Source organism: Elephantulus edwardii, unplaced genomic scaffold (assembly GCF_000299155.1).
Source record: "Elephantulus edwardii isolate Elephantulus edwardi_28Jun2011 unplaced genomic scaffold, EleEdw1.0 scaffold00118, whole genome shotgun sequence".
NCBI classification, from domain to species: Eukaryota; Metazoa; Chordata; class Mammalia; order Macroscelidea; family Macroscelididae; genus Elephantulus; species Elephantulus edwardii.
The window spans coordinates 3,627,517-3,690,689 of NW_006399868.1; the positions used below are offsets into that span (position 1 = coordinate 3,627,517).

General features: G+C 46.9%; 2 protein-coding genes across 2 annotated transcripts in view; both read right to left on the minus strand.

The window, feature by feature from the left end:
• Positions 1-14,062: 14,062 nt before the first annotated feature.
• KDSR (3-ketodihydrosphingosine reductase) lies at positions 14,063-42,502 on the minus strand. The gene is made up of 10 exons (XM_006892730.1): positions 42,395-42,502; positions 35,013-35,102; positions 32,213-32,269; positions 28,455-28,520; positions 28,181-28,276; positions 25,425-25,616; positions 22,245-22,328; positions 20,091-20,174; positions 15,631-15,732; positions 14,063-14,182 (listed from the first exon to the last, which is right to left on the minus strand). Exons 1-10 carry the CDS (start codon positions 42,500-42,502, stop codon positions 14,063-14,065), a joined length of 999 nt encoding a protein of 332 aa, XP_006892792.1.
• Positions 42,503-47,122: 4,620 nt separating this feature from the next.
• VPS4B (vacuolar protein sorting 4 homolog B (S. cerevisiae)) overlaps positions 47,123-63,173 on the minus strand; it is a 23,285-nt gene continuing 7,234 nt past the window's right edge. The window contains exons 3-11 of the mRNA XM_006892731.1: positions 61,644-61,800; positions 58,752-58,819; positions 54,793-54,912; positions 53,192-53,348; positions 52,609-52,757; positions 52,054-52,135; positions 50,879-51,098; positions 49,184-49,324; positions 47,123-47,240 (exon numbers count right to left, since the gene is read on the minus strand). Coding sequence (XP_006892793.1) covers positions 47,139-47,240; positions 49,184-49,324; positions 50,879-51,098; positions 52,054-52,135; positions 52,609-52,757; positions 53,192-53,348; positions 54,793-54,912; positions 58,752-58,819; positions 61,644-61,800 — 1,196 coding nt within the window. The 3' untranslated portion in view covers positions 47,123-47,138. The remainder of the gene's footprint in view (positions 47,241-49,183; positions 49,325-50,878; positions 51,099-52,053; positions 52,136-52,608; positions 52,758-53,191; positions 53,349-54,792; positions 54,913-58,751; positions 58,820-61,643; positions 61,801-63,173) is intronic.

Consider the following 63,173-nt stretch of genomic DNA (forward strand, 5'->3'; position numbering starts at 1 on the left):
GGCCTCGGCGGCGGCGCTCGCGTCCGCGGGCGGAGCTCCGGCCGGGATCGCTCGCTCGCGGCCCGGCCGGCGGCTGAGCTCGAGAGGCGCCCGTGCTGCGCCATGAAAACGAGCCTGGAGAGGCGTGGGGACTCGCTCCCGCCCCGGCGCCGCGAGTGTGTCTGTGCGCGCGCTCGGCGCGGTGAGCCAGGCCGGGCTGACCCAACGGACGCCTCGCGCTGCCCGCCGCTCAGCCGACCGCGCGCGTTAGGCATCTATTTTTAGCAAAGGAACCCAGAGCGGCCCGTTTACTTTCAAGTTGCCTCCTCAGTGTCCTTACCACAAACACGTGCGCGTGCACACACACATACATACATGTAATACATATGCTTGCGATCCATTACATGCAATACTTTATACACACGCACACATGTCCACATACATACGCACAACACACACACACGCACATACACACAACACTGCCCCGTTCAACCTGAAGCAACACACACACACACACACACACACACAAGACACACACACCGGAAGCACCACCTATGCCCAAAGCTCAACCTAAAGCTCAAAGAGCCAGCAAAGGCAGAGTGAAGGCTCTCAAGTCTCGCCAGTGCCATTTCTCTGTCCTATGCAGTCTGGGCGCGGGGTGAAGGCTTGATGCTGTGGACAGTCACGTGGCAATTTCAGACCCACGATGTGGACCTGAGACCCCTGAGTTTGGAGACGTCTCCACCTCTGTCAGGCAGTCAGTGGGCCGAGTCGTGTTCTCAAATGATGTAGCTGTATGTCAGCGCAAACACCTGCTCTTCTAAAGGTTGTCAGTTTGAGTGCACCCTGGGGCACCTCTGAAGAAAGACTTGGCATCTACTTCTGAACGACCACAGCCTTGAAATCCCTGCAGACCACAGTGGGCTCTGACATGGGGGCGCCATGAGTGCGTACTGTATGGGCGTCCAAAACCCAACCCAGGAGTTGTGCTGCCAACCCAAAGACAGGTGGTTCGAATCCCCCAGCTGCCCTTGGAGGGGAGAGATAGCCAAATACACCCTAAAGTTGCAAGACTATAATCTTCATGGAGGTAGACTGCCACATCTTTCTTCATTTGTGGGTTCAAGCTCTTGACTTAGCAGCCGATTAACAACTGTGCCATCATGGCTCCCTTGCTCTCTTTCTCCCCCTTTCTGTATGTTGTCATTATCGGGTCCCATTCAGTGCATTCCAGCACAGTCCCAGCTCACAGAGGCCCTAAATGACAGAGTAGCATTGCCTCGCAGGCTTGCCTAAGCAACCTTCTTTACTGGAGGGAGCCCTGGTGGCACTCTTAACTAACCAGAAGTTCACTGGTTCAAAACCACTCCTTCAGAAAGCTGTGGGAGTGAGCTTCCGTAAAGATTTGCCTCCATGGAACCTAAAGGGGCACCTTTGCTCTGTCGAAATGAACTTCACAGCAACAGGTTTTAATTCTTGTTACAGGAGCAGGTGAGCAAGGTTTGTTCTCCCAGGAGAAAAGCCACAGGGAGCTTTGACCACCATTGGCAGCTGAGCGCTTACCCACTGTGCCACCAGCACACACACACACCAGTTCTGAGTTCTCCAGCATGAATAGCCCCTGGGCAAAACAAGGAGAGAACAAACAAGTTGCACATGTTTAACTATTTTTATCTCTGACAGTCTGACAAATAAAGCAACAAGGAAAAAAAAACTCTGTTTACCAGCTTACTTAATAGGGTTCAAACACAAATATATAGGGACGGGACTGGTCACAGAAACATGACAAATGTTTCTATTTGTGCACCGGACAAGTATACAGGTATGTCCGGAATCCATCTTGGATAGCATGTCTCGGTCCTCATGCAACAACAAAAGTGTGTTCCTCTGCAAAACAAGGAAGCCCAATTCTCTGGTCACTTCTTTGTTCATCATCCCCAGTTCACCAACGCATGTCACAAATATGTCACATATAGCAATGGGAGCCTTTATCAACTACTTACCAAGGTAAGGGGGAACTAAAGCTGCTTCTCCTTTCTGATTGTTGTTGTTAGGTGCTGTTGAGTCAAGTATGACCCAGAGCGACCCTATCAACAACAGATCTGAACCCTGTCCTATCCTGTGCCATCCTCACACTTCCTGACACACAAGAGCCCTTTGCGGCAGTCACCGTACTAATCCACCTGGTTGAGGGTCTTCCTCTCCTTTGCTGTCCCTTCACCTTTCTTAGCATCATTTCCCTCTCCAAGGAACAGCCCTCTTCCTAGCAACATGCTGGAAGTATATGAGGCAAAACCTCATCATTTTTGCCTCCAAAGAGCAATCTGGCTGAACCTTCTCCAAGACATACTTGTTTATTCTTTTGGCTGTCTATGGGATGTTTGGTGCTCTTCTCCAACTCAACAGGTCAATCTGGGAGTTCTCCTCAGCTGTATCCACTGTAGGTAACCCTTGTGGCATTTGACACACCAGTGGAATAGCTTTCAGTATCACAGCAACCCACAATCTCAGTACAGCAGACTGACAAGGCTTCTCCTTTCTGAAAGCTGTGACAATGTCCTCTTTGTCCTGGTCTGAAATGGACATTGGGCAATTGACCTTGACTGTAAGTTCTCATAGAAATAAATGAATAGATATGTGTTGGAGGGAGTACAGCCAGGGTGCATCTTGGATGCAACGATTACAAAATTTTGTTTCACTTACTTTGAGCATGTTGCTTGGAAAAGGAAGAACATTGTGCTGGGAAAGATAGGTCAGTAAAGGAAAGGAAGATCCTCAACCAGATGGATTGACACAGACTGCAGCGATGGGCTCAGGATGTCAGAGACGATGAGGATGGTGCAGGATTCAATCTGTTGTTGATAGAGTCGCTGTGAATCGTACTCAACTGGATAGCGCCTAACAACAACAACATGCTCATTCCACAGCATTAAGGTTTAAAAGGAGGTGGTGGTAACTCCCTGGTAGACCTCTTACGTGGGGCTGTGCATTGCTACGATGCTGAGCGGGTCTCTGTAGCACTTCCAAACCAACAAGAAAGCCTGACGATGGGCCAGTGAGAGAAAATCCTATAGACCACAAGTGCATGGCCACCAGCTCTCAAGGAAATGGTGCAGGACCAGGTGGGGTGTCCTTCCACATGTCCGAGTGCATCATCAGTCGGATCTGAGCTGAAGACAGCTGGCTGCAAAAACAACGGTTTAAACAAGCCCATGTGGAATTTTCAGAACCTCTTATTAACCTCAGAAAAGGAGTCAAAAGATTCAATCCTGAGACCCAGGTTCTGGGACAGGAAAGAAGAGAAGCTAGGAAAGGGAGTGGACGCTGTGAGGGGCAGGTAAGGAGCCCCTCTCCTCAGGGGAAGAGACGCTTCCTTGTTCTCACGGTTCATGGAGTAACTTCCCAAGTGGCCACCTGGCTCTTATCAAACATCCCTCCAGGCAGGTCTGCCTTTAACTCACCTCATTGCTGATCCTTCCTCGGGTTTCCTGAGGCTGTAAACCACACGTGAGGAGATTGCCCATCTTTCTTCTGGGGAGTAACTGGTGGATTTGAAGCGGCAAAGACACAGCTTTAAGGTTAGCAGAGCAATTCCCTATAGACTGAGACACAGGGCTCACTACCTTTACCTGCGGGCAATCTGTTTGCCCGTTCCATCTGAAGACGAAAACCATTCTTCCTTTCAGATTCTCTGCTTATTGGAACCTGTTTAAAAGAGTGGAGAGGATTCCGGGAAAACGCTGTGAAACGATTGCGTATCTTTGGGTAATAGTGAGGTAGTGTCCTGGACTGGACTTCCAGATCCTGAGACCACTGGGAATCTCCCAAATGGATGCCCTCCCCCAGACCGCCTTGGCTGCCGAGAGCCAACGGCCAGCCCTTTGTCTAGCTTTGCCTGTCTGGGCTCCAAGTGAAAGGTATCCCAGGAAGAGAATAAAGCAGGATGCCCAGGGAGGGGAGAGATCAGAAGAGGGGTCTGAAGGCTGGTGTTTTCCTTTTTTTAACGTCCCACCTGCCAAATGAGAAGGTTTCTATTGCCATTTTTCGCCACCTACTGGCTGATGTTTAATGCGACAGCTGAGAAAGTTCTTTTCATTCTCCCCAGCACACATGCACCCTAAGACTATTAAATTCAAGCAGCGTATTAATCTAACTAGGACAAGCTAATATTTAATCTAGGTGTGTAGGAGGTCTCCTCACACATGCAGTCTTTTTCTTTTAAATGAAGACCGACCAGGATTGAAAGTGAAAAGCTAACCAACAGATCAGATTCAAAAAGTTAAAAATTTAATGTGTCACCCAAACAGTGATTTTGTCAAATGGAAAAAGCAAGCTACCAAGAGAGCATAAAACCAAACTGTTAATACAATGTCTATAAATGAAAAGTTAACTACTGGGGGGTGCGGGGTGGGAGGTAGGAATGACGTCACAGGCGTAAAGAAGCCCTGAAAAGACAGCCAATTTTAAGTGTCTTGTGTTCTGTACACCTTCTAGGTAACATGAATGTTTGTGCTGGATACAAGCCTAAAGCTGAAGGTTCTAGCTCACACAACAGCATTGAGGAATAAAGGCCTGGGATTGGCTTCCATAGTGATTGTAGCCAAGAAAACACCACACAGGGGCTCTATAATACTTGCCTCGAGTCCACTCAGAAGCAGTGGCTTCTGGTTTGGTTTATACATGATAATCTCTTATGGGAACAGCGTCATACTGTTCACCAGAGAGCTCTGGTGGTCTAGTCCATAGGGACTAACCCAAAGGCCAAACCTCACTGGTAGATAGTTCAAATCCACCAGCAGCTCCAAGAGAGAAAGATGGACAATATCCTCCCAACCCTGCAATTAACATGGAAACCCGGCGGGGGAGGGAGGTGTCAGCTATCAGTTGGTTTCAACTTAATGGGAATGAGTGAGTTTTAACCACCAGACAAAAGATTTCAGTACATTATAGGTGAACGTGTTATGTTGTTGCTGTTGTTGTGAGGTCCTTTGAGTTGTCCCCTAGCCCACGGTGACTCCATACAACAAAATTAAACTCTCCCCAGTCCTACGCCAGCCTCGTGGACATGGCTGTGTTGAGTTCATTGTTCTGACTGCTGTGTCAATTCACCTGAAAGTGCTTTCTCTCTTTCACACACCTTCCAATTTCCAAGTGGTGTGTCTTTCCTAGGAACGAGTCCCTCCTGATGACTTGTCCAAAGTAGGTAAAATGAACTCTTATTATTGTCACTTGTAAGGAACATTTTGACTGAACTCTTCCAAAACATATTTACTCATTCTTCTGGTAGTTTTTGGAACAGTTAAAATTCTTTGCCAAAACTGTAATTCAAAAGGCATCAGTTTTTCTCCTGTCTTCCTTATTCATTGTCCGACTTTCACAGGCATATGAAACATTTCACAAAATCTCATAGCTTGGGGAAGATGCACTTAAACCTCAAGGTGCTGTCTTTGCTTTTCAACACTTCAAAGAAACCTTTTCAGCAAGATTTGCCAATGCAAGAAATTATTAACTTTCTTAACTGCTGCTTCCATGAGTGTTGACCGTGGATTCAAGTAAAAAGGAAATCTTTGACAACTTCAACCTTTTCTCCGTTTATCGAGATGATGCTTCTTGGCCCAGTTGTGAGGACTTGTTTTCTGTATGTTGTAGTGTAATCCTTCATCTTTAAGTACGTCAAGTCCTCTTCACCTTCAGCCAGCAAGACTGTGCCATTGGCATATGGCAGGTTGTTAATGAGCCTCCCTCCAATCTTAATGCTGGGCTTTATTTCATATTTTTTTTTTTGGCTTCCCCAATTATTTGCGCAGCATACAGATGAACAGGTACAGGGAGAGGACGGCACACCTCTCCTCGTTTTACACCAGACTGTGTACTTTGTCCAGTCTGACCAATTATACCTTGGTGTCTATACGGGTTCCATGCGAGCACAGTTGCTCTGGAATTCCCACTCTTTGCCATGTTATCCGTAAGTTACTATGATCCACAGAGTTGAATGCCTTTGGACAGTCAATAAAAAACGCCAGTGTGTCAGTGTGCTGGCTTCCATGCTGCTGTGATGCAGAGAGCTTGGCCATTGTTATTTTAAACACCAGCAAGGTCCCCCAAGGTGAATGGGTCTCAGTAGAGCTTCCAAGCTAAGACTAGGTAGAAGAACATGCCAAGCTACTACTGGGGGCAGGGGGAGAGTTGAAACACTCTCTAAGACCTAAGAACACTATCTTCAACTCTTCTATGTCCTCGAGATTGTCCCCTGCTATAAACGTGACCTCAAGCCATTCTTGTCACAATCAGGGGACATTTTTACCAAATCTAAACCAATAATAAACTTTGGTTAAACTTAGAAACCCACCTGACCAATTTATGGTGGGTCATAAACCTCAGAAAATGTGGAGAATGACTTCACAGCAAATATTTAAACTCAACAACAAACTACAGGCAAGTCATTCTGTGGGACCCGTTTAATAGTGAGCGGGAATGTTGACATTGGCCTTATAAAGGAAGACGAAGGCAAGTCACCTGTGGCAAATTTCCCTCCCAAATAAATGACTTAATGTTTAAAGTGGCGGGGGGTGGGGGAAGCAAAACAAAACTAAGGATAGGAACTTACGTATAGTTCTTAATAGTTTTCAAACACTTTACTTTGGGGGGCTGCTAATGAAAGGTCAGCAGTTCAAATCTGCCAGGCACTCCTTGAGAGGAAGAAGCGGTGATCCGCCTGTTAACGTGGACAGCCATGGAAACTGAGGGGAAGGACCCCACAAGCCACGGTGGACTTGAGGGTGAGGGCTTAGATTTGGGAATCCTCTTTGCACTGAAACTCCAGGCACAGAAGCAGGCAACAGATTGTTTTGTGTTGATCTGAACCCCCAGCACCTAGGTCAATACCAGACTCAGCTTCAGGGCCTTGGTGGCATTGTGGTTAAGCATTTAAAATTCTAACTGAAAGGCCAGCTGTGAACCCACCAGCCGCTCAGAGGAAGAAGGATGGTGCCAGTCTATCTCCTTAAGGATGACCATCTTGGGACTCCCACAGGAGGACTGATGTGCTCTGTCTTGCCATGTCACTATGAATCCTAATTGACTATGTGGCAATGGGCAATGTCTTACTCTGTACAGAAGCAGACAGCCACATCTTTCTTCTATGCCGTAATTAGCTAGCGGATTCAAACCACCAGTATTTTGGTTAGGAGAGAAATGTTTAAACACTGTGTCACCAGGTCTCCTCAAACTCACACTTGCAGCTCAAAAAAAATGTTCATTGAATGAAGGGTAGTGGTGGGTATAGAGTGCAGGGGCACTAAGCCACTGTTTTTTCCTTCTTGAACATCTGAGAAAAAATATCACAGAAGCTGCACTGCAATCCCAGAGGTACACAGTTCAAATCCACCAGATGCTTGCTACAGAAGGAGGGGCAATCTCTTCCTGTACCAGTCAGATCTGATTTGATGGTACACACATAAAAAATAATAAAATTTAAAAAATATCACAGAAGCACTGATGTTGTCAAGCGCTGTTGAGTGAAGTGTGACTCCTACCACAGAGTCTGGACAACAACAGAGCTGAGACTTGGCCTCTCCTGTGCCATCGTTATGACCGCTGCCACTTGTGCTTGTCGTTAGATGCGTGTCAGCCTGGCTCCTGAAGGTCTCCTTTTCCTCTGACCTTCACCTTTCCCAGCATCATGCCTTCTTTTCCCACTAAGTTGGGTGGAGGGAAAAAGTGGATCATCAGACACAGTGGATACTGCAATTAATAGTATAAAACAAAACATGGATATGCGATTGATTAAAAAAATAAATATGCTTTGTAAGCTTTCATGTACCATGGACTGCCAGGAAAACAAACAGATTCATCTTGGAGAGGATTAAACCAAGCTACTCCTTGGAGGCAAGGATTCTGGGGCTTCGTCTGACATACTTTGGACATGTTGCCAGGAGGGACGGGTCCTTGGAGAGGGACATCATGCTTGGGAGGGTGGAAAGACAGCGCAGGAGGGGAAGACCCTCTATGAGATGGATTGATTCGGTGACTGGGGTAATCGGGATGGGTGTGTCAGAGGCAGTGCGGTTGGCGCAGGATAGAGCAGGGTTTAGGGCTGTTGTGCACAGGGTCGCTATGAGTCACAAACAACTCGACAGTACATAACAACAACAACAACAACAACAACAATAATAATAATAATATTAGGAAAAATAAAGTAGCCACCAGCTTAACCACAGGTGAAGTGGAAACAGCAGGTACCTGTTGTGGCTGTGGACCATCGAGTGGGAACTGATGCAGAGCTGACCTTCTGTGGGTTTTCAGAGGCAGTTAATCTCATGGGAGGAGACTGCCCATCCTTCTCCCATGGGGCAGCTGGTGGACACGAACCTCGTGCCTTCAGGATTGCAGCACATATTTTACTTGTGTAAGAAAACAAACCAAAAAACCCCCATTACTCAATGTGACCCTGATTTTTCTACTTTAAGAGATCTCGAGAGCTCTTCCACTGCAATCTCTGTAGCTGCTCCTGCACGCGACAGACTTGGCTGCCTGAACATCGAGGGGGCTGTACTGGATCGATTTATTTCTGTAGAAAGTGACTGCATTGTTGTTAGGTGCCTTTGATTCAACTACAAGTCATGGTTACTCTGTGAACAACAGGTCTGAACCTTGCCCTCTTCCGCGTCGTTCTCACTGCCTCTAATATGATCGAGCCCGCTGTTACAGTCCCTATATTAATCCATCGTGCTAAGGAGCTCTGTCTCTCTCTGATCCTCCACCTCTCCAACCATGATGCCCTTTTCCAAGGACTGACCTCCTGACAACATGTCCGAAGGAGAGGAGATGAAGTTTCTCCCTCCTTGACTCTCAGGAACACCCTGGTTGCATTTCTTCCAAGACAGACGTGGGGGGTACATAAGAAGTTCCACTAAATCCATTTCGTTCTCCTTCTACAAATGTCATACATGTCAGAGTGGCAGAAACAAGACATTGGAAACAAGAGCTCTGAACATCGAATATTGACCCTGAAGACATTATTTCCTAATGAAACCATAAAAGTCAGGTTTTATCAACTGTTTGCAATGCAAATTCAGGATTTCATCACAGAAGGTTTGTGCTTTGCTTACATGTTTTTAAAAGAACACACAATCCCAATAAAGACGTTTGTAAATCCATAAAGCTCTTCCCCTGTTTATTTTCTACTGTGATATGAAACATGAAACCAGATATGAAAATTCCTTTCCAAAGTAGCAAATACAAATTCTAACAGGTATCCAGAGTCAAGTGAACATGAATCAATTCAAAAGTATCCTTAGAAATATTACGTTAAGTGGAAAATCGAGTCACTGTTATCTTTTTTCAAAGTATGTTTCCTTTGCACCAAACCACAAACTGAACCATTTTGTCCCAGAGCAGAGAGTTTATGGTCGTTAGGTATTTGTTAAAAGTTGAACTTCCAAGAACTAAAGGAAATCAGAAAGAAGCACCTTAAACCTGAGAGATACGGCTCTTTGGAACAGGCTACCAGGTGAGTAACACATGTTTAAATTAGAACATGACGTAATGAAGTTAAAGCTGTTGATGATGTAATCCAAAAAAGAGGATGATGATGGCACTGGAAAAGAATTGTTTAAGTTGATGTGAACTGCTAAACTAAAGAGTGCAATCATACAAATATTTTTAAACAGTTCTCCAAGATTAATATCCAAGTATGATCATATTATTTGAAATACATTCTATTCTATGCAAATGTATGGGATTGTTATTGTGATACCAAAATACATTTTAAAAGAATCGGTGTACTCCCACTACACCAACCGCCACCCGGCTGACGCTGCCTTACAGTGACCCTTCCCTGTCTTTCTGAGGCTGTAAATCTTTATGTGAGACCACTCTTCTTCATCTCTAGGAGCATCAAGTAGATTCAAACTGATAAACTTTCAGTTTGCAGCCTGATATATTACTACTACTCTAGCACCAGGGTTGTTCTTACGTTTGAGTAGCTCCAGGCAAAGATGTCAAGCTGAAGGCATGTGTTAATGCAGGGCGCCCTGAAGCTAGTTGTAACCTCCTGTTTTCAACTGTACAAATTATTGGACTGAGAGAAAAAGAAAATCAAAACACTCCAACACGGAAAACAAAACTTCTCATGATTTAAAAAAAGAGGAACCCTGTTAGGAGCCTGTTCTGACTCGATGGCAATGAGGTTTGGGTTTAGCTTTTTCATTGCTGTTTTGGGTTTTTATCAAAACCCTGCAGGCTTTTGAATTCTACATTTTCACATGCTAAGTATTATAAAATACCTCCTAGAGTCTGGAGCAACATCCTATGTTTAAACTCTCTCAGGTTTCTTCCAGTGAACTTAATGCACAGCCATACGAACCAGGACAGAGAAACCGTCAGCCGGTATCAATCTCAGGCAGATTTTGCCACCCAATCGACAAGAACACCAAATTCCCAACTTAGTCCCAAACTTTCCAGGCCTGTGACATCTCTTGATGGGGACGCTCCTTTCCTGACACTACAAATACCAATACCTCTCTACAATTTTGCTCTTACTCTGCACTTCAGCTAGCTGCGTGAGGAGTCAAATCTCACAATAAAAGGGACCCCTGAAATTGGCTCAGGTGTCTGAGGACCCCGTTTTCTCTGGGAAACCCTGAAGAATGGACATGAAAATAACTAGATATTATCTTGGACTAGACCTTAATATAGACCAGCAGAAACTGCCCCAAATTGGAGGAAATATTGAGGAAAGCCTAAGATTGAGCAAATTCTGTATCTGAATGGAACTGCTTTGGGTAGATGAAGAATACAACCATTATTCTATTGCTGCATCTGTTCTCTGTGACTCAACATAATTAGTGAACTCAGTCAAGTCTCTGCAGATCCTCCACTGGCATTCCAAGGCTGCCCATCTTTCCAAGAGGCCCGTCCTTCTCCCAAAGAGCTGCTGGTGGAGTCCAACTCATGGTCTTTTGGTTAGTAGATCAATGTATAACTCAGTAGTCCACTAGGGCACCACAGCTTGTGAACTAGCACTGTGTAAATCTGGAACACTCATGAAATCATGAGTTAGCTGCCCGTCAACACTAGCAAGGCCGTTTCACTCAACCTGTATCTGTTTCTTCTCCATTGATCAGTGTAAAATACACTACTCCGTGGAGGACAGGCCTAGAGATCCAATCCAGAAGGATACAGCTGTGAAAACCCTACAGAGCCGTTAAATATGTTGTTTTTACAAAAAAGTTCCTTCAAAAGCAGAGGTCTTTTTTCATCAAGGTGAACTGGAAGATTCTACAATTTATGCAAATAAAGGGAGGTGCTGCAAATTTATGCAAATAAAGGGAGCTAGCTCTCTGGTGGCCTCATGGTAAGGAGCTGTTCTGCCCACCCAAAGGCGTGTGAGTTCACAGGGGAGAGACGGACCCTCTCCTCTGGTGCGATTTACTGCCTCGGAAAACGTGGAGGGTCAACTACATGTCAGTTCTGCCTCGATGGCACATAACCACCTCCTTAAATCAGGATGCTTACAATGAACAGAGGGTTCTGGTGGCTTAGTGGTAAAGAACTGTACTGCTGATCCAAAAGGAAGTGGTTTGAATCCACCAGCTGCTTTGCAGAAAGAAGCTATCAGTTCTCGTGTGATTTACTAGCTGTGAAAACTTGGTTTTGGGTCAGCTATGAGTTGGTGTCGACTCTTCAACACAATAATGAATAGGATGAAGTAGGTAGTCTTGGCTGAAACTCAACACACTGTGAATACCTTTAACAGATGTGGTCACAGGATCTGGAACAGGCTCTGGGGCAGCACAGGGCGTCCCAGGGCTACCGTTAAGAGTGATGAGCTCGTTCCTGAACGAGTGGAGCGAGGATAATGTCTGCTGAGCCCGACAGAGCGGTAAAGGAGCGGGGTTCTTGTTCTATTTTAAAAATAAGATCATTTTCTATTCAAAGTCGGCCTTGCTTTATCTTTTTTCATTGAGTAAAATTTAAGTCTACCATCTTTGGCTTATGCCCCTCACCGACCACTGGGCGTCCTGTGGTGGTCTGCACATTGCTGTGATGCTGCAGCCTGAGTCATGCCATTCCAAATACTCACCATGATACAGCAGAGATTCCAAGGAAGACCCACTACGAAGAAAGATTTGGTGATCTGCTTCAATAAATAGTAACTGACCAGTGAAAACCCACGGACTAGCAGTCCAACACTGATCCAGGGCTGAAGACGAGCGTCTCAGGTTGGAAGTACTTGGAATATGGCAGGAAGAGCCGACTTCTCAAGGCAGATATTGGCTATAAAGATAGATGAGAGCTTTGAGAGCCTTCGCTTGTTGCTGTGAAACAATTCAAAATGAGAAGAGCTGCTAAACCCCTCAGTAATTAGAACACAGAATGCACAAGTATGAAATCCAGGAAACGGGGACGTTATCAGATGAAGAAGAATGATCGGGAGCTGCCGTGAACTGGTGATGGCGGTCTGTGCTGGACGATCTCTTGCTCTATGCTGCAGGGATGACAAGCAAAGAGGAACGGCACTGCATTCACCGCCAAAGAGAACATGTCAAGGCCAATTCGGAGACACAGTGCTGTCACTGGCAGGATGATACCTACACGTGTACACGGAAGACCAGTTCACGTGCAAGAACTCAAGTGTGTGCACAAGTCACTAATACCAAAGATGAGAAATCGAGACTTTTTAATTTTTATTTTTTTTAAGCAGCATCTCCAGTCCCCAAATTGGTCAAACCTGCAATCAGGATGCAATGGTAATTACCGGTGCGTGGAATGTGACAGGTGAGAACTTCATCTCACATACATGTTGGATATGTTACTGGGGGGGGTGGGGGCAGACCCTGGAGAAGGACATCATATTCAGTAAAACGTAAGTCTGACAATAAAGAGGAAAGCCCTTGACAGAATGGAACGCACAGCGGGTGGACCAGTGAGCTCTGGTGGCAGGGCAGCGGTCCCGGGGTGGTGGTCCCTAGCATAGCCCAGTGCCGGACCGTGCTCCACTGTTAGGTATTCAGTCTCTGGAAGTGCCTCAATGGCACGTACCTCCACCCACCATTTCTGGCCTTTCCTGAAAGCTAAGCAGATGCTATGACAAAAACTGCATGCCGTTTTTTACAGTTTTTCAGCTGTTTTAATTAATTCATTTAAAAAGTCAAAAAAATTTAGCTTTTCCTTTCTTTTTTTGTACAAAAATATCACAGCAGGCTGAGCAGAACCAGAAAGGGAAAGGACGACATAAGAAGATGACACGCTCGTGGGCCAGCGAACTTCAGGTCATCATGGATTTTGAGGAAATTGTAAACTTTTAAGCTTCTAAGGTTTTATTTCTCTTTAGAAAACAGTTGAGAAGGCTGCCTCTCCCAGGAATGAAAATGAAAAGTTCCCCACGCATTCGTGTCTAAGGAAGACAGGCAAGCACTGTTTTTCCTCTTGGAAAATGTTTCTCTATTGAACTCCACCACCCTGCCTTCCTCGGCTTCCGCTCTCCTATCCCCCAAGGCTTTGTGGGATCACACAGAGAGAGGAAGACCAACGTCCGGCAGCAGCCGCAAGGATGGTCGTGTGGGGGACACGGTGTCGGGGGCATCCCCAAACGCTCTGACTCTCTGGTCAAGCTCATCCTGAATAAAGGACATTGATCTGGGAAGAAGGGATGGGGGTGCCTGGGAACCCTTGGATTGCCTCTCACGGAAGGTTCGAGAAGCCCTCCCCACCCTTGATGTGTCGGCAAACACACTGCTGGACCCAATCACGTCAGGAAAGAATGAGAATAAATACAAAAGCATCTCCCTCCTCGCCCTGAGCTGCTGCCCTCTGCCCTGATTACACACTACTGTCCCCAGCCCACCACCTCGCTGCCTAGGGGCCCCGAGAGCCAGTGGCCACCCGGCCTGTGTTTGCATAGTATTAATGTCTTCTAGAGCCAAGCTCACATCCTGCACATGCAGCCCCGTTTCTGAGGAAGATTGGTCCTGTCTCCCGCATCCAGATACAGTCGGCAAGGCCCGCAGATGGAAACTGCGCCTGTCCCTAGCTGGCTGTCCACGTCACTGAGAAGTGGTCCTTTGCTGAGGGATGTGGGTCAGGCCGTCTTGTCGGCCACCTTGGCCTTTGCTCTCTGCATCATGCAGCGCCGGATGATGCTGTCGAAGCTGCCCAGGTAGAACAAGGCGATTATGCGGAAGAGGCCCATGGTCACCACCTGCAAGACAGGTAAGACTCAAGCTCAGGCAGAGGCTCCGGACAGTCCACTCTGGGCCTCAGGGTACGCGTCTCCACTAACAGGTCTCCCCTACTCTTTTTTTAGCTTTTCTCCAATAGTCTTTCTCTATCTCCATTGCCCACCGAGTTGGAACCAACTCTCAGCTGACTCTCCAGTGCGTTTACAGGGAATAGAAATCACCCTGAAGGCGACTGTCTATCTTTCTCCACAACAGCTGGTGGATTCGAACCATCTGTCTTTGGGCTGCAGTACAACTCTCAACATGCTACTAGATCTCACACACAAAAAAACAAAACAAAACAAAAACCCAAACAAAAAACCCCCTTTAGAAAATATGTTTATTATATTTTGTGTATCAAAATAAACCATGTATTGCATTAGGTAAATCTGCTATCAAGGACCTCTTTAAAATACTAAGCAGCAAGGATGTCAGCATAAAGACTAAGGTGCACCCGACACAACCCATGGTATTTTCACTTGCTTCCTATTTATCTGAAAGTTGGACAAGGAATAAGGAAGACTGAATAATTGATGCCTCTGAATTGTGGCATTGGTGAGGAGTACTGAATATCCTGTGAACTAGCAAAAGAACAAATAAAAATGACTCGGAAAAAGTGCAATCAGAATGCTCTCCACAAAGGCAAGGACAGCAAGACTTTGTATTCTACGCGTTGGGCATGTTCTTGGGAGGGGTCAGTCTCTGCAAAAGGACTTTGTGTTTACAAGGTGAGGGACATGAGCAAGAGGAAGACCCTGAAAAAGGTGAACACAGGGACTACAGCAATGGACTTGAGCATGGTGAAGATCGTGAGGGTGGTATATGAGAGTCATTAAGAGTCAATTAGACAGCACACAGCAGCAACAAATAACGCTTTGTTGAGGTGAAGAATTTTTGGAAATGATCTTTTGGTAAAGAGTCTCTCAGACACGCCTCACGGCATGCCCAAGTCTAACAGAAACTCCTCCATGTGAGTAATCGGATATGTCAACACAGTGCTGCCGCACCCGCCCCAATCAAAGATTGCTTCGATCAAGAAATTCAAATTAGGAAAAGGACAAAGTAGTCATTTTAAAGTTAGGACAGCAAGGAAAGAGCCATTCCTACCTTCCAAATAAACAAGCTACAAAAAAAGGCTTTTTTTGCCTAAAGAATTTTGTTCTGAGCTCAAAAGTCAGACCCCGGATGGCGAATGATCCCAATACCCAACATATAAAACTTCTTCCCCATCTAAAGTCTCTCAGTTCTGTCTTTCACTCATTTTCTATTTCTTTATCTTGGTAAGAGAAAGATAAAAAAAGTTTACCCTCAAATTTAAATTCTTTGCAACCTCACATAAAATTGCTAAGTCTTTGCTCATTGGAGCTTAATGAGAGACAGTGTTGTTTGTCTGTCTACCCGTCAGCCTGTCTGTTTAGGAAGAATTTACCTGCTGGAGGCCTTCAGTGATGGAGGTGACGGGGGCCATCCCACAGGTCAGGGACGAGAGCATGTACCCATCCGCGCCAATGGTGCTGTTAAAATTTCCTTGCTGGAAGAGAACCAAGAGGAAAGAGGGCACTGTAGTGATATTAGTGACAGAGAAGGGAAAGGGCCCGACAGGGCAGAAGCCGCAACGTGAGCCCGCTCACTCCTGGTGGGACAGGAGGTCCTGGTAGACCAGCCAGAGTGGGCACACCGGCAGTCCTTCCTGGAAACATGAACCGAGACCTTTCAGGGGTCTGTGGAGATAAAGCCATTTGTCCAAGCCCCTCACTGCCTTCTTCACAGCAGCACTGTCCACACTGATGGCCAACAAGCAGCGGCCCTCGTGCTCAGCATAACACCCATGCCGCAACACACAAACACACAAGCCAAACCAAAGTGGAAAAGCCTCCAAACAATACAAATGTCAGCACTGCTTCCAGCACCTTTGTTGAGACAATAAAAGCCACCATTCATTCGGAGCTCAGCCCTTGAGGCCAAGGCTCCGTGGGACCAAATGACAAGCACGTGTATGCAGGACACTTGGCCGAGGGCTGTTCTGAGGGGCAAGTGACTCTGAACATGGCACCCGGGCAGCTGATGTGGGCGCGGGTTGACCGTGGTGGTCACCTCCTGGGGTTCCATCTTGCATGAAAGGACTGTGTATGGATGTGCCACCAACACTCGTACCCAGGAATCTGCAGACATTCTGTAGAAAATGAATAATCCTTCCCTGTCACTTCAAGGCAGGCAGCTGATGGCATCTGTGGTCAATGATCAAATCAGAGCTTCCGCGCCACAATCAAAACTCATGAAAACTCGCAATTCCCACCCTGAGTTTTCCAGCTGCCCAGCAAGTACTCATGTGACAGGCTCAGTGGTAACGTTCAGGAATGTGACTTTTTCTTCCCCCCTAACTAGTGAACACATATTTTCCAAATGATACATATTGTCACAAAATCAGGTAAATATCCAATCAGAGTGCAGGACAGGCTGATGGATTCGAAAATGAGGGAGAAGACGACGTTCATTCCCAGGATTTCCCACTCCATTTGTTGCGTTTTGCACTACATCAAAATGAATACCCTTGGGAAACAATCCTCCCTTTGCCAAGTTTAAGGAACTCTGATGGTGGGTCCGTAGGGAGCGGCGCTGCTAACACGAAGGTCACACCTCTCCAGCAGCTCGAATCCACCCGCAGCTCTGCAGGAGAAGGAAGTGCAACCTCCTTCAAGTTAATTTACAACCTTGGAAAACCCACCGGAGGGTCAGCTGTAAGTTGATTCTCACTTGAGGAGAGTACGTGTTAAGAGTTTCCCCCCAAGTATGTAAGATGCCATGGTGGCCTCGTAAACAGTGTGCTGAGCTGCTAACTCAAAGTCTGGCAGTTCAAACTCACCAACTGCTCTGAGGCAGATAGATGGGCTATCTCATCATGTACGGACTGCAGCCTGAGAAACCGGACGGAAGGTCGCTGTGGGCTGGTATTGCCCTAGGTTCTTCTAACTACACATCCCTGTCGCGTCAGATTTTTGTCATGCCCTTAAATCCACACATTACAAGAGACGGAGTGGAGCATCAGCAGAGGGAACCCAGCTGTGTTTCAGCAGTGTGGACAGGAGAGAACGGTCAAAGTGTAAAGCAATGCCACCTCCTCCATACAATTGCTTCGAGAAATCAGTATTTTTTAATATGAACACTATTTTCATAGTGCAATACAAAAACATAAGGAGCTTATTATTCTTTGAATAAATTCACATATAATTTTAAAATTACAGTTTTCCAATGTACTAGACACCAACTCCTTGCTACTGAATTGAAATTGGCTCATAGCTCAGCCTCCAGCAGGTTTTCAGAGGCTATAAACTGCACAGGAAGAAACTACCCATCTTTTTCCTACATCGGAGCAAGTGGATTCAAACTGCCTGCCTTTGGGTTGGCAGCTTAACTCCCTATCCACAAGACTCTGGGTTCATTATCATGGTGCTGGTGGTGTTATGGACGGTTGAGTCAGAACTGACTCATAGCTGACCTTCTGGTGAGTTTTCAGAGGCTGTAAACCACATGTGACATGAATCCCCATCTTTCTCCTGTGACACCATATTAGTATGTTTGTTGTTGTTATGTGCCGTCGAGTCATTTGTGACTCAGCGACCCTATGTACAATAGCCCTAAACTCTGCTCTGTCCTGTGCCAATCGCACTGCCTCTGAAACACCCATCCCGATTACCCCAGTCACTGAATCAATCCACCTCATAGAGGGTCTTCCCCTCCTGCGCTGTCCCTCCACTCTACCAAGAATGATGTCTCTCTCCAAGGACGGTCCCTCCTTACAACATGTCCAAAGTATGTCAGACGACGCCCCAGAATCCTTGTCTCCAAGGAGCAGCCCAGTTTAACCCTTTCCAGGATGAATCTGTTTGTTTTCCTAGCAGTCCATGGAGCACACGGGAACCAAAATATGACTTTGAGTCTATCCCACCTGAATTTCAGAACCATCTCAGGAACAGGTTTGAGGCCTTGAACACCAATGAGCGAAGACCAGATGAGCTGTGGGAGGATATCAAGGGTGTCTCCAAAAAGAGTGCAAATGGTCATTGCAAAGATCAAAGAGGAAGAGAAGACCAAAATGGATGTCAGAAGAGACTCTGAATATTGCACTGGAGCGCGGAGAAGCCAAAGTACAAAGAAGAATTCAAGATACTAAAGAGTTGAATAAAAGATTTCAAAAAGCAGCACGGGATGACAAAGCAAAATATAATGAAATGTGCAAGGAGTTGGAGTCAGAAAATCAAAAGGGCTGAACTCGCTCAGCATTTCTTAAGCTCAGGGAACTGAAGAACAAATTCAAACCTTGAGCTGTTATAATCAAGGATGCTTTGGATAGAATATTAAATGATCCAGGAAGTATTAAAAGAAGATGGAAAGAATATATGGAGTCACTGTATCAGAAGGAATTGGCAGACACAGAAGAATTTCATGAAACAACATATGAGCAAGAGCCTATGGTGATGAAGGAAGAAGTTCAAGCTGCTTTGAAGGAAATAGCAAAAAATAAGACCCCAGGAATAGATGGTATCCCAACTGAGATATTTCAGCTAATAGATGCTGCCCTGGATGTGCTCACCAAGTTGTGCCAAGAAATCTGGAGAACAATCTTATTAGTATAGTCCATCTAAATAAAGGGTCTCTGGGTTCGATAATTTTTAAAAAAATATAATGCAGTCCTGAGACAAAAAAAGTCTCAAACTTGGACTCAGTGAGTCCTGATAACACGTTGAACGTGCTCAGCTGGCAATCAAAAGGGTGGAGGTTGGGGCTCGCCCGGAAGCTTCTCAGCAGAACGACCTGGTGACCCACTTCTATAAGGCAGCCATTCGAAAACCCTGTGCACACAGGTCTGTTCTCACACGAGGAGTCAGAATCAGCTTGAGGGCAGCACTGTCTCAGCGGGGTCTGCGGCTTCTGCACTGGAGTCTGCGGCTTCTCCAACAGGGTCTGTAGTTTTTTTTAATTTGACTTAGTGAAGCCCAAGGTGACAACAGTGACGTCCCAATGAGGCTGTCAAGTGGCGCATCGGTTCGCCTGACAGCAGTGTGAGTCTGAGAAGTACGGAACTGTCGCACGAATGCAAGTATCTCTGCGTGTCAAAAAACATGCTTTTCTAAATAAGGACACCCAAACACAACTAAAAAAAAAAACACCAAAAATAAAGATAAGAACACCTAGTTTGACAACATCATTTTGATTCAAAGCAAACTTGGGAGCCCAGAAAACCTGTAGGTGGCTATGCTGACATGCCCGCTGGCCTGGCTGTACTTTCAATGACCACTGGGAGATGGGACTGGGCACCTGGAAGGGGAACAGAAAGTCCTCCTGAACGCCCACCGGAATAACGTGGACGGGAAACTTGATCCTGGCGTTAGGAGGTCTAAGAAGATGGTCGAGTTGAGCTGGGCAGGACTTGGCGATTCCTGCTTATTCTGACTGAAAACAAGCGCACATGGTACATGTCTTGATCCTAAGGCTGGCAGTTTGACCCTGCCCAGAAGTGCCTTGGAAGAAAGGCCTGGTCATCTACTTCTGAACTGAGGAGTTGGGATCATCTAATGGCTGAAAGCTCTGCAGGAAATAAAGAAAGAGGTAACCTGGTATGGAGTATTTACATGTCACAGAAACACTTCAATTAAAAGCAAGCAAAACACAAAACCTGAATTCCCAGGTAGGTTACACAGCTAAAATGATTCTCAAGTTAAAATACAAAATATGTTACTAGAAAAAAAAAATGTTACTAGTCTTCAGATGTCTAGTCACCAACATTTAATCAATTAGAGTGTGCCACTATTGGCTAAAATGAACCTGTCAGAAAATTACCATAATTATTAAGGCTTTTTAATGAAGGAAGTGAAGACGGCTTGGACTTACTATGGCGTCTCTGACGATCTGTTTGGCCACCTGCTCTGGTCTGCAGAGGGATGTGGTCTCTGAAATAAGCTGGGTCTCTAAAGGCTGAAAGTAGAAAGAAAAAGAAAAATGTCGACATCAACACCACTACTGCTGTTACATAAACATCCATCACTCTCGGTCCAGTGGAACCCTCCAGTCGTCCACAAAGCGGAAATGCCCGTAAGGTTTTCAATGTTGTAACTCAGAAGCAGAACAACTCATTTTCCTCCTCAGGAGTGGCTGAGAGGTTCAAACTTCTTTTTTTTTTCCCCTTTATTATTATTTTTGTGTGCGTGTACCGTCAAATCAGATCTGACTGGTACAGGAGGATATTGCGCCTCCTTCTCCGGCACAGCATCTGGTGGATTCGAACTGTGTTCCTCTGGGATTGCAGTGCAGCTTCTTGCCAGTAGGCCACCAGAGCTCCCCAGAGAGGTTCAAACTTCTGATCTCTGGGTTATCAGTCAGCTGCTGCGTCACAGACTAGTGTGTCACCACCTCTCCTCCAATTTGTTGACACGTGGTTTTCTGCCATTAAGTAGGTTCTTAGGTTTTACCCTAAGGTCCACCTGGATTCAAATAGGTATTGACCAGGTTAAGCGCAAACCAAAATGTAGTCCACTGTTACTAAGTTGGTTCCAGCTCAAGGTAAGGATAAAGCAGAACTGCCCCAAAGTGCTTCCAAGCCTGCAGAGAGGAAGCTGCTTCTGAAGTGTTAACCGGTCCCTTAACTTGGTTCTGTGAGAGTCCCAGGTTGGTGCAAATGGTTAATGTGCTCACTTGGCTGTTTACTGCAGGTTTATTCACAAGAGCAAAGAGATGGAGACAACACACATTCCCATGAATGGACGAATGGGTAAAGACGCTGGGGTGTGTTCACAGAAAGGAGCAGACACAAAGTAACATTGAAGAATGATGGCCTAGTGGGTGAGGAGTTTGACTGGCAATCCAAAGGCAGGCTGTTCAAATCCACCAGCTGGTCTGTGGAAGAAAAGTGGAAACTATCCTCCTGCAAGATTTATAGCCTCTGAAAATCCACTGGAGGGTCAACTATGAGTCAGATTGGATTTGATGGTCCACAACTACAAAGAATGATAAAAGATTCAAGAAACTGCATAACGTGGAGGAATCTAGAGAGTTTTATGCTGAGTCACATAACTCAGTTACCAAAGGTCAAGGAGTGAGAGCACGGCTGTAAAATCAAAGGAGTGACACACAGAGCCACGTTTCGGATGGTTACTCTCCAATCTGCAGCTTCTAGTGACATACACTTCAACTTTCAACTAATTAAGAGAAAGTACAATTCAACAGCCCATTTCTCAGTCCCATCAACTGCATTTCAAGTGTTTCCTCACCACAAAATGCCTGTCACGTTGGGACATCTCCATTCCTGTAGAGTTGGGCTGAACAATGCTTCAAGGGGTCAGAGAGGAGCGTGGAGACCTGACTAACACTTTACTTGGATCACGGTTACATGGGAGGATCACAGCTCATGGGACTAAGAGCAGAAGCGGGCTCACCACACGTAGTCTACTATGACTGGAATGGGAGGGAGAGTGATTAAAAACAAGGCTGGTGCCGGATGTGTCCTGAGGGCAGGGCTGATGGTTTGCAGCTCAACCACACGTGGGTGTGAGAGGAGGATTCCCGTGTGGGACACGGCGGGGAGGGGGAAGGCGTGCGAGGCAGGAAGATGGAAAACAATGAGGTTCAGAAGGACAAGTTTAGAGTTTGAAATATTGAGTGTAAGGTTGCAAACTGAACGGGTCTCTAAATTGATAATGATGTGCTGTTCTGACTGAATGATTAGTTCCCTTTAAATGTTACGCTGAGAACGTCCATCCTTGAGCCCCAGGGAATGATGCCCAGCACGGCGCCTGGTTCCACTGTGAGGTTCGTATCCATCTACAAAGTGGAACTCGGCTGCCTGGGTACTTTGATAAAGATGCACCCTGTGTTTAAGGGGACGGGGCTGGGGGTCCCTGGAGAAGCTCGGCAGACGCTCTGCAGCACTGCTCACAGGCTGTGATCACACAGGTGGCGATGATGTGGACTGTAGTGATGAGGCAGGAAGTGGAGTTGGGGTGACAGCACTCGGACATCCCGCTGGACAGGGCACACAGGAAGGCTTACCTTCGTCTTGTTCTCCTCCACCAGCCCAGGGGTGTCTGTGTCGGGTGGGTAGGCCACGGTCACGTACACGTTATATGGCTTCACCTGCATTTATGAACACGTGCACTTTCAGTCATTGAAGGATTCTCCCAAACATCAGGGCTCACGTTCTTCAATAGGACCATGACCTGCCAGGTGAGAAGCCCCTTCCAACTGGGAAGACCCCTCACCCAGAGGTGAGACCAGTCAGGGGAAACCCACCAGAAGCGTGCGCCTGGTCCCACCTGGGGACACCCGGGCCCTACTGGCAGCACCTCTGCCCTGCTCCCTGGTTCTCCACTGCCCCCCTGTAGCGGGCCATGCACTCAGCTCACTTGCTCATCCACTATGCCCACCAGTCAGTCCACACATGCCCGAGCCTGGGACCTGGACAGCCGCAGTGCTGACCGCCCACCCGGCTGCCTCTCCACTGTGTTCCCTCTTTGCTGCTGGCTCCCTCTGTCCCCGAGAGAACAAGGGGACAGCGGGCACACGGCAGAGGCAGGAAGGTGGGTTGTGACCTATAGAGGGTGGTCAGTAGGGGGACAAATGATCATTCTGAGATCTAAATCCTGTACACAGGCCCTGACGGTGAAGAACTCAACATGCTCACTGCTAACTGAAAGGACAGCAGTTCAAGACCATGAGCTGCTCTGCTGGAGAGAGATGCACCAGACTGTCTTCATTAAGATTTACCACGCTGGAACGTTCTGGAGCTCGGGAGACCCCGGGAGCTGTTCTTTTCTGTCCTAAGGGCTCACTAGGAGTGGGCCCCAGTGGAGGGCGGTAGCTCCATTTCTCCCTTATCTTATGACTTGTGGCCCAGTGTCCCCAGAAAGCCCAGCTCTTCAATTTGTAGAATGGGCTGTGGGGCTTAGAGGGCCTGTGTGCAGGACACGCTGGCCAGTGTCCGGCTACGGCTGAGGCTGTGGGGCTCCATCTCCGCTGGCTCCAGTCCTGAGTCCCCCAGTGTGCTCGTATATAAAGCCACTCCACAAAACGGACAGGGCACATCGCTCCAGGGTTGAGCCCATGGACAGTGGGGGCCCAGACCACACAGCTGATAAACACGCCCACTGCCACGCGCTGCTGAGACCTCCTGCGGCCTTGCTGTGTGTTGACCAGAGGAAGCCACCCAAAAGTGCCGGGTGTCAGCACAGGCGATCTGACAATCAGCTGGCTGCTTGGTTAAGGCTGGTTCCCATGGCTTATCTGCCCCCAAACCGGCGAGTCACTGCTGCTCAGGTGACTTTGACTCACAGTGACCCCACGGGACACCGCAGGGCTGCCCCCCAGCGCTTCCTGGCTGTCAATCTTTACAGAAGCCGACACACCACCTCATCGTCCTCCCACGGAGCTGCCGGGGATCAGAACAGTCGACCTTTCAGTTAGTCATCAAACCCTCAATCACTGCACTCCCAGGGCTCCTTCTTTTGGCCTTTGCACCCCTAAATAAAGGCTGGGACACCTGGACAAATATAAAAACTGCATCTCACAGCAGTACATTTTCAAATGCATGGCTGTGGTTCTTTCTGTTCAGAACAGTTCTTCTATGAGGTTAGATCTAAGAGGTGTTTAAGGTAACAAGTCAGGCTAGTAACTAAAAGCTAGGCGAACTGAATCCACCGGCTACTCTCTGGGAGACAGATGGGCAGTCTCCTCCTGTAAAGACAGAGAGCCCTAAACCCTGAGGGAGGGTCACCATGAATTAGAACTGACTGGTGGGCAGTGGGTCTTTAATGGGGAGGCCACCAGGTCACTTGGGCCGGAGAACACCAGAGGTCAGCTGGTCAGTCCCTCCCCAGGTGCTGGCGACCTCTCTACAAATCTCAGGCCCAGACTCTCCTGGCCCATGGTGCCCACCTCTGATGCCTACATTCTCCACCACCTCAGCCTACCCATCCGTCCAGTGCACGACACAGAATGATGACTGTGCAGCCACCACGCTCAGCGCAAAGAACTGACGGGAACAAAGCAGGGGATTCCCTGCCCTCACGGAGTGGACAGTCTCCTGAAACGCTGGTCAGGGATTTACCGAAAGCTACGTGAGTTACATTCCCTCTGCCAAGACTTCCATCACAAAGCGGTGCTGCTGAGCTCAACCCAGCCCGGGTGGTCTTTCTCCTAGGACAGCACACAGCTGCTATCCCTTAGAGAAGATTTTCTTATCCCAAAGACAACCGTGCGGCCCAGGAAATCCGCTCTGCGCAGTTCACACACAATTCTAAACACCAAGTGGTTATTATCAAAGGGGGTTTCCAAAGTGAGAATTGCAAAAGAAATACTGGCATGCCTGTCTGCAATTTCCCCAGCTGTCCTTGCCCAGCTGGCTGGACCCACTCTGAGGATCTCTATAAAGAGTGTTAAATAAACTGAAGACAATGGCAGTTGGAGACTGGTTCCTTTGATGTGAGAGCACACAGGCCATCACTTCCTAAGTGACCACTGTGTCACTGTGAACCTCATCGCTGACAGAGCTGATGGCACTGCAGTGCCCTTACAACACTGAGGAAGTGTGGAGCTGCCAAGCTCCAATGTCACTTCTAAGATCTTCTAAATCAAGGGATGGCAAACTACGGCCCAATAGGCAAATCTGGCCTGCAGCCTGTTTTTTTAAATAAAGTTTTATTTATACATAGACACACTTGTTGGCTTACACGTTAACTGGGGCTGTTTTCATGCTAGTGCAGCAGATCTGGGTAGCTGCAAGATACCATCCATCCCTCAGAAGTGAAAATATTTACTCTCTGCCCAACTAGTCCCAATGGCCAAACTTGGGAACAAGCTAATGTCCACTAACAGGTGAGTGGAAAAAGGACAAAGACAACAGGCTACTCGGTCACAATGGGCAGTGAAACTCTGAGAACAATTTTTGACAAGGATGAAGCTGTGTAAAGCATTTCGCACCAGGACAAACAGCCTATGGTCTCGCTCACATAATCCTGGCACATTGTAGAAACCAAAGGAGCTCTGTGGTCCAGTGGATAAGGAGATGTGCTGATATCCCTAAGGCAGGTGGTTCGAATCCACAAGCTGTTCCAAGGAAGAAAGACGGGCCACCTCCTCCCATGTGGTTCATTTTCACCATCAGATACTTGACTGAAGTGTGTCTAAACATGGCTGAACTGAGAGGAACACAGAGAGAAACAAAGAGAAGGTCACCTCCATCTGCAGCGCTTCGGCCAGTCCTCTCAAGGCGAACTTGGACGAGGAGTAGGCCGTGAAGCCAAACAAGCCGAGCTGTCCAGCCTGGGAGGACACAAAGACGATCCTGCCCACGCGCCGCTCCTTCATGGTGGTGATGACCGCGCGGCTGGCGTACACGCTGCCCAGGTAGTTGACGCTCATGAGCCTCTGTGGGGACAAAGGGAACGGCAGTGAGCGGGGCCTGGCTGCGGGGGATGCGTTGAGTGAATGGACAATGGACACCTCTCCAAACGCGGCGCACCATCAGCGCCTCCCATGCTGCCGGCAACAGGAGCCCGCACTGGGCACATCCCACGAAGCCAACGCTCATGCAGTGGGCTGATTAATGCCACCCACCCCCATCCTCCAATCCGTAGCTACTGAGCCTCAGAACGTGACTGTGTCTTTACAGGTGGAATTGGTGGAGGACCGAGCTGAGATCATACAGAAGTACACCTAACATCAGGGACTGGGGTCCTCATGGGAGAAGAAACAGACAGGCAGACAGACAGATGTCACAGAGACCTGAACCAGGCAGCCTTGATTCACTGTGCTTTCACAAACTGGTTGACTGTGGCAACCCAGCGTCAAGCAAGATTATCAAAGCCATTTTCACAACAGCTGGTGACCACTTAAGTGTCAATAAAGAAATCTAACCTCACAGCATCTTGAACTTCTTCCTAACACTCTGGCACACTGAACAGCTCACACTGTAGCATAAAAACTGCTTTTTGTTCACTGGAATCCAAAGTTCACAAGAGTACACAGCAGTTTCCACCTTACTACAGTGGCTGGAACTGGCTGTACAAGGTCCCTAGGTCACCTGCACAGGGAGGAGGGCGCGTGATGACGGAGTCAGCAGACCTTATTTTCCTGCCCATTGCCACATCCCAGGTCCCAGCAAATGCGTGACACACTGGAGTGTGTGGGTGGGAGAGCTAACAGCGGATGGAGACGAAGGCTGATCAAATATCACCCCGGGCTAAATGCTATGCACAGATCCATTAGTAACTCTCACAGCTGGTGATCTGCAGATCCATTTCACAGAGAGGGAAGCTGAGGCTGTGAACTGCCCAAGACCACACAGCTGGGGAGTGGTCAGAGATGTGACCTTAGATCTGAGACGTGAAACTTGACCAGTCTGATGCCAGAGTCCACCTTTTGTCCACTGCACTTGGCTTCAGGGACCAACAGTCAGGGAGATCCAAGTGTGAAAAAGATGCTGGCAGGTAGGGCAGGGGCGATGGGGAGTAATTGGGATTTTTTAAAAAAGGAAAAGGCAAAGGGTGAAAGGAAGAAAGTGCAGTGTAAACGGAGACCGAACATTGACATCAAAAGGAGTTTCTCCTAAATCGGCCACACAGGGCACTTTGTGTTTCACACAGGGCACTCAGTGCTTCGCACACTTCCTTGCTCCACCCTCCAGCTCTTGCCTCCTCCCACCTGTTTCCCACCCTCGCCCTGCTGCGCCTGCTGGCATCACACCCTGGTCCTGTGACTCCTGCTTCAGGTCAGACACCTACACCAAGCCCTGGCTCAGATACAACGTGTTCATCAGACCCAGAGGGAAACCACCTTCCCACAGAGCCCCATGACCTCTGTCTCCCCGAGGCCGCCTTTACAGCAGGCACTCATTCACTACAACTGTGTCAGGAGTCCAGGGCACAGTGGTTCAAGGTCAGCATTCTCCGAAGATGTTTATCAAGTAGGTTAACACGAGAGGACGTGGGGTCCTAACCCTGTAGGACTGCTGTCCATTGAAAGAGAAGACACAGGGACAGAGAGACAGAGGACTGATGGCCATGGAAGATCTATCTAGAAGTTAGCACCACAGACTGTCAAAGCACCAGAAGCTGGGTGGGTGGTGTGGGCCATTTCTCCGCTGCCTGGACTTGGACTCGAAGCCTCCAGAACAGTGAGAACTCATCGCTGGTCTTAGGAGGCACCCAGCTTGCGGCACTTGGCTACAGCAGCGCTGGGAGAGAACACAGAATGCGAAACCCAGGGACGCATGAGGGCTCAGCAGAGCACTGAGAGAGACTGTGGGTGGACAGGCTACTGAAAACGGCTCACACGGCAACGATTTCAAACCAAATGCCCCTTTCTTTAGGGCTAACGTGATTTATAACCGGAGAGATTCAGAGGCAAAGCTGCCTAAAAAATATGAACATCCATAATATTTGTTTTCATGTTTGAGAACCTTAGAGAATTTGCCTTGAACTTCCCATTGTCTCATACTGATGGTGGTGGGGGTAGAGGCCTGAGCTGGTCATCTCCTAGTGACCCCATCAGGACGAAAGTGTCCTCATCGTCACCGCACTGAAGAACACTGTGGCCGTGACTGTGTCTATCCTTCATGTCCTCCTCTGTATCTCTGACCCTCTGCTTTTCCAAACACGATGTCCTTCTCCAGGGACTGGCCACTAGGACTCAGAGTACTGCCACTTCACATGAAAACCCAACCTCTCTTACAAAATACTCCTCTGTATATATTTCCTTAGGGCATTATCACAGCCATCTCCCTGAGATTAGAGGCTTCGTTCTCATTTCACAGAGGAAGGAACTGAGGCCCAGAGACTTGCTAATGGTTAGCTAGCCAAGGTCCCAAGAGCAGCCTTGTCCAGTCTTCCTGCAGTCGTCCGACGCTTCCATCAACATCTAAATGCACTGCATCTGTTTCCATCTTATTCTACCTTCCAATATGGGCTAAGTGAGCACACATTTTTACTTACTTCAAAACTACTAACTTCCAGCTCTTCAAATTTCCCTGAAATCGCCTTCCCTGCACAGTTCACGAGCATGTCCACCGGACCCAGTTTCTCCTGAGCCTGAAGAGGTTATGTCCACGCCAACAGCAAGACAGAGAAGAGAAAAAACACTTAGTAGAAAAATCAAGGAAAATAGGAACAATTGTGACAAGAATACGGAGGATTCAGCCGCAAGTCCCCAGGACGAAGGCTGGAACCCGTCAAAGTGCATGTGAATGAACTCCAACCAGCTTCTTACTTGTTTGATCACATTCTCTACTTGGCTGTAGTCTTGAGAAACATCGACAGAAATGCAAAGCACCACCTGTTAATTAAAGAAAGGAAAATGGTCACGGTCTCTCAAACGATTCTTGTGAGATAAAGGCAGCTCTTGCCAACAGGCGCAAGCTCAAGTCAGACCATAGCGTTTGTGATGGAAAGCTGCTGACTGTGTCATTGCTAATGCTTCATTTCCTTGGCAATCTGCACAGTAAAGATTCTCAAAAGTAGGTTTTGATAGAAAAATCCTCCTCTTGAAATGCCACCAAGTTGCAGTCACAGAAAGCAGGTCAGAGGTTTACCAGCAGCCAGGAGTGGCGGGAAGGATGGACTGCAGGTGGCCATGGGGAATTCAGCATCATGAAAATGTGTGTCTTTCGACTACAGGGTTGTTGCACAAGTGTATACCCAAAGCCAACCCAAAGGAGCCAAGCCCTCTGCCACGGAGTCAGTCGGACCCATGCTACTTGCAGGGCTTGATGAACTGCTCCGTAAGGTTTCGGGAGCTGCTACCCGTAGGAAGGCAGATTGCCATACAACTTCCAAGGAGCAGATCGTAGGCTCAAACCACTGACCTTTAGGTTAGTAACCGAGCACTTAACCATGGCACTGCCAGGTCTCCTCCAGTGTATGTCCGGCCCAAAAGCCATCAAATTACATGTTTGAAAGGAGAACAGAATACGACATCTGAATATTATCTCAGTAAGGATGTTAAAAAAGAACAATAAACATAATTTTTTAAAGTAAAATGGTTTATTTAAAATCGTTTTCATTCTAGGGTATTTTGGTTATTACAAGAGTCCACAATTAAGATTGCATAGTGGAGTGTACTTGGGGTGGTGGGAGGGGTGCAGGGGGATTGTGTACCAGGGATGGAGTTTTTCTTTTACTTTTCAAAGAGAGGAGCGAACTGGGGGGGGGGGGGGGGGGGGGAAGGCTGGGCAGGGAGAAAAGTGCAACAATGAATGAATGGAAATCCAAAATCTCTGTAAATGTTCATTAAAATTATTAAAATAAAATCTAAAAAAAATTGTTTTCATTCACTCATATGGTCATTTAATTATGAACATGAGGTCAAGTTTTTCACTTACATGGTAAATAGTAAAAGGATTCCCCAGGGCACGAGTAAAGTTGGAAGAAGGGAGGGAGGGTGGCTTGGAGTCTTTTTTCTTGAATGTAATTTCTTTTCGTTGCTGTTCAGAGTATGTGTTGCCAAAAAATGCACCAACTCAATAATCTCTAAGTTGTAATTCGGTGGAGGTGATCAGAGTCCTCAGACTGTGCAGACCTCAGCCTCACTTCCCACGTTGCTTCCCCTATAAACTCACTATCCTCAGGTTCTCCAACCATTCGGGTTGCTGCTGTCAAATCGAGATCTCAAAGGGACAGACCAGGTGGGAGTATAATGCTCAAGGGAGGTTTTCACCAGTCAAGCTAAATCACTGTCTGGGTTTAAGAAGACTCCAGGGAATATTTTTGGAAGGTCTCACTCGTTCTGGAGAGGATTCATTCAGACTCAGAGGTTCCAGAATGTCTAGATTCCAAGAGACTTTAAATTTCGTTCTACCTACTAAGCCTTTAAAGAAACCACCCACCCACCTTACCTTAAGCAGGATCATGGCTGTGTCTGACCTGCTAGGGTATAATATCAATCAAGCACGAGCTTAAGTAAACAATACTTAATCCCAAAGTCCTCCGAGGCACATCCATGCTCAGTGGCTGAGCCAGGCTCCAGTGGGCCACGGACTTCAACTTCCAGGCCAGAAGTTGCCATGGGACATCCAACTTCAAGGCCAGCAGTCAGTATTGACCTCGAGGAGCTAACCTGGCTCCAAGACCAATGTGATTCAATCACAGACTCCTGACTCCAGAACTAAGCAGCAACTCACAGCTTCTCTAGAAAAATGTTTCCTCAGCAGAGGCGTGGGGCCCTCCCCACACATACCCAACCAATGCTCAAGGTCTAAGTATGGAGTCATGATGGAGAACCACGCAGCCTGTGAAAACAATGGCACCTAGCCTCAGAGTGGGCCAAGGAAGAGTATCCCTTAACGGTGAACAATGGACCATAAAGATACGTGTGGCTTGAATGTTCAGTTACTTACTGAAGAGAAGGTGGTTTAAAGGCACCAGGCACCCTGAGCGGGAGGATGAGGCAGCCTGTCTGTGTAAAGATTAGTCTTTGAAACCCTGAGGCAGTGCTTCTCTGTCCTACAGGTCACTGTGGGTTGGAACTGACTTGATTAACATTTTGCCGCAAACGACAGCTAAATGTTTCTAAGCACGGTCGTCTATTTACGGCAACGTGTTAATAGACCTAGCTACCTATATATGATAGATAGATAGATAGATAGATAGATAGATAGATAGATAGATAGACAGACAGACAGACAGACAGATAGGCTAGACAGCCAGCCAGACGGTCTATGTGTATGTATTAATACACTCACTCCTATATTGTTGTTGTTTACTGGTGAACTGGAACCGACTGATAGATGGCCTTCCAGAGGCTGTCCATCTTTCTCCATGGTGCAGCTGCTGGATTCAAACCATGTGCCTTTGGGTTGCCAGAGCAACCACAGTGTAGGCATACAGACTAACAGGTACATGTAAGTGAACACGCATGTAGCAAGATCGATGAATTCTGACAGTAATACCGAATAAAGACATGGAGCTGCAAGAGAATCCAGGATGCTGCAACAGTCTCCAGATGCGGCAGACTGGCAACTGCCTGGGCCTGGAGTGGGCGGGAAGGAACGGAGGTCACTGACCAGGGTATGAAACTTCTCGCTGGGGTGACGGGAAACGTTCCAGAGACGACCGGGATGATGTTTGCACAGCTCGGTGAATGCAATAAAAGCCAATGAATTGTACACTTTAAATCTTATCTACCCTCTGTTGTAAGGTATATGAACGATATCTCAATAAACCGTCATGATGTAAGAATGACGTCATCAAGCTCACAGGAAGGATGCCGTGTGAGGCCCAGCACTGCAGAGGGAGGTCCCTGTGCCCAAAGGGGGAGGGGGAGCAAACCCAGGCCCACAGACAGCAGGCTGAAGTCACACAGAGAGCAGGGCGAAGGGTGAGGCTGAGGGGGTCCTGGGGGTTGCCCAGCCCTCAAAGACCTTCTTTCTCAAGCTGGATGGTGATATGTGGCTGATTTCCTACACTTTACATTGATGGATGCACACACACACATAACATACACAAACAGAGGAATTCTGTTGGCACACTGTATTATGTGTTACAGGCTGATAACTGAAAGGTTGGTGGTTCAAATCTGCCAGCTGCTCCAAGAGGAAAAAAGAGGCAATTGCCTTGGGCGATAAAACCAGAGAGGGGGCTGTTCGGAGCAAGAATTTACTCAACCGGAGCTCGTTCTGGTTTATTGGGGGCGGGTGTGTGTCTGTGTGCGTGTGCGCACAGAAAGGCACTGTAGTTTAGTACACACACATCCATTTTATTTTCATAGTCTATTTAAGTAACTGGAGTACAATTTCCCTGTAGAACATCCTGTTACCTGATGGTCTGTATGTGCTGAGTCTACACACCTGTGCGCCTGTTAACACCCCCAGTTTCCAGACAATTCAAATACTCCCCCCTCCTCAGAAGCAGTCTTCCCATCATGCCCGTTACTGAGGAGAACCCTAGACATTTTCCTCAAACTCGTTACAGCTCAAAGTGTTCCCCTTTTCCTGCAAACTGAGGGGTGACCAGTACAGGACAGTGTCTCACCTGCTTGTCGTTAATCGAGTGCTTTTCGATTTCTTTCTTGGCCTGCAGCAGCTTCTCCTGAAAGTGAGAAAACCATTAGTCCTGGGACTGCTTGTGTGTCTATCTGCTCTATCAAAGGAGAGGAAAAGCAAGCCTTTGCCCGAGTATCTGCTCCATTCTAGAGGACACTTTGCCCGAGTATTTGCTCCATTCTAGAGGTCACTCTGCGTGGCATAGGCTGGACCAGTCCACAAATGGAGAGGAAAGCATGTAAACCTAGGAATGGAGGGGACAGTGAAGTGGACTCAGCAGTCTCCCCCCAAAACTCATGTACATTGGGCCCTTTGGAGTCAACAGGGGATTAATTCAGGATGGAGAGGGGATAATGAGAAGGAGGGTGCGAAGTCAGGGGCATGTCCTTCCTCCCGAAGGCGGAAGAGGTCATAAAGGGCATGGGGGAGATGACCCCGTGTGACGACTGGGAGTTAGGCTGCCTGGTGCTGACCACATACACCCCCAGACATCTGAACAATGGGGCCCTGCTTCCTTTTCATCTCTTTTATAGCGAATAATAAGGAGCCCCGGTGATGCGGTGGTTTAAGCACCCTGCTGCTGAACGTTGATGGTTGGAAGAAAGACACGTGGGCGTCTATGTCCATAAAGATTACGGCCTCATAACCCAGCGAGGCACCTCCACTCTGACCTGTAAGGTCCCCCCCAAGTCAAGATCAACCTAGCAGCACTGGGGTTTTGTTTTTGGGGTGCCAAATATCAGTGTCACTGAAACCTCACAAAATGCCATCAGATTAAACTTGGGTTTTCATTCATGCTGTGAGATGTGGTCCAGTCCACTCTGACTCACAGCATCCTCTGAACAACACATCGATATCTTGCCCTACCCTGCACCTTCCTCACGACCAGCCTGCCCGAGCCCATGGTGAGCCACTGGTCAAGACTCGTTAAGGTCTTCCTGCTTCTCCAGCCCTGCACCTGTCCAGCACGATGACTGCCCCTGACAACACGCTCAGCCTGTACAAGGTGATCTTTCACCATTCTTGCTCTAAGGAACACTCTTCGTTCATGTAAAGCGGTTTAAATTCATGTAACGGGTTTAAACATCAAAGAAAACTCACTGCTAGAAAAGTAAAGGTATTAAGAAAAAGACAAGAGAATAAATGTTACCTAACACCATTTTCTAAAGAAGTTATGACCATGCATGTTTAACTCTGTCACTATGTCAGCACCGTCCCCACCTCGCGCCGCTGCCATGCCTACTGGTCCTGTCCAGGAGTCCATCCCGAGCCTGAGGGACTACCCTCCACTGTCCTCCTTTGAAGCAGATAACGTCTCCCTTGTCTCCCTCACCATTCCTTTCATTGATTCAGTTACCAAATATTTTCTCCGAGCACCTGGGAGATGCCAAGTCACTACTCATCTGCCAGAGTACTGTGGGGGCTCACATGTCTCTGTCACACTGGAAGTTATGCCCCTGGCATTTCAACGGCCAGCAGGTCCCCCAGGATGGACAGGTCTCCGCTGGCTCAGCACGAGGGCCACGGAGTGGACTGGCAGGCGCGACAATGCTCCCTCTGGAACAGCTCACGTGATGGCACGTGATAACGGTGTGCTCGTGGGAAGAGTGGTGTGGCTCTGGGAATCTACAGCAGCAGTGAGAATATCAACAGAACCAGAAACCCGCTCTCACCTGACCCAGAAAACCATCCTCCTTTTGCTGAACTTCCTGGGAAAAGAGATCCCCTGTGGTGCTTGGATTTCACTTGCAACCTGTACTGTGTCTTAAGTCAAAGACACCCACATGTCCCAGGTCCTGGATCCCTCTGTCCTTGCCCTCTCTGCCCATCACTGCCCCAGCCACTGCACAAGTGAACAGTCAGCACAGACCACATGTCATGGTCTCTCTGTCTCTGATGTCAACGACACTCCCTAATCCAGGTCATCCCACCTTAACCACAGCTTCTACTTGCCTTTGTGGTCAATGTTAGGTGCCGTCAAGTCGAGTACAGACTCACAGCGACCCTATGAACAGCCAACCTGAACCCTGTTCTTCAGGATTGTGCAACTTTGCCCTCAACTTTGCACTGAGTCAGTTCTAACTCACAGCGACCCACAGACAGAGCAAAACTGCCCTCGAGGGTGTCCAAGGCCATAAACATTTACAGGTATGAACAGCTTCATCCTTCTTCCTGGGGAAGCTGGTGGGTTTGAACTGCCGACCTTTAGGTTAACAGCGCAAGACTTAGCACAGCAGGCCTCCTTTCCTTCCACTATATAAACAAAAGAACACACACACACACACACACACACACACACACACACACACAGAGCTACAGAGTCAATACCAGCTGACAGCTGCACTCCTCTGGGTTTCTGACACCATTAACCTTTATGAGAGGAGATGGTCATCTTTCTCCTAAGGAGCACCGGGTGGATTCGAACTCCTGACCTTTAAGTTAGCAAGCTGACACATAACACACTATGTCACCAGAGTTCTATGTCCTCACAATAACTAAATACGAACTGAGGACGCACCTACAAACGCCACTGAAGGATGGATGGACACAGAGAGGAGTGGATGAACTCAGAACCTGGGACCACATGTCTACACTGTAGGGACCTGAATGAACCCAGGGCAAGCTGCATGGACTTCAACTATGAAACCCTTGCCCTGAGCACAGGAGCCATGGTCAGGAGTCACAGACTGGGGCGTTGAGTTGTTTCCCGCAGGGAGAGAACAGAGGCCCCTCAGAAATGCCTCTTCGACCAGTTTCTAGTCCAGGTGTCAGCTCTCAGTCAGCCTTACCTCGTTGCGTGCAACCAGCGTGATGAACGCTCCCTGTTTGAAACACTCGATAGCGATGCACTTCCCGATGCCACTGGAGCCTCCCGTCACCTGGGAAGAGGATCAGAAACCTCAGCACCCAAGACACTCCCCGTGCAGATAACACATGACGCAGTGTTCTCTACTTGGATGCCATTCAAACCTGCAAGCGGTGCAGTGGAAGCGAAGGCCTGACAAGCTGCGGCCATAAAGACGACAGTGCAGCAACCCCTGAGAAGTCAGCCATCTACTCGCCAACCCACAGGCGAGCCTGGAGCCGAATCAACTCAGAGGGAGAGACCTTGATGGTTTTAAAACGAGCTCTAAAACACACTCAACACACTGTTACTATGTGTCAGATTTAACACACTTTGTTACTATCTGTCAGATTCACTCCCCCACCTTTACAGTTACCCTATAGGACAGAAGTAGCTTTGAAGCAGGAGTGGCATCCACTTCCACAACAGCTTGCCTGTGGAAACCCTATGAACCTGGAGAAAGGACAAAAGTTATACAGGAAATGTCCAGGACTTTCATTCATAGGGTCGCTATGAGTCACAGGATGAGTCACAGGCGACTCGATGGCACATAGCAACCACCTCCACCACGTATGCAAGGATAGCTGTCCAAGTGGTCAGAAGGTTCACTGAGTATATCTAAATGGCCACTTAGTCTAGAACATATAATCGCATGAAAGCTTAGGAGAGCATTTTACTTCCCAGTGGTCTTCCTATCACACCATGTGTAGCTCATCTTGCTGGCCACTTGTCAGCGCCTGCTTCCTCCACCCACAGGCCCTTTGTGGGGTACACACCCCCTCTTTCATCCAGCTGCTGCCATCGAGTCTCGGCTCTGACATCAGCGCCGACTCCATCCGAGCACAGGCAGGCCAGCCCTTTGTTCCCGTCAGCACTGCATCCTTTTCTTCTCTATGATGTTGGCTTATCCAGTCATTTACTCATTTATTATCCCATTTATTCAGACAGTTGTTCCATTCACAGCCACTCTCCTATCACCACCCCACAGGCTCCCTACTGACAGCCGGCTCCGGTGGCCGAGAGTGGGTAAGGAGCTGCGCTGCAAGCCCAAAGACAAGTGGTTCGAATTAACCAGTTGCCTCACGGGAGAAAGATAAGACGGGTGATTTACAGCCTCTGAAAACCTGCAAGAAGGTTGGCTGTGAATCAGGTTCAACCTGATAGCAATGAGTTGCGTTTAAAGTCCTTACCTATCACATTTACGTTTCACGTCAGGCTGTTAAGCCAAAATGTCAGCTGTTCCAATCCACCCTCTGCAGGGGGATGACAGGCAATCTTCTCCAGCTCTGGACATCTGATGGAGGGACGCCACGAAACACAGTGGGTTTCATTTTGTCCTGGACATTCTACACACTGAGCACAGTGCCTGGCACATGGGAAATAGGAAATACTGAGCTTAAAACATATGGAACAGTATCTTTCTTGTTCGTGCCTCGATATAAATGTTCTATCATATGGAACTGTGTCCTCCTTTAAAAAAAATTGCACAATGTATTATGTGGAAAACAACAAGGCGTCAGGACATTCTAATAAATAATAAAACAAAACATACTTAAATTGACTGCTGTCAAATCAGAACTGATCCATAACTGACTTCTCAAGGTTAAATCACACCAGAGGAGACTGCCCATCTTTCTCTCAAGGAACCCCTGGTGGCTCTGAATGACAGAGAGGCACAGCCCCTGGATCTGCAGTGAAACTCCCAAAGGACTACGCTGTCAGAACTCCTACATTTTATAGTAAAATCTCAGACTCACTGCCGTCTAGTCCGAGCCAAATCATTAATCCCTTCCACTGCGTTTGAGAGGCTGTAAACTGCCCAGGACATTACTCGGACTTTGGGTTAGCAGAGCAATGCCCTACAGACTGCACCACCAGAGCTCACAGTGCATTAGTTATATCCAAACAGAGATCATCACCCACTTCTGGAATTTCTGGAAGTTTACTGCTAAATGCAAATAATGCGGCAGTGACCGTGCTGGACCGCAGCCCAGCCTCAGGTCAGCATTAATGCCCCACACGGATGAATCTTTCTCCTAGGCACCCCTACCTCTCATTAGCTTCAAGTCCCCAGCTCTGAAGCAATCATTTTGGTGGACACCAACCTGTTAACTACAGAGGGTTACCAGGAAAACAGATCTTGTCACTTAAGCCAGCTGGTGCACCTGGGGGAAATCTCTGGTACCAGTTTGGATTATCTCTTGCATTCTTTTTGTTTATTCTTGTTCACCAGATATTCTAGTTACACAACAGGTAGCTCTTTCCGTCTCCCTGCTACAGATAAGAACTAATGCAGAGCTGACCCCTAGCGGGTTTTCTGAGGCTGTAAATCGCACAGAAGCCTGCCCATCTTTCTTCTGGGGAGTCTCTGGTGGGTGTGAACTCCAGAGGGCCACTGCCCTTTGGGTTGGCAGTGCTACTTCCTAGAGACAATACCATCAGAGGCCCCAAAGTTCCTTCTGGATGATGCTTCTCCTGCTGTTAAGCTTCCCTCTACCCCACCTCCCCCACTCACCTGCATTCTCAAATCTTTCAGAGTCCTATTCAAATGCCCCTCCTCCATGATGGCTTCCTGGATTCCGGCACCTCTTCCTGTCCTTTATCTATCACCTTCTACCTGTTGTTATTGTTGTTATGTGCCATCCAGTTGCCTGCGAATCATAGCAACCCTGAGCACAACAACCCTGAACTCTGCTATATCCTGTGAGAATCTTACTGACTGACACACCTACCCCCAATACCCCAGTCACTGAATCAATCCACCTCATCAAGGGTCTGCCTCTCCTGCACTGTCCCTCTCCAAGGACTGATCTCTCCTTGCAAAGTGTCCAAAGTATGTCAGACGAAGCTTCAGAATCCTTGCCCCCAAAGGGCAGCCTGAACTCTCTCTCTAGGACAAACCTGTTTGTTCTCCTAGCGGTTCATGGTATATTCAGTATTATGCTCCAGCACCACAGTTCGAAGGCATGAATTCTCCTTCCATCATTCCTAGTCATTGTCTTAGTCATTTCTGATGCACAGCAAGTAAATGCAAAGACTATGACCTGGATCAGGCACACCTCAGTCTCCAGACAGACATCATTGCTCTTCAGCACTTTGGAGAGGTCCCTTGCAGCAGACTTTCTCAACGCAATTCATCTTTTAATTTCCTGCCTACTGGGTGTTGATTGTGTAGCCAAGCAAACTGAAACTATCAACAATTTCAATCTCTTCATCATCTATCATAATGCTGCCAACTGACCCAGTGGTGAAAATCTTTGCTTTCTTGATGTTGAGTTTCAATCCATATTTAATGCTGCAGTTCTTGACCTTCTGCAGTAAGCACTCAGATCCTCCTCGGTTTCAGCAAGTAGCAGTCTACCTCCAATCCTGATGCCTCATTTGTCCTCATAGAGCCCAGCCTCCCGGATAATTTATTCTGCATATAGGTTGAAAAGGTATGCAGATAGGGCACATAACTGGCATATACCCTTCCCAATTTTGAACCATTCAGTGTTTTCTTGCTCTGTTCTGACCTTCTACCCACACAATTATTTAAGTCTTAGCTCCCTTATCAGATTAGAAGTTCCTTAAGGACAAGGACCAAGTCCAAGTTTTGTCACACCCGTCCACCACCAGACTGCATAAGCCGCTGTCTGGATTCAGACTGGCCTAAGGTACAAAGTCTCTGAAAAATACAACCCCCAAACACCTTGGAGGGAAAGTCTTTCTCACTCAAAAGAGGCGAGGGAAGTGGGAACTGTGTGATTATGTAAGATGGTGGTAGTGGTGGTGTTGATTGCCTTCGAGTCAAGCACGGCTCATAGGGACCCTATGAACAAAAGGCCTGAAGCCCCTCTACAACTATCGACATTTATCAAAGTTCTTAGAGCTTCCAGAGGCATGTTGTTTAGGAAGTGGTCCCAGGCCTGTAAGAGTTATTGTGCAGACACTGCGATCCAGCAAATAATTGCAATAAAGAGAGTACACATGTCCGTGTGTTGTTTCCCAGTTGCACTCACACTTCACTGTTATCTAGTAAGTATGCAGAAGCATGTTGGAAATGTTTGAAATAATGTGAGGATGACCAAGCGTGACTTGGAGGCAGGTGGGGGCACAAGCTGTTGGAGAAACGATGCTGACAGTCTTGGTGAAAGCAGGGTTGCCACATTTTCCATTTTTGCAGCATTTTGTTGCACTCCCTAAACCAGGCCCGCCTCTGTGGCTGCCGTCCTAGTTCCACGTGGTATATAGGTTAAGCAGCTCCGTGAAACCACCTGTCTGTCGTGAGCAGAGGCCCAGGTCCAGCGCTGACAATGGGAAGGGAGCACAGACTTCAGCTTCTGCATCCTGACTTCCAGCTGAGCCAGCTCATTCTTGGAGGGAAACTCAGGTATACTCCAATCCTCTCGGGCGGCGTTACTCTGCCAGCCATGGGAAATGGAAGGGATTCTCTCAGTGGCTGAGAAAAAGGTAAATGCACGCTGTGGGCCTGACGACTGTTCCACGGAGCCCTGACGGATACACTAGACAACTCCCTCGTGTCCTTTATGATTCCTTCTGGACCTTTCATGGTAAATAGTGTCAAAATGTTTCTACATCGCTACTCATGTCAAACCCCACACCAAAATCATTGTTATCCCGTCAGCGATCCTAGAGGCAGGGCAGAACTGCCCAACAGGGTTTTCAAGGCTGTAGACTGTGTGGTAACAGATTGTCACATCGTTCTTCCCAGGAGCAGCTGGGAGATTTGAATCACTGACATCTGGGTTAGCAGCACACTCTTAACCCACTGTACCACCAGGGCTCTTCAAACCACACCATATACTTCATACCACAAGGGCTCTTCAAACCACACCATATACTTCATAGTAAGGGCAGCAGAAGAGGTGTTTTACTGCAGGGAGATCTGCTCTCAGGCACCCATTAAAAAAAGGGGGACCTGATTCCCCAATTCTCCTCTTAGCCTGTGCCAGCTTTTAAGATGCCAGCTGATGTAAATTAAATAAGTGTGTGCCACCCAAGACGTGCTGCACACGTTACGGCTGTAATTAGGGTGACAGCACCAACGTGGAGTTAAGTGTGCACCACCCAAGACGTGCTGCACACTTTACAGCTGTAATTAGCGAGGCAGCACCAGTGTGGAGTGGGGCCAGGCAGCCGTGGCTTTGCAGGCAGCTGCTCTCAGTACCTGCCCCTCTTTCTGCAGCCACACTGCCAGGTCCAAACAAACCTTCAGGTGGTGGCACCTTGCGGCCCAGTCCCTCTTACTCAGTGCTATGAGCTGCTGCCAGGAAGGTTTCTGACACAAGGTGACCCGTGTGTTGTGGACTTTGCTTGGCTGTCACCTTTACAGAAGCTAATCTCCAAGCCTGTCTTTCATGGAGCCATGGCGTGAGTTCAAACCTTCAGTCAGCAGCCTTGCGCCCACAGGATCTGTACATTCTTTAGAGGGACACATGAAGACAAAAAGGGAGTGCTGGTGATTTAACAGTAAGAAGTTGCACTATCAACTCAAAGGCTTGTGGTTCAAATCCACCAGTTGCTTCGTGAGACAAAAATGGGTAATCTCTTCTCATGAGATTTAACATCTCTGTGAACCCACTGGAGGGTCAGTTGTGGGTAGCTTCTGACTGGATGGTACCCAACAACAACAACAACATAAGGAGCTCTGATGACAGGTCTGCAGGGAAACCACACTGCTAACCCCGGGGCCCTGCCTTGTTGGCAGCTGGAATCCACCAGTGTCTCCTGAGAGAAAGACGGGCCATCTGCTCTCATGCAACCCACAGCCTCCAAAATCCTGCTGGACGGTCAGCTGTGAGTCGCTTCTGACTCCAGAGCAAAGAGTTACGATTAACGCAAGGAGCTCCGGTTAATGTGCAACAGTTGGTACATGGGAGGAAGATGTGTCGGTTGGCTTTTGTAAAGATGCCAGCCTCGGAACTGTACGGAGCAGATTTACTCTGACCAGCTGGGCTTGATTCCACATGGGGGTGGTAGTGTGTTTAAAATCCTCCGTCTGTATCTCAGCAGACACGGTAGTAATAATTTACCTGTGAGCTACAGGCTGATGGAGTGGAAGGTCAAGAAGTGCAATGTCTTGATAACAGTGAGCCAGAAGTGTCATGAGCGCCGTGGGCTTCACCTCCCTCCAAGTCAACTACAATCTCTGGAAACACAAGTACTAAGAGAAGCCGACCTTGGAAGCTATGCTTTAGCTCAAAAAAACATGCTTTGGAGCAGTTCTCTGATGGCTATGAAATGGTCAGAATTTTGCACTGTTGTCGAATTTTAGTGCTTTTCCCCCCCAGTGTGCCTAACTACACTCTCACCTTCTTTAGAAACAGCAGCAGGAGGAAAACAGACTAAGTTTGACAAAAAGAAGTAAAAAAAGAAAATGCATTTGTCATTCACAGGCTCAGATCTGGGTTCAGAGCACGTGGAAGGAAATGACCGTCCAGCTCCGTGGTGACCCCAACTCTCCACCCCAGGAGTAGTGGTGGTGCGGGGCGTTTGGCTGCAAGCGGCCAGGCAAGAGGATTTGTGCTTTAGCTTAGTAACCCATACTCCTCACTTACAACTCCCAGCTCGCTGTTGCTGAGGCATGAGAAGTAAGCAGGAAAACCACGAGAAAGCCCTGGGTTATGCACTTGATGAGAAGTAATCTCAGAATCGTGGTCTTTGGCACATTCTTAATAGGTTCGTTCTCTCTGAGTCGGGGGCCCCCAGTATGACACACATCAAACACCCCCACGCAGTCTGCTCCCAGGGCGCGAATCCTCTCTTCGGTCACCATGCTCATCCCCGACTGGACTCAAATCACAGGACCCTGTGCCCACAGCGCGCAGGGGTCTCCAGGCTGAGCACAGCTAGGAGACTCAGCCACACGCGATGTAGACGGTATGTAGACGGGGCAGAAGCGTGCCCACCCCGCCGGCCCTGCCAGCCCGCTGGATCCAGACCACTTGCGGAGAGGTCACTTCCCAGAACCCCTCGGTGGTTCTCCATGGAACCTTCCGGCTGAGTCCGCCCCGCGCCCACCGGCTGCTGCGTCTCTCGACCTCTCTGATCTTCAGTGTTTTTGGAAAACAGACCAAAAATGACCCCTCCCGGGCTGTTCCCGGCCCGGGCTCCAGGACGAGGCCAGGGCTGCAGGTGGCTTCTCGGGCATCCTCCCGGGCCCAGCTCACAGCGTGGCGCGCCAGGGCCTCCAAGGGCCGGCTTCACCTGCTCCCCTCGGACCAGCATCCCCGGGCCGGCCTCCCTTCAGGCCAGCATCCCCGGGGCCGGCCTCCCCGCGGGCCAGCATCCCCGGGGCCGGCCTCCCCGCTCGCAGGCACTCACCACCACATGCGCCCCGGGCAGCGCGAGGGGCTTGGGGCTGATGAGCGGCGACACCATGTAGAGCAGCAGCACGAAGGCCACAAGGAAGGCGGCCGCCAGCAGCAGCATCGCGGGGCCGGGGCGGGCGGCGAGCGGGCCGCGCTGGGATCCGGCGCTGCGCGCCGCCCGGTCACGCGCAGTCTGAGCGCAACAGGAACCCGAGTGTTTGGGTTCGCGGCGCAAGGCGGGGGCGAGCGGGGCGGGGCGAGAGGCGGGGAGGAGGAGCCTCCGGCCTAAGGGGCGGGGCTTCAGTGGGCGGACGAGCGACTCACGGAAGAGAAAGAACGGCTCTTGTCTCGGGAGCGAACAGCCTGTGAAAGGGGCGGAGCCGCGGGACGCGCAGGAGGCGGACCTTCCGGGTGGCGGGATCATCCGGGAGGGGAAGTGGAAGATCCCTGGAGCAGGCAGGGCGGAGCGAGACGGGAAAGGAAGAGGAAGAGCTCGGCCAGGATAGGGATTTCCACGAGGCGGAGCGTGCGTCCAGGAAGAGAGTCTACAAATAGGGCTTCTGGCTGCGTGGCTAACCGGCGGAGGAAGAGGAGGAGCCGTGGGTTCGTCGGGAAACGGCTTCAGGGGGCGTGGCGAGTGGGCGGGGGAAGAGGTGGAGACAAATAGTAACCTGGGGGGTGGGGCGAGCATGCAGAGGAAGAGGCGGGGCCACGCGGAGCCAATCGGGAGCGGGAAGTTTGTAAGGGAAGAGGAGGAGCCACAAGCTGTCAGTGCGTCTGGACCAATCAGAGGGCGCGAAAGAGGACCGGCCGCCCTACCCCTTCTCGAAGGATTCTGCAAGAGCATCCCAACGTCAAGTCCAGGTCTATGGCCTGCTCCCTAGAAAGAATCCTACAGAGCTGCGGGCGCGGCCTAGGGAGAAGAGCAGATTGTTATCGCCTGATTGCTTCACGAGGTCACCCAGTGAGCACTGGGGACCGAGGAAGGACAGAGGAAGTGTTTAAGTGGCTGACAAGCAGTAGTGACTTTACCATCTCTGTGCCTGCATACTGCATGGAAGCCCCAAGATTAAGGTCCGAAGTTCTCGATGAAATTAATATTTTGTTAGCACACCCAGAAACATTTAGTCAGAACCCACTTTCACTTTTCAAAGGACAGGGACCTAGGGCTTGCAACTTAAAAGATCACTCGGAGAGCTGGACAGTTCCTCTGCCATCAGAGTCCATCTTCCAAACAAAAGTAGGTTCTTTTTTTGTTTCGGTTTTCTAGAAGCCGCTTTATTAAGAATAATTCACACACCAGAGTATCCATCCTTTTAAAGTGCACAGTTCAATGGCTTTTAGTAAAGTATATATGGATTTCTTGCAATCATCACAATTTAAAAAGTTCTATCACGCCAAAAGGAAACAAGGCACCCAGTTCCAGTCCAACCCATTTGCTCCTGACCGGCGCCCCCTCACCCTTTGTCAATAGCATTCCAGTAGTCACCAAATCAAGGTGACATAACCAAAACTATGTTTCTTTTAGGTTCATTTTGACAATTGTGTCAATCCATTTCATGTTGTTTTCTGAGAAAACCAGACAACCACTGTTGCTGTGTCTGTGTCCATTGTGGATACACCACATAGACAAGCCACAAAACCCAGTTGTGTGATCTATTGCCTTTTGTGTCTGACTTACTTAAATAAGTAACAAAGTTTCAGGATCCACCCAAGTTGTGAAATGTGCTTCATATTTTGTCAATTATCCCATTTCACAGACACCTCTCATTTTTCAATGTATCTGTAACTAGATAGTTTCTCCTTTTTCACTATTACGTAATGGTGTGATCAACAATCACATACCAGTTTTGGTGTGATCTTTTTAAGTACCTAGTAAGCAGTGTCTAGAGCTGTGCTGCTAGGGAAAATACAACTCTTTGAAGAACTAGGTCAATACGATGTGCCTGGAACCTAGAGAGAGGCAAGCCTGTAGATAGCAGCCCCCTGGTGCTACAGAAATTCAAAGGCAGGATGGGGATAGTTTGGGAATTCCTTCTCGAAGAGATGCTGTGGGCCATGAACTGTTTATAGCACAGGATGTGGACTGGCACAGGGAAGAGCGGGGCAGTTGGAGCTCTTGAGGTAGAAGGATGGCATGTGAAAGCTGAGACTTGGATGACAGTGTCAGTGCTGGACATCCTGTGCCACTTCATTGTGGCAATATCCTACAGCAATTTTAGGTGCATTCACTCCCAACTCTTAATGATCTAAGTTGCTGGATGGGGCTTCACTTTTGCTAATAATCATCATGTACACTCACTTTCCCTGCTCGTGGCCACAGGGAGCTCAGCCAACAGTTCTTCATGGACAGCTCTACAACCAGAGCCCCTACAGTTTTTAAAGGCACCTTGGGAATGCAGTTAAGCACCTGCTGCTGACTGGAAGGCCAATAGTCTGACCCCCACCAGCCATTCCACATGCGAGATTTGGCAGGGGGTGTCTGTCAAGACATGTTACATGCCATCAAGTTGGCATGGACTCATAGCTGAGACTCATGCTCTTAAAACTCTTGAGATGAAGCATCCCTGAGATGCTCAACAGGGTCTAGTTATTGACTTACAAAATGTCCTACCCCAAATCAAGGCCAGAGAAACAGTACATAATGTTAGGCTCCTTCGAGGAAGTTAACCTGTTGATGAAGAACATATGAATATAGCTCACTGGAGAATAAGACTCAAGTTATCAGATTCCAGGAGTCATTTTTGGACTGAACATTTTTATAATGGAGCTGTAACTAGAAGTGACATGAATGCTAAGACACAGCTCTCAAATCACGTCAGCACTGTAGCTGCATACCAGAGTCAGAACTGAGCACAGCTGACCCTCCAGGAGGTTTTCAGAGGCAGTTACATCACATGGGAGGAGACTGCCCAGTTTTCTCCCTCAGAGCAGCTGGTGACCTTGAACCATGTGTCTATGGGATTGCAGTGCAGCTTCTTACCAACAGACCACCAGAGGCATGAATGCTATGACACAGATCTCAAAGTACATGTAAACATTAAATGTGTCAGAAAAAAAAAATTTCACTTACCATCCACCTTTATATCCTATCTGCTCATGTATTTCACCAAGAGAGTAGACTGCTCTCCTTAAATTCTGGATTTCCACATCATTCTGATTAATCATTAATAGCAAGGCTGTATCATATAATTCTGAGGTTGATTAACAAAGTTCTATTTAAGAAGACTACAAAGATAGTAGTGGTGGCCTAACAATTCAGAAATTAATAGCAAAATTGACTTTTCATATGTAAACTCCTTTTTTTTATTTTTCAAGGATTTTTTAAATCAAAGTACCTTAGACAATGTATTTTCTAATATAGAGAAGGTCCCCAAATAAGCAAGCAAACACAATATATAGCCAATAGTAGGTTATACCAATTTACTTCATGAAAGGACAACATATTTTAGGCCTAGTATTTCAACAAAAACAATCTTTACAGAAAACCAAAGGCAACCATAGAGCATAATGGGCAAAATGTGCAAATATACTTTATAATGCAAGTTATTTCATAGCATTTTCAAGGTAGAACGTAGTAGTAGGGGAGGGTTCTACCTCCGTCGAGCAAACAAGTCTCCTGCAGGTACAGAGGATGCTAATGTACAAGGCACAACTTAGTGTCGATGCTCAAGTGTGTAACACTCATCTTCAGGTGACATATTTGAAGATATTAACAGGATGTCATGTTTGTATGTTATTATTTAATGAGACAGCAGCTCATTTCTAAAGCTTCATAAAGGATTACACTTAGAACGTGTGGACATGACACAATGCTCCCTGAACTTACAAGCCATCCCCTCTATAATCTGTATTTTTAAAAAATCTACATGTGTATGTATAGATATACACACACCCCACAAGCCCACATCACACACAAAAACTCCCCACAATCCAAGGAAGACCAACTCCTTATTAGCAAGGCTACCATTACAGTATTTCATGAGTGAGTTGTTTAAAAACGACATATTATTTACCAATTGTTTTGGTCAAACTTGATACAAAGACACTGTAATAGACAGTTTTGTTCTTCAAGGTAAAGACAATGCCTCGTTCAGTCTTCCCCTGAGACTGCACAGTGACAGGTGTTCAACAGGAAAGCCTGCCGCTCTTGAAGACAATGCTGAAATCCCCACACAAGGGGCAGCCCATCAGGAATCCATCAGAGCACAGCCATGTCCACTCGGTCCCGGCCCTCTGGGCTCTCCGCGGTCTTACCACTCAGTGCCCATCCCTGAGAGTCAGTAAGAGTCTGTGGGCTTTCACTTTTTAATAAAGTAAATATGCTTTACTTTGATAACAATATCGAAGAATTCCATTTCCCCACAATATAAAATAGGCCTTATTTCACTTTAAAGGGGGAGGGGGGAAGAAATGGTAAGTGCTCTTTTGTAAAGACCACCATTTATAAAAACTCTAATTCTGTGTCTCTGAATCAGTTTTAATCTGCATTTCACTGGGTCATTTTTCTCATCTGTCATCCATGTAGCAGTCGGTTCCTCAGAGCCCATTACCTGATCATTGTGTTAATAGGAGCACTTAATAGAGAATGGAGAACAATACAATAGAAAACTTAAGGGACCTTTGGAGTGAGATCTAGATATCCCTGTGGCAAAGAGAGTTTTAAAACGGGAAATCATCTGGATGCCATCCAAGAAAGGCAAAAACATTTTGACGAAAGAATACATCTGGTAAACCTCCTCCTTGTTATCTTTGGTTTAGCCTTCCTGGCCAAAATCCTCTGTAAACTTCTTCAACTTCAATAAATCATGTTCATTTACAGTGGGCTTTGTGCTAGAGAGTGACCGTAACATGTCCGACTGTCAAGGGGCAAAGAGAGAGAAGTGTTAATATTCATGAAACAAAAAGTCTGCACATTATTACAGGTAATGCAAGTATGGTTATCTAATTTTAACTAAAATTAAATATACATATTTACAGTATGCCAAAGGTCAAAGACCATAGAGATGCTTTCTTTCTAAAACCTCCTAGGTGGCTCAGCAGTTAAACACTAGGCAGCGAACTGAAAGGTTGGGTGTTCAAGCCTACCTCCTTACAACACCCTCCCTGCTCCACTGGCTTCAAGGAAGAAAGTCTTGGGGACCTGCCCCTCTAAACATCACAGTCTAAAAATCCTACAGGGCAGCAGGCCTACTCTGCCCGGAGAGACAGACTCTGTGAGTCAGGATGGATTCACAGTACCTCCCAAGAAGAGGATTCTTTCAGAAGGTTATCCTTGGTTATGTCCTGATGAAAAGCAGAAGCACAATCCTCCCTGTCTAAGAATCCAGGCCTTCCAAAACCCACTCCTGTCTATGTTCCTGACTAATTTCCTTAAGTCTTTTGCAGGGTCATTCACCAGAATGTCCTCTAGGAAAGAGCAACTAAGGAGATTTCAGAACTGTTGTTGTGTACTGTCAAGCTGGAACCAACCCGCAGCTGACCCTCCAGCAGGTTTTCAGACGTCGTTAACTGAAGTGGAGTAGACTGCCTGTCCCTCTCCCACAGAGCAGCTGGTGTATTCAAACTGTGTACCTTTGCCTTGGCAGCGAGATTCTTTACCACTAAGCTACCAGAACTCAATCCTTTAGTAAAAAGAAATTAACTACATTTTTTAACTACTTGAAATTAAATCAAGATGGTGCTATCAAGATTCATTTAAAACAACCCAACCAAATTCCAAGACCTTTGTCTTATACTGTAAGAAAAAGGAACAAAAGAAAAACTCTACATTACAGCAAATTCTTCAAAGGCACAAAGAGTATTAAATTGTTCACTGAGGACTGAATAAAAACAGATTTCCAATTAACTTCTCAAACATTATCATTAACAAACCCAAGTTTACCTTTGCACAGATCTACACACACACACGTGCATACAAACTGCCTGCCTTTGCACTAGCTTCAACTCTTTAGCCACAGGCCATTACTCCAACATAAACTATGAAAATTCAACTTCCAGTAATAAATTCTGTGGTACAGAATTTCATGTATTTTTAAAGCAGTGTATGATTTTAATTCTATAGTGTCTGGAGAATTCTGACACAGATGCATCTGAGTTAGAGAGACTCGTATGTAGGACCATCTGTTCTCATATGCATTACCGATAACAGCATTTGGCAGTGTATGACTGGCTGATGTTACCACTCTCCAACGTTCAATGTTATAACTTACTGCTGAAAACCCTGCTGGGTTTCTAAAGATCTTGGTAACAAAAGCAGTAAAAGCTGACATAAAAGCAAGAAAAGCTGACATAAAAACAAGGTATTCTACTTAGCAGAACCCATTTACAATGGAGTCAATAGAATGGACTGTGTGTAGATATTGAAAATGTAAAAATATTTGGAATTCAGGGCAAACAAAACAACTTTTCCGAAGCCTACTTTTTAGTATAACCTTAATATTGACTTATGGAGTATAAACAAGCATTTCAGATAATATACCGCTCAAATTTCAAATTTTACCATCTAGAAGAAAAACATCACTTTAAGATAAGAAACCTGTCTTGAACAGCTTTTTAATATTAAAATGTTATAAAAATATATTTTAATATAATTATATTTTATACTTTAAATTAAATACACTTATTTTTGTGAGTAAAATTACAGAAGTATGCACAATCATAGTGTTTCCAGAATAATCATAGTTATTTGTCATACTCTTTAATCTGGAAAGAGTACTTTGAAATAAAAATATTTTCATTTGGGAGATTATAAAGTATAAGACTTTGAACTTTTTTCTTAAAGGAAAATAAAGTTTCGAACCATGCAAACAACTGGCTCCAAAAGCTTATCTCCTGGGACATCCATCCACGTCATTTCAATGGCACCAGGGTCCCCCGGGGAGCAAGGCGTCAACAGGTCATCTATGATCTTGTCAGGATCTGCTCGTGAAGGCCCGCGAGCCTGGAACAAGAATCATGCCAAATATTGATCAGAGCCAATGATGATATAGGTCACTATCACAAAAGCAGACCAATCTATTAATATTTTGTTAGAACTCCTAGAAGCAGAATGGAATTTATAACCCAAACCCGGTTATCTCTGGGTGACATGATGGATTTTGGTTTTCATTCTTTTTTCTTCTTTTAAAAATTTTATTATTTTTTGTCCATGTACCATCAAATTGGTTCTGAATGGTACAGGAGGAGATTGCCCCTCCTTCTCCAGCAGAGCTTCTGGTGAATTCGAACCGTGTACCTCTGGGATTGCAGTGCAGCTTCTGGCCATTTGGCCACCAGAGCTCCTTTATTTTCATTCTTTCCTTGATGCTTATTTATGGTCTTGAAATGTTCTACAATAAATTATTGATATGCTCATAGAAGAAAATCAGTTGAAAAACAAACAAAAACCAAGCCGTTACCTATGGCCAAGACTTGTCTCCAATGCCCTACCGTGTAGTAATAAACCTGAGACACCAAAAATGGATATACCTGATAATGTTTTAACTCTCTCTTCTTCACAACTGAAAACTTCTGTGATACACTGGGGCTCTACTGTGGTATTACCAAATCTTTTTATCTCTTTCAACAAAAACGTGTTCAAATGTAAGAGCAAATACCCAATGCAATTTCAGTGCCTTTTTGATTTATAACGAATTTAAAGATAGAAAAATTTTAACATAATCCAGCTAAAGACCCTTTTGCGACAAGTACCAGGCCCAACCACCGCACTGGCACTGAGCGGCTTCTGAGGCGGGGCATCCTGTGGAAGGAGAATGCTCATCTCTGTCCCCCGGAGCAGCTGTTCAACTGCCAACTTTTCAGGGAGCAGCTCACCACACAGCACACTACACCATCGGGGCTCCTTTGATGACACTGAGGCACGTACAAATAGTTAGACTGCACGTCTTTGGTAACAAACTGGTGCATTTTCTCTTCTAATAAGGCGTCCTAGTGGTGCAATGGCTAGAGCACTCAGCTGCTAATCAAAGGGTCATCAGCCACCCTGCAGGAGGAAAGAGGAGGTGATCTACAGAGAAAATCAAGAGTCCTGGAAGCCCCACGGGCCAGCTACGTGAGGAGTCGGAAACCTCAGCTGTCGGCGGGTTCATAAATGTGCTTCATTCTCGGGAATGCAGAGGATGTAGAGACAGTGAAGAACTTCGCTCTCGTAATTTTCACAGCGTGGTGAGCTGTCCGAGCACTGGACTGTGAGCAAGGATATCCTACTTACTCTAACGGCAGCTTTACAACACTATGTTTAAGTCACTTAATTTACGTAACATATCCACGGAACAATGCTTCAACAATCATTTCAGAGAAAACCTGAAAATGTTTTATGATTATTAACGAATAAAATTTAGTGTAAGAGTTTCTTTTCAATGAAAAAAAGAAGTACTTCTACCGTGCAGCCACGTACTGTGCAGACACACTGTACTGGAACCATTGCTACCAGCATTTCAAGGGCAGCCAACAATGGCTGAAGACTGACTTCAACAGGACAGGGAAGGTCACCTGCCTTTTTAAAATGTGTAGCAGACTGCACTTTTCTAACAGGCTGCATCAGGGCGTCCCGCACAATGATGCTGATGTCCGCCCCCGAATAGCCGTCTGTTTTCTTGCCCAGGTCTCGGAAATCCGCTTCTGTCAGACTGTTCTGCGTGGTCCCTAAGTGCAGTTTAAACATGGCAGCTCTTGCGTGGGCCTCGGGCAAAGGAATATAAATCCGCTTCTCAAACCTGAAAGTAAAAGAGAAAATGTGTCAAGCAATGGTGGGCATAGTTCAATGCTGATTAATTTTATAAAATATAATGAATGGGAATGATTATATGAAACACAATGGATATGAACTTTGTAAGCAAAACAATATATTTATTTTTAATAGAAATTAAAAAGCAGTATTTATGTGCTGTGTATCTTAGTTTTATTTATATGTATCTGCTTTATTTTAAACTTAGGATACTTCCAAGAATAAAGAAGGCAATCAAGTATTCTCAGTTCATAAAGTGCATGGTAGATGCGGTGGTAGACCTCTTGTGTTCTATGCGGGAGGCCCGGGCTCTTCCCAACCCAGGCACCTTCCACTCCCCAGTGGGGACTTTCAGGAGGTAGAGGCCTAGCAGTCCGCTTCAAAACTCATTCAATGAAAACCAACCGGTTGCACGGTCTGCTGTGCTGAGGGCGCCCTGTTTAAGGGCTGGCTGGACAGCAGCCGACAACAAGGTATAAAGCTCAATTTTGACAATTAAACAGGTCCGTGGCTGTCAGAGCTGAACACATTATTATTTAAGTTGCATTAAATGGCAAAGTCCAAGGAACACTACCAACCAACCAACCAACCAAGATGCCCAAGAACCAAAATGAAGTGGTCTGGCCTTCTTCATGTTTCTTGGCCCCATTATGTGTCCACCTAGAATTAAGGCATTGAAATGACATATCCTACAAGTTACTCTGGCGTGGAGAACTTAACTCTGAACTCTGCTCAAGGCACCACATGCAACACCACACCATCAGGGCTCCCGAAGGTAAGCACTGGTGACATGTTTCTCTAATACTGTAAACAAACAGCCACCCCCAAGGCAGAAGTACTTCAGAAATACCCTGAAAGCTCAGAATGCCTCCTCATTAAACATGAGAATGAACAGACTTTGAACATTCACCCTTAGGAACAAGACGAGCCCCGAGCCATCCTACCTTCGCCTAATGGCAGAGTCCAGAACCCAGGGTATGTTTGTAGCTCCCAGGACCAAAATTCCATCGTTGTCCACACCAACCCCTGCACAGAAATGGGCAGCGGTCAGCCGGGGGTGTGTGTGTGGGGTGTGGTCACTGTGGTGTTCTCTAAACCACACCCACACATTCTGTGGTGCTGTAATGTTGAAGCAGCTGCATCTTGAAAACACTACTTGACCAAACATTACATTACTAAGGTAAGTGTTCAGACCGTGGAGGCATATGTGATATTCTTTCCTAGGTGCTTCCTAAAAGATTTCATCCGAGGTCTAGGTGCCCTCCTGACGCTGTTCCTGGAGCGTTGCATGTATGTGATTCTTTTTACCATTTAGCCCTGTGAGTGCTACCAGACCTTATCAGGGTGGCACAACTCTGTGTGCACGGGGAGAGAACTGGAATGAATAAAGATGATGGGGCGGCCACACAGCCACACGCGCTTCTGCAGGGCTGTCCTCCATGGCTGCTGGGCCACCAGGGCCAGTGCACACAGGGGTGCTCAGAAGCGAGCCACACTACCTTGCATTTGAACCAGGAACTCGGTCTTGATTCTGCGTGCGGCTTCACTTTCATTTTCACTTCGTGAGCCACAAAGGGAGTCAATTTCATCGATGAAGATAATGGAAGGTTTGTTCTCTCTGGCGAGTTGGAATAAGTTCTTAACAAGTCTGGAAAATAAAAGCATTCAAGTTCTAAACAAGAAAAAAATGATAAAACCCCCCAGTCTCAAAGAAAAAACGGAAGCAACGTGACAGACTGCTATTACAAGAACTCCAGTCACACGCCAGGGTTCTGGCTCAGTTCTTCCCGCCTGCCAGCGGTTCTCCAAGAAATCCATTTTCTAAACTAAGAGCTGATCTGACAAGGACATGAGTAGACATGTCACTTCCCTGGATGGCTGTTAAAGGTGTAAGACAACTATTATTGTAGTACCTGGTTATTTAAATACTGAAAAACTGTATTAAAAAAATACCAAATAATTTCTCATTTTCTTTACTATCCTAACTTTTAAATACTTGCCTATTTCTCAACCATAATGTTTTAGAAAACTATCAGACTGAAAAACCCCAAAATGTTAAAAAAAAATCAATTTGTCACTTACTTTTCACTTTCACCTAACCACTTAGAAACAAGGTCAGAGGATGATATTGAAAAAAATGTTGAGTTGTTTGCTTCTGTTGCTACAGCTTTGGCTAAATAGGATTTTCCTGTTCCAGGCGGCCCAAATAACAGGATGCCCCTCCAAGGCGTTCTCTTGCCTGAAATTCGTGCAGTAGAAAAGAACGTTGAGAATGTCAGTCACGTAGACAACATCCGCACTGAAGAACACTATGGAGAGGTTATTAGACAAAACTAACGGTCAGCATAAAAGTCACATTTAAGCAACAATCACTCTATGGCAAACAGGCCTTCAATCTTTTTTTTTCTTTGGGGTTTCTATGGAGACACCTCTGGTGGCCTAGTGGTAAGAAGCTGTGCTGCAAATCCAAAGGCATGTAGTTCAAATCCACCAGCTGCTCCAAAGGAGAAGGATGGGCAATCTCTTCCTGTGTTGATTTAGTGACTGTGAAAACCTGTTGGAGGGTCAGATGTGGGTTGGTTCTGACTCAACGGCATACAGCAACATCATCAGTGACAACTTAGTCTAAAGTGTGTCCCATGATGGACAGGGGAAGGAATGGTTAGGACGGACATGCTGCTCACTTGAGCCCCACCAAAGAGGGTCAGCACTTCTCTCCAAACAGGACAAAGAGCTGGCCTCTTCCACCAGAGAAGAGAGACGTAGCTCACGATTCTGCCACTTTGAGAAAATGGAAAGCCTTTTACAAAACTACTACATGCACATTGTCAAACTCAAGTGAACAGGATTCTCACCACAGAAAAGGTTAAAAAAACAAATCATGCATAATCTTATCTACTTGGCATACATTAACGTTCTCATTTCCAACTATCTAGACTTACTTCTCAGCACTTACATTTCTGTAACAAAATGTGATTCATAATTTTATAATGTTTTCTGCTTTCTTATTTTCATATGCTAAGGACATTTCCCATGTCCAAAAATTTGCAGGTGGACCTATGCTTCAACTTTTAATGCTCACACACAGCATTGTAGGGTATGATAGTGAAATTAATTTCCCTAGTCTCTACCGGCCAATTCCATTTTGCACTGGGCTGAAATCAAAAGTTGAGTAGTTCAAATCCACTGGACAGTCTGTGGGAGAAAGCCAGGCAGTTTCTTCCTGTGAAGATTTATACCTTGGAAACCTGGTGGAGCACTGCTGTAAATCAGAATAACTTGACAGCAGGGAGTCTGGTTTAGTTTCTGTGTGTGTGTGTGTGTGTGTGTGTGTGTACGAATCCAATCATGGCTTCTGAACCAGAATCCACAGCTGACGTTCTGGTCGAGTTTTGGAGGCTAATAAAGGGCACGGGTGGAGACTGTCCATCTTTTTCTCACAAAGTCACTGGTGGAGGCAAAGCCCCAGAGAGGTGTCACCTCTGGCTTAGCAGCACACCACCCCCTGTCCCTGACTCCCTGTGTGAACATGTAAACAAAACCCAACAGACATCTTTGTGTGACAATCACAATCTACAACAGTAACCCAAGAACGTGGCAGACAAGATTTCACAGTGTTTGACCTCAGTCATCTAAGTGCCTTTGAAAAATCACCAGATGACACAACCTAAGAGTCCCCTCACCTGTAAAAAGATGCGGGAACTTGATGGGCAGGATCACAGCCTCTTTCAGGGCTTCTTTGGCCCCTTCGAGACCAGCAACGTCGCTCCACTTTACGTTCGGTCGCTCTATGACAATGGCCCCTACGAGAAGCATGCGATCCAGAAGTTAAGGAGGTTGGTTTGTCACAATGAGAAGCCAACATGCAATGACAGGCTAACGCAAGGTGAATAAAAGCGTCTGCAAGAGCTTTAGGAGTCAAGAGATTCCGTTAATCGTGTGATAAGGACATGGCTGCTGGCGGGCGAGGGGCAGTGCTGGATGACCTGGCGTGCAGGATACTCAGCCTTTCCACACTAGTGACAGGAGGCGGTCACAGTGAGACTCAGGGGGCAGAATGATGTCGGCGCGCTAGAAAGCCACCAAACATTACACAGACTGCCTGCCTTTAACAGGGAGTCTCCGGGGTCAGAAGCCCCTATCAATTGGCCTGACCCAATCACCCTCCTTTTCATCAAAAGAAAAGGGCTAACTACTCTCCTTCAGAAAAGTAAATAAGCTCCACTGAAGACAGATTCAGGTAGAGAAAGGAAGCACAATGGCTATTATGTTCCATTGCTAAGCAAAAGGTCAGTGCTTCGAATCTACACAGGGTTCCTTCCCTGTAGGAAACAGACCTGGCAAGTGGCTTCAGCGGAGACTACTCTCACACACACTGAAGGGCCCTTCTCCTGTGTCATATGGGGCCACTGTGAGTCAGCGTAACCTGACGGCAACAACCAGCAACAACACAGATTATCAGACACGGCTTAAACGCTGGTAAAATGCTAAAAAGGAGGGATTGTAGGAAAATAGAACTGAAACATTTGGATGGCATAATTACAGATATTTACATTTGAGTATACTCTTACTTAACAAAAGCTACTGTATAGCAAAATGAGCTTCACAGAACACACAAATCATCAACTCTTTCTAAATTCTAACAATCAAGTATCACACATAAGTGCCATGACTTAAACAAAAGTAGATGATTTAAAATACTGTTTCATAAAAAAAGAGCGGAAAGTGGAAAAAGGGCATTACATGGTGAAAACCATTAACAAACCATTAAATGAGAAGATGAATTAAAAAAAGATTTAAAAAAAGATTCCAAATGTGAAAACTGAAGACATCTTTCATATTCTATTCTTAGCCCGATATTTCAAACTGATTCCACAATCCAATGTTCACGGGTTTCAAATCTTCAACAGTGTATTTAAACAAAAATTTCATCCTGAAATTTGCTCTTCCTCAAAACTGATGATGCAATGTCATTCTTACTGTGGAGAATGAAGAGGTAGAAAGCAGATCTGGCCGCATGGAAGGCCATGTGGCTCAGGCCTCTAGTCACCCGGAAAAGACAAGTGAGAAGCCGGTGTGAGCTGGTCCTGCTTGGACAGCGGGTGCTAAGGGGCAGCTCCACGCCCTGCCCTCGGACTGCAGCATCGGGAAATGCTCTCCAGTCTCACCTGCACTGTTTCCACACTACGGTCCTGACTGTGGGGGCCTCATTACTGTACGCTGAGCAAACCATTCGAGAAGGTGGACTCTATGGAGAAGCACGTGATAGTAGGATCACAGGAAGACTCCTCAACAACCTGCACTACGCAGGTGACACACCTTGCTTGCTCAAAGTAAGGAGGACTAAAGCGCATTACTGCAGAAAATCAAAGACCACAGCCTATGGTATGGATTACATCTTAACATCAAGAAAACAAAAAACCTTACCAATGAACTAATAAGCAACGTCATGATAAATGGAGAAAAGATTGAAACTGTCAACTTGTTCATCTTATGTGATCCATTATCATCACCCTTGTTAGTTAGGAGATTAGGAGAAGTACAGCACTGGGAAAGTCTGCAGTCAGGGACCTCTCCAAAGTCCTGAAGAGCAATGATGTCAGTTTAAAAGGCCACGATGCACCTGATTCAAGGTATGGACTTTTCAACCACTTGCTCTGCTTCTGAGAGCGGGACAATGAACAAGGATGGCAGCAAAGAGCTTGTGCCTTTGTGTTGGAGAAGAGTACGCAGTATCCCACAGACTGACTGCCAAAAGAGCAAACAAGTATGTCCTGGAGAAAGTGCAGCCAGGACGGTGAAGCTTCATCTCAACTCCGGCGGGCATGGTGCTAGGAAAGGTGATTACTTGGAAAGGTGCCGAGTCAGTGAAAGAGAGAAGACAGTCAACAAGATGAACTGACACAGTGATTGCAGACACAGGGTCAAGTGTGTCCGAGACAAGGATGGCACAGCACAGGGAATGGATCAGATCCACTGTTCACAGGGTCATTATGAGTCATACTGGACACCTAGTAACAGGTACTGTGTTCTCCTATCGTCACAGCAGGAGGGTCGGCAAGACTCAAATACGACCAAAACGAAGAGCCCGGTACAGGAGAGGTAAGGCCTGGCCAAGCCCGTCTGAGCTTACAGCAGGGAACTCCTCAACTGTGCAGTTTCCAACGACTCAGATGAACTAAATGCACGTAACTGAGGATGGAGCATAAAATACAGTGTGAAAAATCACTGACTAACAAACTGAAGAACACTCAAATCAGAGCATTTCTAGAAGCCAGAAGTTCATCATGTGCCTTCTTAAGTTGAATAAGAGCTACCCTTTACTGAACCCCTAGAATTTGAGACTCTGCCCACGAGGCCAGCACAGCTCCCTCTCAAACATCAAGAAACGATTTTATATTGTGATTAATTTCTTAACAGCCCTGAATGGAAGGAAAGTGTTACTTTCCATTTCAGAGATGGGGACTCAGCTTCAAGAAGGCAGGGAGCATGTCAAAGATGAGGTCAATCATAAGCCCTGGATCCTAGAGTGAACCCAGAGGTGATGGAGCCAACATCTGTGTCCTTTTCATTCTGCTATTCCACTCAGGCAGAGGAGACTAAAAGGGGCCTTCACAGGTGAGGAGGGTGAAAACGAAGAGCTTCAAGAGAGAAATGGAGAACAGAAATAGGAGAAGAGCAGAGGAGACAAGGAAATAAATGAGTGAAGCAGCTACAGCAACAACAGTGACAGGGCCAAGTGTGAGTCCTAACTCCTGCCCAATTCAACAGCTGATAGAATAAGTATCATCGACAGATCCAGTAGCGTAAATGTTACTTTCTGTAAGAGGAGAAATGTTACAAAACCAAAAGGCAACAAGCTGGCTGAGAAGCTTTTTAAAGGAAATGTGAAACCAAACATTACTTTTGTTACATGAGAGAAACCACAAAATCACCATCTGCCAGACCACTGCGACTCTACCCCACCGAACCTGTTCTCAGAAAGGCCTGGGACCAAAGGCCAGGGTGTGCGCTGTTCACAGTGACCTTCCAGAGGGAGAGGTAGGGGGTTTCAAGATAAAACGCACTGTTTTAGGAATAATAACTTACAGGGTCACCTCCATGAATTTAGTAAGCCTCATCATCAAAATGAAAAAGAGGAAAATCACAAAGTCTCAGAAAACACTAAAATAACAGTAAGAAATGCAATAAGCAAAATAACCCAGCACAAAAGAGAGAAGTCAGCAGGCAACTCCACAACCACGCAACGCTGCGTGGCACAGGTGCACTGAGAGGCTGTTATGCTCAGCAAAGCAAGGGTCTTCCAAAAGGCCCGGTGAGGTCGAAAAGCTGAGGGAAGGCTTACACACAGGGCCACCTGGTTTTGGATGGTGATTAGGAGAGGAAGGAGGTGGTGGGGAGTAAAACTTAATGGAGAAGGTGGATAAAAGGAAAGGCAATATACATATGATAAACTGAGGAGACACTGTATTAAATATATTGATCTATTGTAATTAATACTATAAAATGTGCATGCATGACTGAATGAAAAATTGGTGTAATCTGTAAACTCCTACAAACACAAAAAACCTCAAACCATATAAGCAGTGCACTATGAATCTTTGCAGCAAGGTAATAATTTAAAAGTAAGATTTAAAGCAACCTTGAAGTTGGTTCTGCAGTTTCTTTTTCTCAGGATCATCGGATTCTCCTTCCCCATCACTGTCATTCCTAATGAAAAGAACGTGACACGTTGAAATGATCACTCACTCCTCACAAATGAGTAAGGCAAAGGCAGAAGAACTTATTAACCTCAAATACTTACGGCAAAATGAGACATTCGCATGAAAAGTTACCCTCGAAGAACATATTAAATATAATGACAGGCAGGCATGTCAGCCACCATTACTAAATCATAAACACGAAAGGACAAAAAGAACAGAAGGAATGAAGTCAGGGGCAGGCTCTGCATTCCCCCGCACACCCCGTATGTATGAACTTACAAACATCAGCCTTACATCTCACTCAGCAAAGGACTTAAGAAGAATTACAGAAGATTCAGAAGTAACAACACAGCATCAGGACCAGGCAAAATATAAATTGCGATGAGCGCCTATAACTGAAGGAAAAACTTGAACACTTAGTATCAGAGACACAAATATCTACAATCCTTGGTTTCGGGTTTAGATGGCTGAGGCTTCCTGATGAATATGAAACCGCCTCAAACGGGCTGATGAACACAGGTCCTTCCTGGCTAGGAGTGCCCCAAGTTCAAGGATGTGGCAACAAGGCGAGCTCAGCAGCCCTGGGCCGAACAAGGTCAACACAGAGTAACCTGTGTTCAGTTGTGGGATTAGCAGATGACTGCCTGTATAGCAGCCCTTACAAACGCTGCTGTAGGACTCGTTTACCAGGAAGATGATCACCACACACGTGGCATCATACTGTATTTTCCTAAAGGCAGATTAAAAAGCATGACAGATTGGTATATGAACATGGGCTTGCTAGGAGGGTGGGGTTATAGGGATCAGGTAACGCACTAGGCAATTTCTTGTTCTGAAAGGCTTTTTCTGAAAAAGCAGCCCTTCCTGAGCTCACTTGCAGGTGGAGATCCACATGAGGTGAAGGTCCCACCTATCAGCGTGGGGTGTATGCTACTTAGAAGACGTTGAGTGTGGAGAAAGCACGGCTGGGTGGAGGTCAGTCCCAGCATCCTAAGTGCTTGGTGGGTAGCTGACAGTAGTGGGGCCACTACCAGAACACCCCAAGAGGGCTGCTGGGCATTCTTCCAGCTGAATGCACTCCTGGCTTGATGTTTTAGTAACCAATAATACCTCATGGTAAATCTCTTTTTGAGCCTGGCTGTGGCATGGCCTCCCAGTACAGAACTGTCACCGATGAATGCCCATCAGACCCCTGAAGGGGCTTCAGCAAGACCAGAGGCACTTCCAGGGGCAGGGACAAGACAGGCCTCTGCGGCAGGAGCGTCTTGGGAGGAGTCGAGTTCTTGGCAGCCAAAGCCAGCAGCATCTCCCTGCCACCTTCAGAATGGGAGCACCAATCTTCTGATAAACACCTGAGCTTCCAGACAGGAAACCAGGGGCAGCTCAATCTATGCTGAAATGCGGTGTCTGACTTTGCTGGCCAGTACTTTCTGTACAAAAGAAAGTGTTTCTAGATGTCACTGGAAACCACCTGATCCAAGTACATATTCTGACTTAGAGATTATAAAGCCTTAAATTTAGGTGGTCAACATTTTCCAAATAGTCTGAGGCAGCCAGTTAATTCTGGTCTTACAGTCTTCAAATGCTTTGAATGGTCTGTAGTGGCAGCCGTGATGTCCGCAAAGCACTTCATCCCTGATGACCAGAGGGGACCACCTCGGTATCCTGTGCAGCAGCATGGTCCGAGCTAGGGGACCACACGCCCCATAGCTAGAAGAACCTTCCCCCAAACACAAGCAGGCCGATCACCACAGCCCAAACTGTCATGACTGGAACCTGCTACCTGGAGCCACGTCCAGTGGCAGTTAGAACAGTCACAGAGGTTCTGGCCAGAGTCCTAAGGAGAATCCCGGGCCTGGCACAGAGCTCAGAGCTTGCTTGGCATGTGTGTATTAGTCGATGAATAACTGAATTTTGCATCTGTAAGTGATGTATCCCTGAACTAGGCAGTATTAACAATAAAATGGGTTCTGATGTCATTATAAAGTGATGTCTGCTATGACGGAGATGCAAATCTTCACTGAAGGACGTGGCGGAGATTCGAACCTGTCAGAAATGGAGTTATTTTTCACACTGCTCCACGGGTGGTGTTCACCAAGAGTCCCACTAGTCTAAAGGCCAATTCACAGATAGCTACCATAATCTTAACTTCAGCGTTACCTTATGGCCTGGGGTGAAATGTTTTGCCTTTCTATAGCAAAACCATGAGAGCTTTTTGGACTCTATAATCCCCTATGCATAAACTGTTGTTGTTAGGTGCCATCAAGTCGAGAATGAATCATAGCAATCCTATGAACAACGGATGTGAACCCTGTCCTTTCCTGTTCCATCTTCACACTTCCTGACACATTAAAGCCCAGTGCAGCAGTCACCTTGTCAATTCACCTGCTGGAGGGTCTTCCTTTCCTTTGCTGACCCTTTACCCTTCTGAGCATCAAATCCTTCTCTAAGGAATAGCCTCTCCTAACAACCTGCCCGCAGTATGTGAGGCAAAGCGCTCATGAAAAAGCTATGAACAGCAGAGGAACATGGACAATTTAAACTAGTAGTCAGCAACCTTCTATAAAAGACCAGAGACCACACATTCTAGTTTTGTGGGGTAAACAGCAGATACTGAAACTCCTCTGCCATCATAGCAAGGAAGCTGCCACACATGACAGGTAAACACCTGGCTGAGGCATGGTTCCAATAAAACTTTCATATAAAAACAGAAAACTGGGAAGATTAGCCCTTGGGCCACACTTGCTGACTTCTAGTTTCAACACTGGAAATTTATTTCACTAATTAAGAATGAACAAATACAATCGGATCTAATGTCGTAAAGCACATACCCCTTTTCCTCGCCTGAACTCGGCTGGCCCTCTTTCACTGGCTTATGCGGCTGCTTCTCCTTCTTTTTCAGGTACTCCTTCAGCTTTTCCGCTCTGTCCAGGTACTCCGTGCACTTGGCCCGGATGCTCTGCTTGGCTTTATCACCCTGGGCCTCATCTGTTGGGGGAAAGGGGAGAGGTTTCCATGAGCACTCTACTTGTGAAAGGTGGACACTCTTTAGCTCATGATAACCACTGATAATCAACACATTTCTACTAGAAGGGCCACAGGCGAAGAGTGTGTGTCAAAAGTAATCTTAGCTTAATTGAAGTCTGCTTGTCTTACACAAAACCAGCAATAAGCAGACCTAAAAGCCTTGTGCTGTCAGGTTGACTGACTCACACCATGTTTTTACAACAGTGCACGAACTGTCCATATGGTTTCCAAGGCAGGAAATCTTTATGGGAGCAGATGGCTGCATCCTTCTCCCATGGAGTGGCTGGTGGTTTGAACTGGCAACCTTTGGTTCAGTGTCAAGTGCTTTAATCATTGCACTACCAAGGCTCCTCATAACAAAGGTTAACAGCAGTAAATCATTATTAATTATTTCCATCAATGTCTGTCTAGGTTTATTTCACAGCATGTACAAAGTGGAGAAACTCCGTAACACTGTGTCTACCACCAACGCAGCTGGGGCGCTAATCAGAGGTAGATTTGAGCAGTAGCTGCCCAGGACCAGCCCCACAGCTCCAGGAAAATCACCAACTTACCACCTGTGATTCGGCTTTTATCTAGTTTCGACAGAAAACCTCAGAGAGAAATCTGACATGATCTATCTGCTAAACTTTCTTTTTAAGCTTTACAAGAAATATGTCCCTTTTGCACAGAAAGCTCTAAATTCACAGTTCAGTGTCAATGAGGTTTAACACCGGCGAGGGCAGGGGCTGTCACTCACTCTTTGCTCACTGCTTCTTCCTTGGAGCCGAGGGGAGTGCCTGGCACATAGCAGCACGCAATGCACACAGGTAAAGATGCACATAAGATGTGTGCCATGCTATCTGTAAACCAGAATAGTCTCAAACAGCTCCTGAAAATCATGACCAAGTTCAAATTACATACTCGGAGCCCATCACTAGTAAAAGGAGCTGGCACTGGAAGGAAGAAGACTGGTTGGCACCCAGAGTTAAATGTGAGCCAAGCCTGAAAACATAAAAGTCACAGGAAAGGGGGAATTTTTGTGGATAGATGGCCTAGAATTTTCAGGCACGCTACCACGATTCCTATGGAAGGACCAGAACCTCTCCCCGCAGGGTGTGTACGTGTGGAGCACGGGGTGTGTAACAGAGGGGTGTGTAGGTGTGTAGCAGCGGGGTGTGTAGGTGTGTAGCACGGGGTGTGTAGCAGCGGGGTGTGTAGGTGTGTAGCATGGGGTGTGTAGCAGCGGGGTGTGTAGCACGGGGTGTGTAGCAGCATGGTGTGTAGCAGCAGGGTGTGTAGGTGTGTAGCAGCGGGGTGTGTAGGTGTGTAGCAGCGGGGTGTGTAGGTGTGTA

Coding starts and splice junctions, on each gene's coding strand:
- KDSR (XM_006892730.1), bottom strand. CDS start 42,502: ATGCTGCTGCTGGCGGCCGCCTTCCTTGTGGCCTTCGTGCTGCTGCTC. Junction 28,277..28,454: donor TAGAGAATGTGATCAAACAA/GTAAGAAGCTGG, acceptor TAACCTCTTCAG/GCTCAGGAGAAACTGGGTCC. Junction 22,329..25,424: donor CCGAAGCGCTGCAGATGGAG/GTGACCTTCTCT, acceptor TCATAAATGCAG/GTGAAGCCATATAACGTGTA.